The sequence below is a fragment of the Plasmodium malariae genome (assembly GCF_900090045.1).
Source record: "Plasmodium malariae genome assembly, chromosome: 10".
Taxonomy (NCBI): Eukaryota; Apicomplexa; class Aconoidasida; order Haemosporida; family Plasmodiidae; genus Plasmodium; species Plasmodium malariae.
Genome location: NC_041784.1, coordinates 27,383 through 99,471, shown reverse-complemented (window position 1 = coordinate 99,471; position 72,089 = coordinate 27,383). Strand labels below are relative to the sequence as shown.

At 19.0% G+C, this 72,089-nt stretch overlaps 9 protein-coding genes and 6 pseudogenes across 9 annotated transcripts, besides 6 other annotated features; 11 read left to right on the top strand and 4 right to left on the bottom strand.

Moving 5' to 3' along the window:
- Positions 1-159: 159 nt before the first annotated feature.
- On the bottom strand, positions 160-1,039 carry PmUG01_10011900 (annotated as a pseudogene).
- Positions 160-1,039: a sequence feature (Plasmodium exported protein, unknown function, pseudogene).
- Positions 1,040-2,654: 1,615 nt separating this feature from the next.
- PmUG01_10011800 (fam-l protein) lies at positions 2,655-3,640 on the bottom strand (the record flags this gene model as incomplete). The annotated part of the gene is made up of 2 exons (XM_029005299.1): positions 2,655-3,428; positions 3,554-3,640. 2 exons carry the CDS (start codon positions 3,638-3,640, stop codon positions 2,655-2,657), a joined length of 861 nt encoding a protein of 286 aa, XP_028861902.1.
- Positions 3,641-6,094: 2,454 nt separating this feature from the next.
- PmUG01_10011700 lies at positions 6,095-6,966 on the bottom strand (annotated as a pseudogene).
- Positions 6,095-6,966: a sequence feature (fam-m protein, pseudogene).
- Positions 6,967-9,656: 2,690 nt separating this feature from the next.
- On the bottom strand, positions 9,657-10,649 carry PmUG01_10011600 (fam-l protein; the record flags this gene model as incomplete). The annotated part of the gene is made up of 2 exons (XM_029005298.1): positions 9,657-10,436; positions 10,563-10,649. The coding sequence occupies 2 exons, from the start codon at positions 10,647-10,649 to the stop codon at positions 9,657-9,659; spliced, it is 867 nt and encodes a 288-aa protein (XP_028861901.1).
- Positions 10,650-16,961: 6,312 nt separating this feature from the next.
- On the top strand, positions 16,962-19,496 carry PmUG01_10011500 (STP1 protein; the record flags this gene model as incomplete). The annotated part of the gene is made up of 4 exons (XM_029005297.1): positions 16,962-16,982; positions 17,115-18,174; positions 18,253-18,338; positions 18,426-19,496. 4 exons carry the CDS (start codon positions 16,962-16,964, stop codon positions 19,494-19,496), a joined length of 2,238 nt encoding a protein of 745 aa, XP_028861900.1.
- Positions 19,497-23,341: 3,845 nt separating this feature from the next.
- PmUG01_10011400 lies at positions 23,342-24,120 on the top strand (annotated as a pseudogene).
- Positions 23,342-24,120: a sequence feature (Plasmodium exported protein, unknown function, pseudogene).
- Positions 24,121-30,038: 5,918 nt separating this feature from the next.
- PmUG01_10011300 (fam-l protein) lies at positions 30,039-30,991 on the top strand (the record flags this gene model as incomplete). The annotated part of the gene is made up of 2 exons (XM_029005296.1): positions 30,039-30,125; positions 30,251-30,991. The coding sequence occupies 2 exons, from the start codon at positions 30,039-30,041 to the stop codon at positions 30,989-30,991; spliced, it is 828 nt and encodes a 275-aa protein (XP_028861899.1).
- A 4,971-nt stretch (positions 30,992-35,962) lies between these two features.
- Positions 35,963-36,998, top strand: PmUG01_10011200 (annotated as a pseudogene).
- Positions 35,963-36,998: a sequence feature (PIR protein, pseudogene).
- Positions 36,999-40,953: 3,955 nt separating this feature from the next.
- PmUG01_10011100 (PIR protein) lies at positions 40,954-42,197 on the top strand (the record flags this gene model as incomplete). Its single annotated transcript, XM_029005295.1, has 3 exons — positions 40,954-40,971; positions 41,117-41,896; positions 42,033-42,197. The coding sequence occupies 3 exons, from the start codon at positions 40,954-40,956 to the stop codon at positions 42,195-42,197; spliced, it is 963 nt and encodes a 320-aa protein (XP_028861898.1).
- A 3,325-nt stretch (positions 42,198-45,522) lies between these two features.
- PmUG01_10011000 (Plasmodium exported protein, unknown function) lies at positions 45,523-46,496 on the top strand (the record flags this gene model as incomplete). Its single annotated transcript, XM_029005294.1, has 2 exons — positions 45,523-45,609; positions 45,735-46,496. The coding sequence occupies 2 exons, from the start codon at positions 45,523-45,525 to the stop codon at positions 46,494-46,496; spliced, it is 849 nt and encodes a 282-aa protein (XP_028861897.1).
- Positions 46,497-48,473: 1,977 nt separating this feature from the next.
- Positions 48,474-49,431, top strand: PmUG01_10010900 (fam-l protein; the record flags this gene model as incomplete). Its single annotated transcript, XM_029005293.1, has 2 exons — positions 48,474-48,560; positions 48,691-49,431. 2 exons carry the CDS (start codon positions 48,474-48,476, stop codon positions 49,429-49,431), a joined length of 828 nt encoding a protein of 275 aa, XP_028861896.1.
- Positions 49,432-54,226: 4,795 nt separating this feature from the next.
- Positions 54,227-56,017, top strand: PmUG01_10010800 (PIR protein; the record flags this gene model as incomplete). The annotated part of the gene is made up of 3 exons (XM_029005292.1): positions 54,227-54,244; positions 54,391-55,830; positions 55,961-56,017. The coding sequence occupies 3 exons, from the start codon at positions 54,227-54,229 to the stop codon at positions 56,015-56,017; spliced, it is 1,515 nt and encodes a 504-aa protein (XP_028861895.1).
- A 3,091-nt stretch (positions 56,018-59,108) lies between these two features.
- PmUG01_10010700 lies at positions 59,109-59,853 on the top strand (annotated as a pseudogene).
- Positions 59,109-59,853: a sequence feature (Plasmodium exported protein, unknown function, pseudogene).
- Positions 59,854-64,094: 4,241 nt separating this feature from the next.
- PmUG01_10010600 lies at positions 64,095-64,777 on the top strand (annotated as a pseudogene).
- Positions 64,095-64,777: a sequence feature (Plasmodium exported protein, unknown function, pseudogene).
- Positions 64,778-70,166: 5,389 nt separating this feature from the next.
- On the top strand, positions 70,167-71,131 carry PmUG01_10010500 (fam-l protein; the record flags this gene model as incomplete). Its single annotated transcript, XM_029005291.1, has 2 exons — positions 70,167-70,250; positions 70,382-71,131. 2 exons carry the CDS (start codon positions 70,167-70,169, stop codon positions 71,129-71,131), a joined length of 834 nt encoding a protein of 277 aa, XP_028861894.1.
- Between the last annotated feature and the right edge of the window lie 958 nt (positions 71,132-72,089).

The window sequence follows — 72,089 nt, the reverse complement described above, 5'->3', positions numbered from 1 at the left end:
CTATATATATTAGAAAGAAATATAAAATCATACAAAATAAATTTTTTAAAATAAGAAATAAAATTAAGAAAAACTCAAATATCATATATTTATATTAGGCATTTATATATTCTTACTATTAAGCTCTTATATAATTTTAAATATATTCAAATGTATAAGTTAAATTTTTTTCTTTAATGGAGTATTTTTTTTATCAAAATCAATAATTCCATTTTCTTCATCATCCTCACTATCAGATTTTTTTTATTTTACTTCAACATAAAAGAATTTTGTTTTTTGCTTTTTCATTGTGTTCGCAATCGAAATATTTTAAGCGCAGATTCTTGGAAGCGGGAGCTTTAACAGTTTTAATACATTTTATTAATTTGTATATAAAATAAAATTCTGTCAAAATGCCTGTCTCTAAAGAAATAATGTAATGTATAAGTTATTCCTAACAACATGCAAAAATGAATACAAATGATATAGCTAATAAAAAAATTGTATAAATAAGGAAAAAATGGTTAAAAAAAGGGGCTCATGTATCATATAACTGTTCTGTTTTTTCCATCATAATAATGCTTAAAGCAATAATGTCTTAATATGTTTAAGTGCTTTTCATATTTTAGTTCCTTTTTCTTTAACAATACTTCATATAAAAAATTTAATGTAATATATAAACATATTAATTTTAGACAACTTTCCATATAATCAATGTTAAACGAATTACGTAGTTGTGTTTTTTATTATTCTCATTATGTAAGTCATCTAGTCCTTCAAAATTATCAATATATGCTGGTGCATTAACTGGTTTTTTGGACTTGTCATTATGAGCTAATTTGTTAGACTTTTCACAGTTGCTTCCATTTTTTAATTCATTTGAACGATGTATGAAATTATTTTCACCTTTTTTAATTTTATTTTTTACCGCTATACCGATATTTACTGGTCTTGAATATAATTGTTTTATTTCTATCCCCAGTAATTATCTGTTAGTACTTACCTTTAATGCAATATTTTCTAAGTTTCTGTTATTCCATAATTGACAAGATGTAGTGAACTAAAAATTCAGATTAATCTTCAATAATTAGAAAAGTATATTTATTCTAGCATTAATAAAAGTTCATTGTAAAATAAAAATATAACGAGATAACTACCAAAAGACATAGAAAATTCACAAATTTTATTTTTATATTTTAACTCATAATAACATTTCAAGTTCCATGATAAGAAGGTAAATGTAGTAAATTTAATAAAAAATTACTTATTTTTGTCTCATATAGGAAACATATTTATTTTAAGTTCCAATGTATATAAAACCTTGAAAATTTTAGTTATATAAGTAACTTTTTTAATAATTATAAATAACAATTGGAATATTATATTTCTTCGCATTTTTTTTTCTCTAAAATACAAATTTATTTTATCTATTTTATGTGATTATATTTATATTTAATATATGCTAGTTTAAAAGAAAAAAAAAACCAAAAAAACATGTACGTTTTAGTAGATAATATATGTAAATATACATTACTAATTAAAATAAATTAAAATGTATAAAATTTAGTAAGTATTAAAAATGTTATATTAATGAATAATTTTTTATGTTGTTAAACATTTGTACATAAAATTAATTTATGTACATAATATATACATATATAATATATATACAACTCGAACATTTGTAATTGGATGTATCTAGAAAATATAAAAAAAAAAATATGTTAATTTTACTATGATATTCGTAGAACTTAAGAAATACAAAGTGCTTTATTATTATACATATATTATTTTATACAAAAGTAGTTTTTAAAATATAGAGCTAATAATAAAGTGAAGAAAAGATTTAAAAGAAAATTTATGTAAATCCTTATATGATTATTAACGTCTTTTCTGTCATAGAAACAAGAACAGGAAAATGTATGAGAACAGAATTATATAATTAATTAATACATAGACCAAATTGCCCAATAAAAATAATAATAATTAATAAAATTTACAAAAAATAAAAAAAATAAAATAACAAACTAAATGTACATTAAAAAACTTTTTACAGTAAATATTTTTTTTACAATATTTCTCATAAACTTATTTTATATAATAAAAATTTAGTTTTTTCTTTTAAAAAAAAATATATGTATATGCATATCAATATAGGGAAATACATTCAATTTTTTTCATTAAATGCAAAACAAGACATAATTATTGCTCATTTAAAAAGAATAATACGTTTTCTAAATATAATAAAAAAAATAATAATATTTGACTTAGAAAAAGATAAAAAACGAAAAGAAACAGTTTTTGTATTAAATATGAATTAGCATAATTCAATAATTTTAGCTAAATAATGCTATTATTAATTCATTTTAAAGAATATACGCATCTTTTTCATTATATTTTATTCAAATAGAAAAATATATATATGAAACCATAAATCTGAATCAAGGTTATACAAAATAAAGGAAATTAATAGAATCAAAAATTTCTGATTAACCAAATAACTAAAAACTGACATATTTACAGGTTTTTATCAAAAAGACCATATATTTGTTGGTACATTTATAATATATAAGGAAATATGTGTATGCCTATAAGTTATATCACTAATAATGTTACAAATATTACTTAATATTGAAGAATTATCTATAGAAGGAATTATGTTTTTATTATTTATTTTACCTTTTTCTAAATTTAATTTTTTCATATTTTTTAACCTTTTTATGATAGTATATTATCGCTGATATAACGGTAACACCTAATATAAAAAAAGGTAGAAAATATATTAGAACACCACAAAAACGCCCTAATAATGCAGTTTCATTTATACCTTGCGCCACTGCATTATCACTCGTCCATAATGGGGACTTCCAAAACCAATTCTGATTTTTCATCTCATTAAAAATTTTTTTAAACCATCCCGACGTCGAAATTCCCAATGGATCCCACGACGCTATTGATATCGGCAAACTCTTCTGAATTGAAATACCTAGTGAAAAATCTATTGTTAACAATATTAAAAACAACAAGAATAATAATACAGGAGTAGCAATTCGTAATCCGTATTTTTTACGTATTACTATTTTGTACGTTTTATCACTAACTGTTTTGTTATTTTTAAGAAAATCCATAAAATCTAGTTCTTTGAATATATTTTTTTCAAAGTAGGAACATTTTTTTTTTTCAAATATATATGAATTATTGTTTATATCTTTTTTGTGGCATGCCGGACTATTTGACGAGCACCAACTTGATTGTTTGTTCCTTCCATTTAACCCCTTTTCTTTATTATATATATCATTCGTTTTATTCATTCCATTACTTGTATTTACTTTTAAACCCATAATATGTGAATATTGAACTGGTTTACATTGTGCTAGTAATCGATAACATCTTGTATGTAATTTATCATAGAGGGTGTAGTTTTCATTCAAATATTTGTTAATCTTACCCTAAAAAATAAAATAAATACTCATTATTTAAAAGGCTAATTAATTTCATAATACAAAATATTCTAATAAAAATAAAATACTAAATGTATGATTAACACAAATATACTTTAGTAATATTTTCATACAATATCATTGCTAAAATGACATATCCAAATTGAAAGGATAGATGTAGCAATTTTAATAAAAAAGAACAAGGAATATTTTTGTTTCATTATATAAATTAATAATATTGTAATACATGTATTATTAAATAATTAAAAAATAATATATTATATTTAGAACTATAAGGGATAGAATGATTATTTATTTAATTTTGTTTTTTTTTTATTTTGTAGAAACTTAATAAAATATATCTAACTGCAATATTTTTTATGAGGACAAGTTATAATAAAGGTAAAAATATATTATAAATCTTTTTTTTAATTTTATTTATCAAAGGTTAATTTTCATTGGAATAATAAAATTTTAATTCATTATAAAATATTCAAAGTATATAAATAAGTTTTTTAATATATTAGCATAATCATTTCATTTTTTTTTATTATTAATTTTCAAAATAAAATAAAAAAATAAATATATCGTTTCATAATATTTCGAAATATTGATATATTATAGAATATAGAACGTAGAAAATATAGGTAATTTATTTTTCTCTGTATTAAGAGAATAATAACGCATTTCATTGATATTTTCCTATTAATAATTCTAATGTTATAAGCATTATATTATGGAAAACAGATAATTATTAATAAATTATTATAATAATAAAATAGTAGTAATGATATATTAAAAAAAAAAAAAAGCAATGTTTTCATTGATATTTAGTGTTATAATAATTGTAACAATTACACAAGTTAATGTTTTAAAATATATTTAAAAAATTGATGATGTGGTATACTACCAAATTTGTAAAGCAATATTTATTTTAAAGGTATGTAGATTAAAATTTTTTATTCTTGTTTAATAATATTTGAAAATTGAAATATTTAGTTAAGCTGATTTTATATTTTATTTATAAATGAAATATTATTAAATTATTCAAGTTTTATGTTTTAATATTTTTTTTAATTTTAATGTATATGTTTCATAAGAAATGTTAATAAATAACAAAGTAATAAAAATAGAAAGGTAACTGTATAAAATATATGCATAATACTATAATTTTAGTTAAATATTTTATATATCAATAAATTCATTAGTAAAAATCATTATCTTTTTTACTTATAGTTCATTATAACATATATATTCATGTAGTTGTTTTAAAATAGAAATGAATCAAAAAAGGGGGGATATTAATAATAAATGCTGTATCCCATTATTTATTGAAACACATTATAAAGGCACAAAAATATTAAACTCATAGATAGAATTACTACTATAAGTAAAAATTGTTCTAAAACTTTTTAACTATTAGGAATAACCTTATACATAATACTTGAATTAAAATATTAGAATTGTATATATGAGTTATATATAAGAAAAAGAAAATATTATCATTTTTTTGTTTTTATAAAAAAAATGATAAATATAAATATAAAGGGAACAGTGAGGTTATTATAAACAATATATATTTTTTTATATTCTTAAAATAGTAAATCACTAACCAATATATTTATAGATATCCATAAAACACAAAATGATGGTGTAAATAAATATGTAAATATGATGATTCCACTGTATAAAATACATATTAATTTTAATTATTCTTAATGATAATATATGTTTTTATGCATATATAAAATATTTTTACAAATTAACAATTATGATAGATAAAAAAGAAGATTTATATATACTATATGTTAATGTATTATTTAATTTAGTTATTGAATGACATGAACAATATTAATAAAGTATAATATATTTATATATGAATTTCCAAAATAATATATATTTTATTAATTTCTGTAAAATTGAATTATAACAAGAATTAAGAACAATAATAATATAATAATTTGTTTTAACAATTAACATAATTGTAATATTTTAGAGTTTCGAATTTATTAAATAATTATAAATAAGCATTATTTAATAAATATGTTATTTTATTATATATTTATGACTGAACATATTTATGCCATAAAAAAAAAAAAATAATTAATCATATAATAATAAGTATTTCACAATAAATATTTTATCTGCATTATTTCTTATAAAAATTAAGTTTTTTTAAAAAAAAAAAATACATTATATACATATAAAATCAACAAAAAACATTGACTTTCTTTCATTAAATACAAAAAAAGACACATTTGCTGTTACTTTTAGAAAAATAATATATTCTCTTAACAACCTAAAGAAATAATAATTTTAGAGTAGAATAACATGTAAAATAAAAACAAGCATCATTTAGTATAAATATAAGTTGTTGCAGTTCTATAAATTTAGGTGAACTGTGCTATTGTATATTCATTTTAAAGCTCATACATATATAAAATCATAATATATCGCTAATTTGAAATATATATTTAAAATAAATATTACTAATCTTAAAATATTCAAATATACAAAAAAAGAACATAATTTTTTAATGTTATGAATCAAATATGCAATATATACACATGTGAACTTATGAAATTATAGATATGATTATTAAGAATATACATTAAATATATTACATATACTACTTCATTTCAATAACAACCTTGTATAAATATAAGTATATCTAATTATTCCTTTTCCTCAGTTATTAACTTAATTTTTTTATATTTTTCATTATTCTATAAGATACAAGGCATAGCTAATTTAACAGCTATATAATGATAAATAAGGCAAAAAATAGTATACAAAATTTTTTTCAAGAAATTTTATCTTTTCGAGTGTTCCTCTTACAGTAGTCCTATAATCGTTAAATGGTTTTGAACCTCCAAACTTTTTCGAAAACAGCAATACATGTTATATGGAAATTTTTATCCCTAGCAAGAAAAAATATGAAAACTGAAAAAATGTAACTTCAAAATTTTATTGTTTTTTGAGGTCGTGTTTCTAATTCTCCTAATTTTTTCTAGAAAATTATTATAATCTTTTTCTCTGTCAATTTTTGTTCAAAATGGAAATTTATTCTATCATGCATTCCATGATTATAATCCGTAATTTCTGTATAATATTGAGCCTTATTTAATAAACATTCATTAGGTTGTTTGTTTTTGTATATGGCCTTTTTTTCATTATTATGTTTATCCTATTTTGAGTACATTTAATTTTTAAGTATATCATCTTTTAATTTTACTATATTTGAATTATCATCCTATTTATATTTTTCTAATAATGTTTAAGCTCATATGATAAAGGTTATAACTAAAATGTACTTTTCATCTAAGGATTAGTTAAACGTACTCCAGTAAAAAAAAATAATGTAAATATTTGTTATTAAATAGAATATATAATCTAATGGTAAGAAAAAGTATTAATAATTATAAAATCCTAAATATATAAACAACCAAAATTTCTTCAAATAATATTACCATACTTCATCATTGTTAAAAAGATATATCAGTATTAAAACGAAAAACATAGAAAATTTAATAAATGAGTTTGACATAATCCTTTGTTGTATGATAAAATACTTAATATTCTTATATATTAAATAAAGCTAGAGTTCATATTTACAAATTATGCTTCTATTAATAAGAGCGCTATATATAATCAATAAATTTTTTTGTTATTGCATCATAATTATTTAATAAAATACATATAACTATAATGTTATTTACAGAAAGTATGAAGAAAACTATCTTTAAAAATGCATTATATAACTTACATAATAATGTTATTTAAGACCAAAAAATAAAGACATTCGTTGAAATGAAGTAATTTTAATTGTTTCGTAAATATTCAATATATATAATTTAATTATTCGATGTAATGCACTAATGAAAAAATTTTGCTTAAATCCATTTCATAACAAATAAAAAAATATATATGTGATTACATATATGGAATATTGAATTCATATACATTATAGAATTAATAGGATATATGTATAATGCTTTGCAGTACTTATGAAATCAATAATAAGATTTTTAAGAATGGTATTCTTATTAATAATCAAATTTTATATACATTATATTTTATAAGAACTTATTATTTTTATTACGAAATATTAATTATTATATATAAATAATAATAATTATATAGGGAAAAAAACATATTGCTTTATGTCAATTGTAATATATGATTTTGTTACTTCTTAAGCATATTAAATCTTTTGTAGTTTAAAATAGATTTAAAAAATTGCATTATCAATTTACTACCTAATATATTAGTATTATATATGTACATATTTTAAGTATAAAAAAGGACTCATTTTTTATTTTTCTGCTATAATTTTTATATAAGCTTAATTTATGACATAATACTAACTGAAAAATCATTATATTCATCTGCACAATTTTAATTTTTTTTTTTTTTTAATTAATTACATATATTTAGAAGAAACATTAATATAAAAAAAAAAAAATTATCGTAATATATTTATATATAAATTTTTTTTTCTTCTTAAAAAAAAATATTTTAACATAATATAATATAATGATAATATAAATTAAGAAATATATATATATATGCATATATATGTATATATACAGTTTTCATTAAATTCTTATTAGAAATTTTTTTCTCTCTGTATGAAGAATTTTCCATACATGATTTTTTTATGTTCTGTGGGTCTTATGTATACTAGTACAAAAAAGATAATATGCACGGGTTTTTGCATTGACACAACAGTACTTTTTAAAGTATAAGAAAATGTTATAAATAAAAATTACATTAATATTATGCTATGATTTTCAGTTGAATGCTTAAGAAATAAAATTCACATAATGAAAATTACTGGAAAAACGGTTAATTGGGGATACTTATGAATTATATTTATTTAATTATACATTCTGAAAAAAAACAAAAATAGAGTTTTTTTTAAAATATATTTTATTAAAACTTACCTAACAAAATAAAAACAGTTTTTCGAGTTTATAAGTCATATATAAAGAATGAGTTATTACTTTTTAATTTTATTATATATATTGTTATTAATATGAAGAAATTACTGATTACTAATATAATATATATATATTCTTATACATCTTTAAAATAATATTGAATTTTAATATATTTATAGATATAACAAATAGGAAATATATATAAAAAAGGATCATGATCATTATAGTGTGGTTGTAGTAAATATATATTTATTTTGATCTACACTAATTATAATTAATCCTTTTACAGAAATATATATATATGTTTAAAATTTTACTATAATGGAAACGAAAAGATAAAAATTTATATATATCTATAAATATAGTAGCACAAGTAATTTATTTGTGTATTGTTTTGATTATGTAAAATGTAAAAATATTAAATGGTTCACTTATACATAAAATTTCTATTTAATATATATATAGTTAATTTAATCCAAAATGTGTTAATTCCTCAATTAATTTGAATAATAAAATAACGAATGTTATTAACACTGCATTTTATTGTATATAGGTAGAAACCATAAATTTTGATCAGTTATAAAAAGTAAAAATTACAAGAATCATTTTTTATTATATATATATAAATTTATATTATTATCATTCGAAAAAAACTATAAGTACATTAAAGAGGTATTTACAGTAATTATATTTTATAACATAATTTCATAAGACATATCTTACAGAATAAATAATGAATTTTTTCTATGATATATTAAATAAAAATACATATATCAATGGAAAGAAATATAATACCTACATTACATTAAATGCAGGCCAGGTACATTTATTGCTAGTTAAAAACTAATTTATTTTCTAAATAAAAAAAAAAAAAATCATTTTATACCATAACAAGATATAAAACAGAAAGCATCAATTTTTACATAAAATAGAAATCAGTATACTTCAAGAAAATTAAATAAATGCTTTTATTTTGTACTAATTTTAAAAGGACATACATAAATTTTTCATGAAGGTTCATTGGAATACAAAAAAATATATAAGAAAACACAATATATAATCAAACTGAAACAATATTATAGAAATTGAACATATTTAAAAATTTTCAAATTTACAAAACAATTAACAATATACATTTTTAAAGTTTTTAATCAATAATTTTATATATATGGTAGTGTATAAGATATAAGCAATTATACGTATGTATATAAAGCGTATCATTAATGATATTACAAATATTATTTCATATTAATTAGTTCTTTACAGAAGGAATTATATTTCCTTATTATTCGTTTTACCTTTTCTTAAATTTAATTTTTTCATATTTTCTAACTTTCTTATGGTAATAAACAAGCACAAATATAAATATGATACCTAGTAAAAAAAGAGGTAAGAAATATAATGGAACACCAATCATATGTCCTAATAATACATTCTTCTTTCGAACATCTCCCAGTGAATTACTACTTGTATTCCATAGTGATGACTTCCAGAGCCATTCTAAACCTTTAACCTTATTAAAAATAAAAGAAAACCAACCCGAATTCAAAACTTGTAGAGGGTCCCACTTAACTAAAGTTATCAGCAAACTTTTTTCAATTGAAATACCTAATGAAAAATCTACTATTAGTAATATTAACAACAAAAAGAATAATAATACAGGTGTAGCTATTTGTAATCCGTATTTTTTGCGTATTACTTTTTTGTAAATCTTATTACTAATTGTCCTGTTATTTTTGAGATAATCTATAAAATCAAATTCTTTAAATATTTTTTTTTCCATATAGGAACATTTATTTTTTTCAAATATATAACATTTACTTTTCATATCTTGTTTGTGGCCTGTCCGACTTCTTGACGAATGTCCATTTGAATATTTATTCTTTTCTGTAGATCTTTTTTCAGAATTAGATATATAATATTTTTCGTTAACTTTGTTAGTTGGTATACCTTCTATTAAATTTACATTACATGAATACCTATCTAGTTTGCATTTTGCTAGTAATCGATAAGAAATTGTACCTGATTTTATAACAATGATGTTGGTTTCATGGAAGGATTTGTTAACAGTACTCTAAAAATCAAAGTAAATACTCATTATTTAAAAAACTAATTAATCTCAATATATAAAATGGTATTATTAAATATAAAACAATGAAAATTTGAGTAACACAAATATCCTTAAGTAATATTTTTATACTGTATCATTGCTAAAATGGTATATCCAACTTAAAAGAATAATGTAAGCAATTTCAATGAATAAATCTGACTTAATATTTTGTCTCATGATATAAATATTTTATATTATAATAAATTATGGAGAAGATCAAAAATAATATAATATACATATATTGATAGAGGAAAATATATTATTCATTTATTTTTTTGTTTTATTTTTTTGTTTTATTTTTTTTTTATTTTTCTCCAGGTATAAAAATTATATAACTATAATACATTTTACAACATGGAAATAGAAAAATATCCTTAAGAATTAATTATATAATTTTTATCTTAATTTTATTTAAAAATAAATCTAATATACTTTAAAATAAAATAATTTGTGTTCATTAATAAATATTCAAAAATATATAATTTAATTAATTAAGTAGTGCTCTAATTAAGCCTTTTTTTATTAATACATTTCAGTATAATTTAATAAAGGTATATGTAATTTCATATATTAAGAGTATGTGGAGTTTATATACTATATAAAGGTATAGAATATATTTTTAATACATTAATTCATATGTTAAGAAGAGATGTAATATAATTGATGTTTTTTCATTAGAAATTCAAAATTTATAATTATCATATATTGGTAGGACTTATTTTTTCTAAAAAAATAATAGTTAATACATGATTGATATAAAAGTAATAATAAATGAAGAAAAATATATTATATACAATTTTTTGCATTATGTTACTCATAACATGTGCTTGAGTTACTCATTAAAATAATATATCCTTTTATGATCTAATATGTATATTTAAAATAGCATGAATATTGTATTCATATTTTAATATATATATTACGTTAAATAAGTAGATTTTTTTTTTTTGTGCAATAACTTTTGAAAATTATAATTATGAATAAAATTTAATTTATATCAGTATTACTATATGAAAATTTTTTATATTCGTTTACTTATTTTATTTTATTTTATTTTATTTTTTTAATTAATTATATACACGTTGAAGAAATCTTAATATGGAAATAAAAAACAAGAATGAGGGATTATAGGTATAAATGACATAAAATTATTGCGTACAATAGCATTAATATAAATATATAACAAATAAAATATATTTACAAATAAAACACAAGATAATGTATGTTAATAACAAATGATAAAGGATAAAAACGTAATCTAATAAAATTTGTGATTCAGTAATTTTAGAACAAGCATATTATTTTTTACTTATTTTATTAAAAATTCATAGTATTAGGAACACAATTTAGAGATACACCATAATAAAATTATCTAAATATATAAATAAATAATATTTTATTTAAAATATTTTTAACGAAAAAAAATTTATTATTCCACAATAGTTCTGTTACTCATATATTATAATCCTGAGAATGACAATTATAAAAATAATATATATACAAATTATTATTATAATAATTTCAAACAAAATTTTATATTAATGTTTATAAAAAATTATTATAGTACAAGTAAAAATTTAGAAAAAAAAAAAGAAAAAAATACTTAAATTAATAAAACTATAGTTAAATTACAAACACAAAAAAAATGCAATATAAACAAAAATTAGCTTTATTATATTTTTATTGTTTTAATATATATATTGTTTTTGCAACAACATTTATGAAAACTAATGTTTAATTTCTTTTACATTTTTGTAAAATTTTATAGTCTCATTTTTTTTTCTCAGTTAATATTTACATATAATACAATTCATTTAAAAAATTTATAATAATCCCTATATATCTCATTAAAAAGAATACGAAAAAAGAGTTCATTATATAATAAAGTCTTGTTATTTATTTATATATCGATAACCCTTTTATCTTTTAGGAGCATTCTTTGTGAGTATTTGTATAAAGTATTTCTTTTTAAATTAGAATTTATATTTATCTAAATTATATATGTTTCACATAAATTAAGAGATAATAAAAAAATATTTTATTTTTCTAGTAAAGAATTTATCTTTTCCATTTCTAATTATGTATTAAGTAAATTGTGTAGATAAGTATATATATATATATCAATATATTTTACATGCTTTTTATGTCTTTTTTATAATTAATAATATTATTATTTAAAATATACAAATAAAACATGATATATATAAAATAATATTAAATATCAATTTTCAAAGTATTTCTTTTACTTATAATAATTATATATTTCAATCATTAAAAAAGATGGAATATTCATTCAGAGGCTCAAATTTTAATTAACAAAATGTAGTATTTACTCGATTTCATGTATAATTAATCTAAATATATCTATGTTGTTGTTTTCCAACAAGGAAATATTGTTTAAAAAATTTTTTCTTTTATATATTTCTAATATATTTACTTGTATCACTAATTCTGAAAATTTACCATATTTAAATTAATGAAGATAGTCTTCTATATATTCTTAAAAATAACATTTATTATATAATAATCCTATAAAATGACATGTTGCACATAATGGCAATAATTTTTGTAAGTTTTTGCAATATTTTTTAAAAGAATTATAGTACTAATAGAAATAATACAATTAATCGCAATGATGTACCATTTCTAATATTTATTAATGATGTGTATGTGTTTTCTCATATTATGCATATCTCAATTCCTGTAAAATTTTCATTGGGGTGATCGCAGTTACGAGAAAAATTATTCTCATGTTACTGAATATGAGTTTATCTATTTATTTTTAATAAACACAATAAAGTTTATTCCAATATTTTTCGTATTTTTTCTTTTGAGTTAGATTGCATTTTATTCCATTTATAAATATGAATCTTCTACAACCTTTTACTCTATCACAACAAGAAATTACTGTTGCAACAGTGTTGTTTTTATAAATATTTAATTTTTTTAGTAATGGTTTACTCCATTCGGAACTTGATGTTAACTCGAATAGGAAAAAATAAAAATATATTGAAATACATAGATGAACATAATAGGCATATACCACTAAATGGTTCTGAAAATTATCATACAATTTCTGGTGATATAATAAATTATATATAATATCATATCAAACTGTACACAATTATAATTTATAAATGTTCAAAAAAAGATATCTTTGATAGTAAAAAACATAGTATTGAATACGTTAACTGTATTGTATTTTAAAAAATACAAAAAATAAAAGTGTTACTATGAATTATTATTAATAATACACTGCGTATATAATATATATAAATATAATACTAGTATAACTATAAAAATTTCATATGTAAAGACCCACGTTATTAATTTTAACTAGGTAAATAAAAATATATATATATAATTAAAAGATAAATATCTTACCAAAATTATAAGTAGTTAAAACAAAGAAAATATAAAAATGCATTAATTTTTTTTTTGTTAGATATCCATTATCCATATAACTGTTCAACAATGCCATAGTTAGAATGTATAATATTTCTTATTGCTAATTCATTAATATAATATATATAAATAGATATGCACCAAGAAGAAGAATTTAATAATTAAATATGAGCAATACGAGTGGTAGATATAATCGGTAAAAATAATTATTATTACATTTGCTAAAACTTTGTAACAATAAGAGTACGTCATATAGTACTGTAGTATTAATAGATCTATAATAATTTTTATACTTTTATAATTAAATTATTAGAAGTGCTATATATTATATATATATAATTTTAAAAGATATGTGATGGAACAATATAACTTGGTATTAAGTAAATTATCCACATAACAATGATTTGTATTTTAACGGGGTTAAATAATAATAATTAGAACAATAATATTACATATATTACATTAGGATAATGAGGACTAATATAACATATTGTAATTTGTATGAAATGATTTATATATATACACGTTCCTTATATGGTGTCTTTCTCTTTTATATTTATGTGTATGACTAAACGTATATATGTAAAACTAAAATATATTTTTTATAAAATAATTTTTTTATTATATTTTAATATATAATATACTTTAAATTATATGATATCTGAGAATATATCAACAATTTTAAATTCTTGTATGATATAATATGAACTTTAAATACAATTGCATAAGTGGATTTTTATAATAATTTATATAACAATTACTATATATTAAATAAGAAAGAATTATGTTATCTAATGTAAATATCTGATGTTAAATGCGATTTCTTTTATATAAATATTTATCTATACTATGTGCTACTTTATACATTTATATATCACTTAGTGTATTTCATGTAAAAAATGTACGTGTTGAACATTAGTATTTTAATGGTAAATATTATTTTTTAAGTAAACAAATAAATAATATATTCATAGAACTATGAAGAAATATTCATGATTCATATGAAATGTTATAAATCTTGTAATACATTTAATTATACATTATGAATAAAGTGAATCACCATAAATTAACTTACATAATATATTTAAAAAAATTAATCAATTATAAATTAATAAAAAAAATAAAATATTTATTTATTTATAAAATAGTATAAAAATAAAAGATAAATATTCTTATAAAAATACTTGTAAACATTTGTTATGTAGTTCTTCCATTATTCTTTTAGATATTTGGCGAAATCAAATTTTCTTTAATGTTGCCATATATTAGCAAACTATTTTATATTTTATATTTTTAATGTACTATGTTTACCATATATGTAAGTAACATATTCGAATATAATAATTTAAATATATAATATCTTAAAAAATAATAAAAAAATATTATGTATATTCCCGCAGTGTACAGTTAAAAAATTTACTTTTAAAAAGAAGAAAATAAAATATAAACGATTAAAATAAAAAAAAAATACATAGAACCAAATTCAAAATTTAAGAATAAATAAAACCAATAATTCCTTAAGATTAAAGATATATTAAACATATATATAATACCTTAATTTGTTACGTGAATTAGTTATTTACAAAAATTTGTTTTCAATTAATACATATATATATATATGTATTTTTTTTTTTTATTTTCTCACCATTTCCTATCTCTTATGTAAATGTTTCACAATAAGCACTAAAATTAGTAATAATATATTTACATTATAATAAAATAATTTATATTGTTGGTAATGCTTTTAATCTGTTTTGTAATTATGTTTACAAGTTCACGTCTTAAAAAGTTATAACACAATACACCAGCTTCTTTATTTTGCATGCTAAATAAATATTTATTAATAGTGAAAAAAACATATTTTCATATATTATCATTTAAAGAAAAATCAAAAAAAAAAAAAATAACATCTCTTTAATCTATTTATTAGAAAATATATACAAATAACTACAAAAAATAATTAAGTTTAAATATTCTTTCTATTATTTAGTATTGTAGATTATTCCATTTACATGAAATTATAATATTATAATTTTTTCTAAATAAGTTTATACTATATTTTACTTTTTTAAAATAGCATAATATAATTAATTTTTACATAAGTGTATCTTTTTAATTTTCAGTATTTTAAAAAAGCGCCTGACGCTCTTTTTATTCATTAATATATCCTAATATGTATTTTAATATTTAAATTAAGTCCAAGAGAAATCATATTCATAAGTGGCATTATGCGTATACATGACAACTTATATACCTAATAAATTATACTATTATAAAGAATTCAACAAAATAATAAATACCGAATAAAATTAATTTTTTGGCAATTGATATATATATATATATATATATAATATTAAAAGTCATTTACAAATTTCAATGGTTTACTTTAAAAAAATGCAGCAACAACTTAGTATAATTTATATAATAATCATTTTTCTCTCTCTAATATTATAGTAAATGTAGAAAACTATTATCATAATAATAAAACCATAATAGAATTATTCTAAAGGTAAATTAGACATATAACACAATAAAAATGGATCATACTAATAACAATTTTTTTTATAGATAATTTATTTTAAAAAACAAGAAAATAATAAAAGGGATTCATTATATTAATACAGGTTGTATTATTTATATATATGTGTATTGGGTAAGAAACAAATAGATCTAGTACATATACTGATGATTATTTGTGCATAACATTTATATTACATACAAATAGTACTTATTTGTAATTTTTTAATGTTAATTATTTAGCTTTTTCTTTATAAAGTTAGTATGAGATATACACAAAAATAATTACTCAACCGTGATTTAAACTAAAAATATTATTAGAATATATTCTCTGTTGTAATATATCTATGTAAGGTAAAAAAATATTGTATGCATATAAAATGAATATTAATCAATTAAATTATTTTTTTAGTTCACATATAAATACCTAAATAGTTCATAATTTTGTAATTTCTATTAATATTTATTAGTTCTAAATTACTCTATTGATAAGTAGAAAGATATATATATGTATCTTTTTTTCAGTTTGTAATTTACAACGAACTAGAATTATAATGTAGAGTCAATATGGAAAGTTGTTCTTCATGGGTAATATTCATTGTTTATTTAACGTGAATATATTTAATGATAAATTAATTATTTATGATAAAAAAAATTATAACACAAATAACGCAAAAAAATAATGCTTAAATACTTCATAATACTTTTTGTTGAATCTAGAACTACACTGGTTTTGGTTCTGGAGCATCAGAATATCTTGGTAAAATAGAATTTGTAGAAGCTCGAAAACAAATTCTATCTCTCACTGCTTCCTTAAAGACAAAAACATCTAAAAACGAATTTAGAGATGGATGCTTAAAATTGGCTGATTATCTAATTAAAATAAAAGATAAACCTCCAGATTATACTAATCCAAAACGTTGGGTACCAGTACTTAGAAATTATTTTGGACATAAATTTAAGGAGCTTAGTCAACATGGCGGTTGTCCTATGATTTTTGAACAAAAAGATAGAGATCTGTTAGAATTAAAATATGATGCACTAGACTTCTGTGAAATTAATAAATCATATCAAAAAAAACTAAATGCCTTCAAAAAAAGAGGTAGTAGCACATATAATTGTAATAGTGACGCCAAATGTATAAGTGAATGTACAGAATATAGCACTTGGTTTATAAGCAAGAAGAAATATTTTGAGGGAAAGAAAGGTCTCACTAGTGAAAGTTGCATATTTAAAAATACATCATCACAGTTTCCAGAAAAAACATGCAACATACTAAATCCTAAAACATTTAGTAAACCTCCTCAATGCTTATTACCGGAACCGGTTATACCTAGTCAACCTCCACCTAAAGAAAAAGATTTAAGCCCACCAAATGTATATCAGATTAAATCCGAAGATTTACCTGCAACTCAAGAACAAAGTACATTTCAAGGGAAACTCCCAACTGATACAGGATCTGATAATTCACCTGATATAGCATCTGGTAGGTCACCTAATAGAGCATCCGAAAATCCACCTCAACTTCAAACAGCATCCGAAGACAACTCTGAGGCACGTTTAACTAACTTAACAGAAGATACACAACATAGACATCCTGAAATAATCAATGTTCCTGTATTTTCGACACCTGAACAGAAAACAACACAGGATTCTGTATATCAACCTCCAGTTGATCAAGATTTAAACACAGAAGGTAATATTAAAACTAAATCCTTAGCTAATGAAGCATCAATTCCTAAAACCTTTCTATCTACTCCTGTAGACCCTAAGGTTCAAGGTATCATTACTTCTATTTTCTTTTCTACTTTTGTTTTAATTGAACAAATTAATGCATATATATATAATTTTAACGCAGGTCCAGTAGTAAATTCACATAGCCCATACATATCATCATTTTTAATAACATTTCTAATTATTATTGTGTCTTTTCTTTTTATTAAAGTAATATAAAATTAAGTATTAAAAACATTATAAATATTTGATAATTGTAATAATATAATTTTTAAGTACATTTCTTTTGTATTTTAGTATGTTCTAATGGGGAAGTTTAAAAAAAAGAAAAATATAAGAAGACAAGTTAAATTCCTCAAAATACTACTACCTTCAAATTCTGTCAAAAAAGACATATTTTTATCAAATGATCACTTGGATCAGCCAATACATGATGATGAAGAAATCATAAAAAAATTAAAAATACATGAACATAACACTATAAAAAATACAAATATGCCAAAGAGAAAAAAGGACAGATCAAAAACCATTATAGAAGTACATATGAAAGTACTCGAAGAATTTCGAAATGAACAATGGGCATTAAGCAAAAAAGAATTTTTAGCAATATGTCTAGAAGTATACGCAAATGAGGAATATAGATCTCATCCTAATTTAATAAAATATGATAAAGTGGAAAATATTAAATATAGCACTGATACTAAAGAAAAAGGAATTCTGTGGAATAAATGGATAGAAAAACACAGAAATATTTCTAAAAAACTGGAAAAAGCAGATTGGTTTAATCATTTGAAAAATGAATGGAAAAAAGAAATGGAAGAACTAAGCAAGAAATATTCAAACGAAAATGAAAATGTTTCATTTTTAGAAAGAGAAAAAGTTATATGGAGACAGTGGATATCAAACAAGGGTAAAATTGTAGAACAAAATATGGAACAGGACTGGTTTAAGGGATTAACAGATGAATTTAATAATATATTGGGTGAATATGAAAATGAAGAAACTAAAAGTAGTGTATCATTAATAAATATAGAAGAACTGGCACACAACAAAAGTTGTGAAGAATTATACAAATATATTAAAAAAAAATTACTAGCAAAACTGTGTATACTTGTATTTATGACGATATTAGAGGAATGCAAAAAAGAGCAGAGTGTAGAAAATAAGGAATTATATTTAGACATTTCCATAAATGAATCGATTACAAGAGAAAACTCTGATAGAAAGCCAGAAATTGCAGAAGAAACAGTTGGAGTTAAAGGTGATATTTTGGAGTATAGATTAAATGATGAAATTCCTAGTTATAAAGGAATGGGCTGTTTTATGAAGGAGCTACAAGATTGGATAAAAGAAGATAATAAAAATTAATATTATACAGATAAGGAATATAATGTAGACAACTCCGATTAAGTAATTGAATTATACTTCTTGGAATTTCAAAATGGTACAATCACAATATAATAGAATGATATTCAAGTAAAATCAGGTGATATTGATGAAATAAATTTCATAAATGTTATCATATCAAAAGGGAATGAATAAAAAGAAAAATATATATAAATGAGTAATTTATAAGGAAAAATGGTCTTGAAATACAGAGAGTTAAATGCAATTATTTAAAAAATATTCCAATTATACATAATTTGTTTTATTTCTACTAGAATATTTTATTAGTGGTTGATTCAATAAAAATAGTATGTTTTAGTATGTATATATATAAAAATGAACTATTATATATTAAATATTATCACATTAATTCATGAAAATTCGAGCAATTCCTTTTTTTATTATTTCCTAATTAAATTTTTTTTTAAATAAAATCCTAATATATATTGAATATATAACTTATAATTTTATAGTATATTTATGTTCATGTATTTTTAACTTATATTTATACGTAACATAATTTTGAGAATTTGAATCCCCAAATAATTATATTAAAGGAAAAATTAAGCCCCTAGATATGAATTCTTATAATCACATATATATGTTAAATCATCTGTTCATTTATGTATGTTTTGTTTTTAAATAAATGATTTGTCTGAAGTTTTTTTATTTAATTTAATATTGAAGTCTTGTAACAGTTAAATATTATTTTTTATCCTAAGTGTAATTAATTTTATTATTTTTAGTAATAATTTCATTTTAAATGCATCATAGAGAAAAAAAATTCTTACATTTTTTGATAATTTATTTTTCTTTCATGTTAAAATGGAAAGTTAAATGTTATGTAGAATATCACTTTTTAATTTTTATAATTTAATATAAAGTTTAATAAATTTTTTATTGAATGAATTTGCATATTAACTATATAATATAATTATTCTTTGATTAACAAAAAATGAGGTAATAATATACATACAGTAAGCAAATTGTAATATAAATGTACAGTACAATTAATTAATAATAGTTTTTTTTATTGCTTGTATTAGATTCATTAAACGTGAAAAAAAAATAAAAGGATAGGTCTTTTGCAATTGCCTTCTTCGTGTTTCATATATAGATATGTTGTTTCTTATACGTATATATGTTACATAAAATGAATAATAGAATTTTATTTATGTATTTAAAAAATAATATCACTGTTGTTAAAAAAATTCCAAATTTCACTTATAAAAAATGGTATGGCTTTAATTATCATAATTAAATAATTATAAATATATGTATATATATATATATGCAAATGTTTTATTATTCGCGGAGATATGAATGAGATATTAGAATATTCTTTTATAAATAAAATATTTGTGTTTTCCTGTGATATATTATTAATGTTGTATAAATATTCAATAATTAAAGACTTAATAATAGTCATACTGAAAATTGCGGCTTTATATTTATTTTTACTCTTCGAATGAATTATTTTTAATGTTATAGAATATGTTAATAACTTTATACTCTTTATTTCGTTTTGTTCTATTTTATTTTTTTGTCAAGTAATATAACTGTGTGGGAAGAAAAAAGAAATATTCTTAAATTACTCTTTATAGTAAATATTTTTATTATATGGTAAATTAGAAAAAATTTAATTGTAATTTCACCCAAAATTTTTATTAACTGATTTTAGAGGAAATACAAACAGTTTATTATCAATAAAAAATGAAGTACACTATAATAATTAATTTAAGTTATTTAATTTTTATCATGTAATTTATTATATAAATTTATCTTTGATATATAAACTTCATGACTTATATAATTTTCTGAAACTACATTTTAGCAACCTTGACAAATTATCACATTAAACCTAAGTTAATAGCTTATATATTACAATTCAAGTTAAGACTAATTTTATGGTATTAGTAGAATAAACGGTAACCTCCTAATATATAGTACAAATATCTATAAATATAAACATATTTTTAATGAATAACAGTATTAAAATTAGAAAAATTCTTAAAAAAAATTCTTTATACTAATATATTTCATTATTTTTTATAAATAATAATTCTTTATTCATATGTGAATATAATAGCTACTTAGGAAGTTAGCAAAAATTTCAAAATTTTTAAATAGAAAAATGTGAAAGTATTTATTATTAAGTATATCATATAAATAATACTTCCATTAAATTTCTACATATTTTTTCTTATATCTTAAGCTAAAGCCTTTTATACAATAAAAGTATGTTATTATTATTATGATATTTATTAAATACATAATAGTTATAAATAACGAAATAACGGAAATTCCTTGGTATATTTTGTTTGACACATAATTAATCATTATAATATAAAAATAATTTTTTTTTTAAAACAAATGCAGATACATATATAAACGAAGAAAATAATTAAATATAGTAATGTATAATTTGTTAAAAACAGAATAATACATAAAAGAAAAAATAACTTTTTCATTGTCAATTTCTTACGCAACAAATATATTTAATAAATAGACAATATATTTATGCTTTTTCAATAGATATAATGCCATATTATATCAAAAAAATATTTAAAAAAAAATTAATTGAATTTTAATACTATATTTGAAAATAAGGCATATAACTTGAACAATATTTTACTTCAATTAATAGTGATTATTTTTTTTTTATTTAATATTTTTCATTTCTCTTCTTTATTGTTTTTTAGTGAAACCATTTTAATATTTTGATATATTATGTATTTTCTTATTCAGTAATGTGAAATGGATAATAATTGCATTTTAAGGTATCATTATTACCTTAATTACTTAGCTACATGTAATCTTTGTAACATTTTTAAATGTATAAATTTTATAAATTTTATTTATTTTTTTATATATTTTTTTTAATTTTCTATTTTTATACGAAGAATATTAGAAAAAAACTATTTTATCTTTAAAATATTTTTAATATTATTTCTTAAACTGTTGTATTATTTAAAATTTTTAATTAATATTGAAAAAAATTTATGTCATCATTACATAAGAAAATTCTGTTTTATGTTATTCAAGAAAATAAAATTTTATTTTATCTTATATAAAATCGGGTGTAATATCATTTAAATAATATATAGTTTATTGATAGTTATCTATTAATCATTCTTACTTAAAATATATATGAGGATAATATCCTGTATATTATATATTAAATTCTGTTAAATCGCTAATCTTATATATATATATATGTATATATATATATATATGTTGTTCTAATTACATTATTTTTTTTGCAAAAAATTTCTAAAAATATATTTTAACAAGAATTTAACTGCAAAATATTTTTCATTAACTTAATTGTAGTATATAACCGTAAATAATATTTTATTAATAGCTAACACATTTATATTACATCAAGTTATTTTATTACATATATTCTTTACCCTAACCACAAATTAACAAAACATTGTATTAATGTTCATATAAAATATATAAATAAAAAATAAAAATTTTGAAATAAATTATTTAAAGATGATCTGGTTGTAATTATTTTATAATAAATATATGTCTTTTAATTATTTTTCTACAAGCTATTATATTCATTTTATTTTAATTAATAAATTTGGATGAAAAGTTACTTAATATTTTAGTTTAATAAATTTTTTCCATTTTTACATTTTAATATATGATACATTTATCATTAAATAACGAATGCTAAACATTTTAAAATTATAAAATGACAGAAAACAGTGAAGGAAAATTATAATAAATATTCCATTCAATATTACCAAGAAAACGATATTACTAAAAACTATATTATTACAAAAGATTTAGAATTCATAAAACAATTCTACAAGATGTTACAAAAAATAAATAATTTTTCATTAAAATATTCCCATTTTCTCTTTAATATTGTTATGTTAGCATTCCTATGAGGTATGATTATTATTATATTTAATAATTTTTATACGTTTTATATAATTTTTTTTTTTCATATTAATATGAATGTTTTATTATTATGAAAGTGCGGATAATTTTTTAAATATTATATGTTTACCATAATGTTTAGTCAACTACCTTTGAAAAAACATAATGTGGGAAAGTAAACCTAAATAATAAATTAGATGTAGGTGTAAGAAGGTTATTATATGAAGAAAGAAATATAAATTCCCAAAGTATGGGCTTAACTTCAAAAGAAAATCCTCGAGGGAAATTTTAAAAACCATCTGTTTCATTAAAAAATGATTATTATCATAAATGAATATTTGGTAAATTAAAAAAAAATTCGTTTCGAAAGGGAAAAAATATCCCAGAAAAAAAAAATATATTATCATACATATTTGAACCTTTAAATAAATTATATGCAATATACGAAGGAGAAGTAATAAGATCATTTGTTTCTATATATAAAGGATTAACGAATTTTAAGGGTATACATAAAGAAAAATTTCTAAGATTCCTTTCGGTCTTTAATCCAATTATAACGTGTATTTTTAGTGCATATATTTTTGGAATCCTATGTTATATCATCACCCTGAAAGATGATGATTTATATGCGTAAATTTTGGCATTTTTTCTAATATTTATATTAACAGTATTTTTTATTTTCTATAAATTATGGAATAAAAGGAGATGAGTAATCAAACAGTTAAAATAAGTAAAAAGAAATTTATGAACTCTCATTAGATTAATACGAAAAAAGTATTATTGGAAATCTTTAAATTGATTTCTGATTTTTTAATACACAAGATATTTTGTATATTTAAAAATATTTGTGCATACCAATTCACATTATGCATGTGATGCATACACTATTTTCTTTTCAAATTTTATAGTAATAAATTTTTTTACTGTAGTTCTTAATTTCAACAATGTAAATAGATAATTTTTGTTTTTGTTGTCAATATAATTATATTTTTTTTTTCTATGAGAATATCTACATTTTTATATTATTTATTTTTTTTATTTATGTATGTAGAAAAACCACTAAAGACCTGTGTTTTAATTATAATAGGATAGTTATATAATGTCTTTTTGTTTTAATGAGTTAGTAATTTATCTAATTGTTTTTCATTTTTTCATTTGTATTTCAATATATATGTAAATTTATAAACATATTTTATTACGAAGTTTTATAATTTTCCTTTTAATGTAAATATGTTTAGTGGATATTTATAGTTGTTCATTATATTTTAATTAGAACATTATTATTTGAAAGAAATAATAGCTTAACAACTGAAGCGTTTAAATTAAACATAAATCAACTTCGTAATATTTTTTTTACTAAAATGAACTGCTATTAATATGTAAAGTTTTATTGTTTCAAATGATGTAATTTCATTATGTTAAAAATGAATATATTACAGAATTACTTCTTTTATACTATGAAAAAAATCCGTTCTTAACGTTTATTTATTCTGCAGATATATTTAAATGAAGTTAATAGTTATTTTATTTTTACTTTCTATATTGTGCAACTAAAGTAGTATTTTGTTGTTTTTTATATTTTGTTATATATGAATGTTTATGTTACATATTTTTTATATGTTCCACTCAATACATAATACTAATATAGTGCAAATTAATTGAACAAATTATATAAATTTTGCGTATAATATTTTTCTTTTTATTCTTGTTAATATTAACCCAATTTTTCTATTATAAGTCAAAATCTATTAGCATGTTATTTATTTTATGATAGTTAAAACAAAATATAAAGTGTCTATAACTATTTTGATCAATAAATTATGTTCACGTTTATATAATGCATAGAAATTTATCTCAACTTTTTCATTATGAATATAGACATTGTCAGCATAACTATTTGTATGCGAAAATATAGTACACAAAAAAGACATATTCATAATGTATACCATTACCTTTATTAAGTTTTACATAATAATATACAAAATAAATTATTAAAAATTTCTTACAAAAGTTAAAAGGAAGAAAAAATACTATGTTTTTCCATATAATTAAGTGCATAGTAGAATAATATGAATGCAAAAAATTATAACAATCATTAAGAATAATTCTTTAAAAGTTGTACTTAACAGAATATAATATTGACTCCAATATCAAAATATAATTTTATTAGGGGAAAATTTTAATTTACAGACGATTATATTAAAAATATAATACATCTAATAAATAAAGGTAAATAATAAATATAACATAAAAATTATTATACAAAAGAGTTATTTTATTATAATGCTTGATGATTCATTTTTTTTTTCTAAATAAGTAATATAAATTCTATTAATTTATTAAATATTATGTTAATATATGGTTTTGAATCCTTTATATATGTATTTTCTTATGAAGTAAAATAAGATTATACATTCTCATTATAATACATAATTAATGCGAATTGATTATATAAGTAACATTTTGTTAGTAATATTAAAATTATATATTACTTTTCTTATAATAATTATTTTATTTTTTTAGATTTTTAATTAATAATTTTTTTAAAAAATATAAAATATAATATCCTCACAAATTGAAAAACTTTTTATGTTAATATACGTTTTCTATATATTATCTTAATGCATCTTAGTTAATAAAAATAACTACATTTTGTATATTAATTATTTTCTTTGATTTTTTAGTATAATAAAAAAAAGGAGTAATATATCATATGGTACTGTATAATACTTAATGCACAACAATTTTTATTATAAAAAGAATTATGAATCTTTATTTATTATTAAGATGAATAAAAGTATTTAATGAACTTTATTAATTATATTTTCTCTTTTTGCATTTCGTGTAGACCAAAAGATAAAAAAAAAAGTCTTTGTATTAAGAATATCAAATACACAATTTTCGCTTAATATGTAATGAATATTAATAGAAGGAATTTAGTTTTACATGTAATTCCATATATAATGTTATAAAATATATGTATACATATTATCTTAATGTGAAATATGTAACATTACTGTTATGTTTAAATTAATATCATTTAAACCTATTGGATTATGCATGATTTTTCTCTGTATAATCTATTTAACATCAAATTTCGTCGTTCTAGTACTTATATTTCAAAAAAATGAGTTCCATAATTCATTGCGTTTCTGACAATTTATTTATCATAGAATAAAAATCATTATTAATGTAATAAATCTACATTAATATATGTAATATCTTTATTGAAACAAGTTTTTGGGAAATATAAAGAAAACTCTATTTTTGCAGTATAAATAATGGTAGTTTTATGGAAAATGATTTTTCGAGTTATCCTCATAATGTATAATATATATTTATTTTTCTTAATAAATTATATATACCCTAAATAATCATTGCGTAACAATGCTAATATTAATTATTCAATTAATGTGAAAGTAGTTTTATATTTTCTCTATCTATTCTTTTTAACATATAAAATTTCATAGAATGTTTATCTTTTAATTTCTTATTATTTCTTTACCTTATTAAAATATTTCACTTGTGGCTTTATATAGGAAATTTTTATAGTTCTATTAGAATCATATTCATATACGTTTAATTTTGCATTATTATCATTAAAATAATATATTCTGAAACCTTTTTTTGGATTTTTTTTAAAACATTTCAAATAAATTGTTTAGGAATTTATATTATATGTAGAATTATTATTATTATTATTATTGAACATATATAAGTTATAATTTTGCATGTTATGTAATGCATTCATTTTGCCGAATGTATACAACAAATTTAAAAATTATTTGGTGATATTTGTTCATTTTGTTTATTTAAATATTTCAATATATTTTTATTTATTCTTATTGAAGATATTAGGATAGTACAAATGAAGTAAGCTTGTATTATTAAAAATTACATATATTTAATTGCTATCCTATAACAGCAGTTATTTTTTGTAATAGATTAAAGTACATGAAAAATGATATCTTAACTTTTAGCTGAAATTATTTATGGTTTTAAGGAAGAAAAAAAACATGAAAAATAATGGATTTAGTGTTAATATAATAATTGGAAAATAAGAAATAATTTCTTAACAAGTAGTAACGGCTTGAGATTCTTCTTGAGTGTATGACTGTTGAAGGGAAAAATACGCTGGAACTGTTATTATCTTTTTTTTAGTACATACACTTAAAATATTGACAAATTTTAAGAATGGTACAATTATGCACTTAATAATATAATTTTTATGAATACTTTATTAATTTTTAAAATTTTATACTTGGATAAAAACATTATATCTTATTTGTATAATACATCTATTTATATGGTTAATATATAAACCCTAATATTTTTAAGGATGCATGTTAGGAATACATTTATTATTTGAAGTATTGAATCTTTTTAGACTTAGTAGAATACATAATTTTTGTTTAAATTTATAAAACAGAAAACATTTAAAACAATTTTATTTTATATAAATGAAAAAACTAACGCTTCTCTACGTGAATTATGATGAAACCAATAAACAGTGTATCAAATTCGATAATTATTGAACATTTAAATGATATTATATTATTTGTACGTATTGTATTATATATCTAGTACAGGAATGCAAATAATATGTTAAAATCTTATATTATTATATATTTAACTTGTTTATTTGTATGTATAAAACATTAATTGAATTAATTATTAAATGTAAAAAAGATATAATATGAAAACTACGCTAATTTTATTGAGTAATATATATATATAATATAACAATACACCCATGATATACATACTTAATAAGGAGAAAAATAAATATTTTACAAGAAAATTGTACTATTGGTATATGATTTCTTAACTTAAGACAGGTATGAATAATATGGAAAAATAAAGATTTATTTTTTAAGAAGACCCAGAAACACGTTTAGAAATCATCAATATATATAAAACAGAAAAATACTACTTTTAAGTAATTTCATGAAGGAATGTAGCTATATACTATCCTTATTTTTCGAAATTCATTATATAATATATAGATATGGATTATTATATATTTGCAAAATGGATTAAATTATATTACATAAAGAGATATTAAATGAGAATAAAGAAGTGAGGCAATAAAATTGATCAAACACCTAAAAGAAACTAAATAAAAGAATTAATTAGTGTGGTTAAGATAATAATATATACACCAAATCAATAAACATAAAATAACGTTAATTGTTGTAATTTAAAAATAGCGTTTTAATTTTAGGTAAATTTTTCTATCTTTTAATTATTAAATTATTATATTGCACGTTAAAACTTTTTAATAAGAATAATATAAAATTATATATTAGATTATTAAAATAAATTTTTATGAAAATGATATTTTTATAAGCATCATCTTCTCTTTAGCTCTTAAGAAAATAATCTATTTGTGAAAAATGGGCTTTTTCCATTAAAAGTATTTTTTAAAAAATGTTATATTTTTATATATGTATATTGTTTTATTAAGATATACCTCTAAAATGCATTTCAAGCATTATGTATTTTAAATGAATAAACATAAAATAATAAATTTATTTGAAAATTGTAAATTGAAAAATTATTAAACCACACTTTTTAGTAAATTACATTTTTGTGCTTTATCATTTGTTACAAGTCACTTGTGCTCTGTATATTATTTGTAAATTTATTTCTTATGATATATTTCTAAATTGATCAAATTATTTTTACTGTATCTGTGCTACTTATACATTTAATCTCCTTTCTCTTTTTTATATTTTTTGACTATATAATTATTTCTACTAAATGTATACAGTTAATTAAAAAAAAAAAAAAATTATGTAGTTCATTATAAATATTCGTCATTTAGAAATAATGGTATAAATTAAATTTTATTAAACCTATATCTTTCAAAAAATTTCGCAAAAAAAGAAAAATTAGGTCTTACATAAGGTTATATATTTTTTCAGAGATTAGATATTTCGATAATATTATATTCTTTATGCATAGTATAGACTAAAAAAGTTTGTATGTTCTTTATACGTAAATAAAACATGTCGACATATTAACATATAACAGAATATTCCATAAAACATAGTTATCTTCATTTATTATTACTATTATTATTTTCTTATAATTAACACTTTTTTAGAAAGAAGTTCTTCCAAAATATCATACTGATAAAATTATAATACTTAATGACATTATATTCTTTAGTTATCCCTTTGGAATATGCAGCATTGTATTTTATATATATACTATACGTTCCATATGGTATATAAACTCCATATTTCCTTATAATATGAAAACGTTATTTTTTTCATAGTTTATTTTTAAAAAAATTAATAAAAAAATTATTTAATTAGTGGATTACATTAAATAATTAAATTACATATTTCGAATATTTTTGCATGAATTAAAATTATTTTATTTAATTGAAAGTTATTTTTTTTAATAAACACTATTACGTTAAAGATCATATAATACCTTTTTAATATTATTTTAATATATCAGTGTTATATTCTGTATTTATATAAATTCTATTAAGTACGTATCAAAAAAAAAAAAATTAATTTTAAATAAATATCATATCGTTTGTCTTTAGAAGGATATTGCATAGCTGTTAATATATTTTTTACTAAATATATTAATATATTAAAAAAACATACCATGGAAAAAAGCATTATGATTTTCTTATTTATTAAAATAGTTGTATTTAACTTTTTAACGTGGATACCCCTTTTAAACAATAATGTAGTACGATAAAATTATTAAAGAATATTTGTATAATTCATATTTTTCGTTTTATATTTTAATGAATGATGTTTTCACAATTGTATTATTTATTCTTTTAATAATAATTATTTATTTTGGGTATTTAGAGTATGTTTAGCAAATACCAAAATAAGCACTACAATATTGGTAGAAAATTAGATTCCAGTACTTATGGATTACTAGAAAAATATAAGCAGGATAAGGATTCAAATGGTGCAATGTTAAGAGATGGTTTATATAATAATGGAGTGAACAAAAAAAAGGATATATATAATAATAAAAAGGAATGCACAGAAAAAAAGAAACAATTATATAGAGGTTCATTAAATAATTATGATGGCCATAAACAAGATAGGAACAATAAATGTTCTACATTTGAAACAAAAAAGTACTCTCGCCTTGAAAAAAAAGTATTCAAAGAACTTGATTATATAGATTTTCTTAAAGGCAACAAGAATATTAGTGATAAGACTTACAAAAAAATAATGCTTGAAAAATTATCATTAAGATTAGCTTTGCCTATATTATTTTTTTTGTTGTTATCAACTGTACTTATAGTAGATATATCTCTGCATTTATCATCTGAAGGAAAGGGATTTTGGGATCTATCAGGATTGGGAACAACTTTAGCATCATATGAGAACATATTGAAGCCTTATCTTGAATGGTTAACGAAACCCTTATGGACTTCGGCAGGGAGCACTTCCGCTAGTGTACTAGGAGCATTATTTAGTGTTATATTATATGTTATACCCTTTTTAATATTAGGTGTCACACTTATAACTTACATTTTTTATTATCATAGAAAAGCTAAAAAATTTGAAAAAATTAAGTTCAGTAAAAAGTGAAATGAATAATAAAAAATATGTACGTTTTAGGTCGCACATCTTTCAATTTGACGTGATATCTATAATATCATTAGTCATATGTATAATAAACATATATTTAATTGAAGAATCTTTATACAAGGAATTACACATTAATGTCTTTTGTAATTCCTAAAAATAATAATATATGTTCTTAGTTATTTTATGAATTTGAATGTTTTATTTTTTTTAAATTTATATTTTAAATTAATATGTTAACTTAATTATATATTAATGCATATAACATAAATTTGTACATTTAAATATATTCTTTTGAAGGATATTTGCATGTGCTTTAAAATGAAAACATAAAAGTATAATTTACATAATTTTTTAGAGTATTTTGTTTAATTATATTTGAAATAATAAAAAATTTGATTACTATTTTTTACCCTTTCCTAGACGAATATTACTATTTGTTTAAATAATTAGAAATTATCAGATTAGTTTTAATTTAGCAATAAATGAGTCTTTTTTTGTATTTAATGAAACGAAGTATATATTATTGCACTGATATGTATACGTATATTTACTAAAGGAAAAACTTAATATATATTTTGTAAAATATCTCTGTTGAGATATGTACTATACATATTTGCTGTAAAAATTTATTAAAACGCATTTACTTTTATTTTTTGAAAGATATAAAATGGGGAATTATTAATATATAACAAGGCGAAGTTCATTTTATATAAAGATTATTTATAATAGTTCACTAATTTAGGAATTCTAAATTCTTACAGTTTAATGAGAAGTTAAGAATATTTATAATTTTATTATTCTACATAATTGCAGTGTTATTTCGTTTATGAAAAAATTAATTAAAACTAATTACATTGCATATTTATAGATAAATGTAATGTATAGGACTCTTATTTTGTTATCATTCAAACATTTAATTAACGAATTAAATTTAATCACATATTAATAGATAATATGTACAAAGGATATTTATTCTTCCCAGAAATATATGTAATATTCTATAAATGTTTTATATGTCTAAAAAAACATAAATTATCATTTCATTAATTAAAATTAATATGTATTTTCTACAACCATTTCATTATCTGTAAGAATTTATTTTTATATTTATCCAATTTTTTATGGTAATACACAGATAAATTATGTAAATATTAATATTATTTTATGGTTTTATGCACATATATAGTTTACTTTTACCATAAATAATATGCGAATATTTATAACTGTTATTTTTTTAATAAGGTAAGGTAACAATATCGAATTATATTTTTTTTCATATAATTCATTAATATAGATTTGGAATTCAGGCTATATCTAAAATATAGTCTAGGTTTATTAATGGAATTTTAGTTTTAGTAGAAACTGCATGTAAGGGATTATTAGATTTATGCGAATTATAATGTTCCAGAAAATCAAAGTATTTCTGCATTTATTATTTAATTATTTCAATTAAGTAATTGTTGATTTAGTTATGTTTTAAATATATTACATAAAAATTTTTGATATAATAAATTTGCACATTATTATTATTATCATTTTTAAATAAGTAAAAGGAAAAAATAAAAAAAATCATGATAAATAAATATACCAATGAATTTTTGAGGGTGTAAAAAAAATTAAAGTATTCTCTTAATTGTATTAAATGGAACTTACATTTTATTATAATTTATTTGATAATACAATTTTTCTACTGTTTACTTTATCAGTTTTTATGCTTTAACTTATTTATACGTAAAAAATTCTTTTTAATTAGGTAACATTTTTGCTGTTGAAATGATAAATGTTTGTAAGAAATACAAGAGGTTGTCATTAAGAATGTAAACATATGAACATATACATTAGTGGAATAAAAATATATTTATTTCATTATACGAAAATTGATTTAGCAATTCAAAAAAACCATTTTAATTGTAATAATTTACTTTTTGTTTTTTTTTTTTAAGTAATTATAATTTTTTGCTTATAATGGATTTTTAATTTTTAATTGTGTAAAAATTTAGAAAGTGTAACAATAACACGTTACAGAATAATTTTCTTGTCATAAGAAATTTTTATGTTATGTAAAAATATTAATTGTTTATGTTTCTCCTTAAGAATATGTTTTCAATAGTATTTATTTAAACAGAATAGTATATTATGAATTCATTTATAATTTTTCCAATAGGAAAAATAGTATATTATTCGTACTCTAAAATTTTCTTTTAACAAACTTTTATATAACTTAAATTTGTATTTAACATGGCTATATTTATTTATAATATTATATGATTATTTTTATTTGCACATATTATTATTTAGTATCATAGAATATAATATTCTTTTTATTTATTATATTAAAAAGAAGTAAATGTAATTAATATACATAATGCACTTATTTTTTATTATCTATGATTCATAAAAATAATACACAAAAATTATGTATTAATTTAAGGCTATTTTTAATCTATAATAATACTATATTTTAAAGGAAAATTATACTTGGAAATATAAAGAATAAAAGGGTAATTTATGAAATAAATAAAAAATGTAATAAAAAATTAAAAAACACGGGGAAATGTATTTACAATTTTTATTTTTGGAAAGCAAAAATATATATTATTGTACAAAAAAAAAATAATAATAAAAACTTAATATACATATATGGTATAAATGCAAATGAATATTTTTTTATTTAACATTTCACTCAATTACATTATATTTTTATTTAATATTATAATATAAAAATATATTTCGTTTTTTTTATAATTATGAATGTTTATTGTGTTCTCAATTAATAGCGTTAATATATTCTAAGCTCAGAAGCTAAAAGAAGAACAACTATTACTAATATACATTTATGCAAATTTAAAAATTTATTTCAGAGTTTACAAAACAAATATAATATATGTTGCTATATATTTTTAATTTTTATATATTTATATTCAAATTTTTTTTTACTTTATTTAATAAATATATATTAAAACTTAATGGGTAAATAATATAAATATGAATGTTTATATATCATTTTATTATGATAATTGTTATTAATACAGCTTTATAAAAATTTTATTCTTATGAAGGTGTATTATATTATTACTTAATATAAAAAATTAGACATCAATTTATATTGTAATCACTCTTAGAAAAGTATTTTAAATTATTTGAATTCATATAAACATATAGCGGATACCATATAGAGAATAATGTTAACGATTTTGATAACTTATTAAGATTGTTGTTTTGGGGATGAATGATACTTTAATAAACTATATAAAATGATTACAAAAATTTTAAGGAAATACATAATACGAATAATAAAGATCATAAATATACTTATTTTCCTTTAAAAATAATATTGAATTCATGAAAATGAAGAATATAATTATATATAATTGAAAAATCATTTAATATATGTTTTCATAATTATTAAGAATTTAGGTAATTTTGAAATAACTGTTACATATATATTTATATTATATAATATATATTATCAAGATTATGCACTTATTTACATCTGAAATTGTATCTTTTTATTTTGAAAATATATATTAGTCATTGTATTTTGTTTTTAAAATGAACTTATTTAGCTTTTATTTATGTAATTCTTTACTCAGTATAATTCATAATATCATTGTACAATCGTATATATATTGATATAAATTGTGCAAATAAATAATATTATGTAAATACAATTGTAATATACAACAACGTAATATTTTAAGTTTCCAATATTTAAAAGAAGTAAAACGATGTGTGTAATTTTATAATTATAGTGTATAACAATCCTTTCAGGTATTTTAGATATAATTAATAAAATTATTCCCTAAGAAGCACTTTATATATAATTTAAATCATTTATTAAATATACATTTATTAAAGAATAATATTTTTTCTCGATATATTAAAATTTTTATATTTGTATAAAAAGTTAGCTTAATATTATAAGGAGATTATGCATTAGAATAACCTACTAACTTGGATAAATACGTTAGTTAGTATATTAATTTTCATCCTGAAATGTAATCAGTGTTTGTAAAAAATATTTATTATTTAAAGAAACAAAATACCAATGTATAACAATTTCTTTAATATGTAATATAAAATTGCTAGGAATATATTGCTATAAAAACAAGTATTTATGTTTATGCAATCGTAATATTAACTTCTTTATTATACATTAACACATAATCTTATAACATTTATAAATATCAATATTGTACAAAACAATAATATATTATAGTATAATTTATTCGATAATTATTCACCTAAGAATTTTTTTATTTTTTCAAAATTAAATTGTCGCATTTATATGACATATATAACAGTTTTATATATAATATCCATATATATATCAAAAAGGAGTTATTACTAATAAATATAAATTCATTTTTTAAAATAAATATAAAGTTATACGTATTATAATAAAAGATTATGTGCTATTGTTTTTTATATATAGAAAGTTATATTAATTAACAATGTCATTTTAGTAAGTTCAGATAAGCTATAATAAAATGCAATCTATAATGGAGGTCATATGACACATACGCGGTTTATAGTAAATGAAAATATTGAAATATTATTATTTTAATAATCCATTTCTTTAGAAGAACAATGAATTTTTGTTTATAGAAAATATTTTAGCACTTATATAACTCATATTTTTTCCTTTATTTTTAGAATGATCTTAAAAGAGATTTACCGGAATTTAAATTATAAGAAATATTTAATAATGAAACGACTTTTTATTGTTTTGATGAAGAATGTAAAGAATTTCAAAAATTTAAGGGGAAATATCAAGGAATTAGTGAACTCTGTATTAAAATTGAGAGAAATTTTAAGAACTAATCTACAATACTTAACTCAGAGTAGAGTAATAATCGTTGTTCATAATTCACCTACGTGTAATATTATGAAATATGAAAAATGTTTTATAAATATCCCAAAAAGTATTATGATTCATATTTTAGTAAAATTTGCTATGTTAAAAATAAATATTACTATGAATCTAAAAGTTATTATCACATCCATTACGATCCAAATGACATTTTGAACGAAAGAAAATAAAAAATGTATTTGTATAATTATTTTAAAAATCATAGCACTGCTGATTCTTGTGTTAATAGTTATGATGATTTTATATATATCTAATATGATAAATACTTTAGTTCAATTAAATCGCTATATAAAATTTACAGAGTGGATTGTTATAATGCATTTGGAAAGGATACTTGTTAAGATTATTTTACATGCGAAGAAGGTTATAATCCCAATTATTTATTACATATGTTTTAATTTAACTGAGGAAAAGGAGATTTCATATTCTCAAAATATGCTGTTAAATATAAATCAAATGGTAGATAAAAGGAAAATGCGTATTATCAAGCAGAAAAAACCATCACTTTTAGATTAATTAGATGTCATCAGGTGAGTAATCCTCATGGTAAGACAGTATGGTTATATAAAAGCATCCCCACAACACTAGAAGCTTCTAAAAAATATGTAGATGAGAAAATATTTAAAGATAACTTAAATTACATGTTTCTGAATTTTCACATAAAGTGTTAGTGCTTAGTGGTGAAAAGGGAGAACTAAATATTGGAAGTGATATCTCAGATAGAGAACGTAATGTGTAGAAACCTGAAAGGAAGTGAGTATCTAAGAGTTTATCATCAAATAATGGATCGAAAGCTTATTCGTATTCGTCAAAAAATGTTGTATTATAAGTTTTACTTAATTCCCCGTGTCCATTAGAAGGCTGACCATTAAGAAAACTGGATGCCCAATAAGCGAGATCTAATAAATTAAGGTTGAATTATATAGAATAAGTATCAAAAGTTAATATACTTCTGCGTACTATTGTTGATAATTCTAGTACATAAGTATGTTTATATAATACGTCTGATTCTCTTTTTTTCTGTCTAGGAATATTTGTTGCTCTATAATCACATTAATTATAATTTTTTTTTTTTTTTACAAAGTACATACGCATTTTACGTTAAAATATATATATTTTATACTACTGTTTATAATTAAATGTCCTTTAAAATTTACAACAATAATATAATACTATATTATATTTTTTTTATATATTACATTTTTATGTTTAAATCCTTTTTGTCATAGTTATATAAGAAGAAAAAAAAAAAAGAAATGTGAAGGGTTGTTTATACAACAATATAGGGAAATAATAATATATTTATATTTCAAGTTGTCCGAGTAGAAATCCTAAAGGATATTGAGTACTTACTCATGTTTGTAGTTAATTTCCCCCTTATTATATCAACTTGGATAACGAACTAGAATAAACATATTTAAAATATAATAAATTATAATCTATATGTAATACTATTTAATAAGGACAAGATAATAGAAGAAAAAATAAAAGTTGAAATTAAAAGAATAAGGATACTAGTTTAAATAGAAGACAACCACTAAAATATGAAAGATATAATGAATTATTCAAATAGCGACGTTATAATGAAATTAAAAAATCCTTAAATAAGAAAATAAACAAACATAAAAAATTTATATGAAATTATAAACTATATAACATAAAACTGTATTAAATGTGTTATCCTTAAATGTATAATACAAAATGATACATATTTTATGTATGATAAGGTTAACAATAAATTGTTATGAACAATTATCTAGCACGATATTGATAACTAATAGATATATAGTAAAAACATTAGAAGTTTTAACATATTCTGTTATAAATATAATTACAAAACTAAAGGAAAGTAGAAATATTTTTTTATTATTTGTATTCTAAGGAATTATATATAATGTACTTAATCTAAAATGTGATAAAAAGGCTTTGAAAGGGATCATATAAAAAAAATCGAATAACCCAATATTATGTACAATAATATATTTGTTTAACAAAATTGCGTGTTAGAATAACTATAAATGAACTTAAATAATAAGAAAAATATTATTATAATATTTAGACATATAATTTATACAATTGGTTTTTTTAATTCTGTAAAATAATAGTTCGTATTTATTTATATTTTTTGGTCGCATTCTTTCTTTATTTTTATTTTTTTGTGGTGCCCTTTATTTAATATATTATTATATTTAATGTGTTGTATTTTTATACAACATGAAATGAAAAACTTTTGTAAAAATTCAATAGACTTTATGATTATATTTAATTTTTATAAAATTCTTTAATGTAAAAGAATTCATAACAATATACTGATCATATTTTTATTAACATATAAAATATACTAATAATACAAGAAATTTTTTTATTTTTATATAGCGCTCGTAATTATTAAGGAAAATTAAATAAAAATAAAATTTATAACAGAATTTACAATAAATAATATATGGAAAATAGTAAATGAATTTATATAAACATTTAATATTTGATTTTATAAGATTTAGTAACCTATTAAATAGATTATAAAATAAATATAATTACGACTATGCTATAAATATAGATATATATTGAATGCAGGTGAGTATTTTTCTGCGCGTGTCATATTTTTTCATAAGATTTTTATTTATTCTGAGAGTATTAAGTAATTAGTTTTTATAATTATATTAAAAAAAAATAAATAAATATATAGATATATATATAATAAAATGCATTTTTTACTTTATATAAATTATATATTCAAAAAGAAAATATTTGACAAGCAACTTCTAATTGTATTGGAATGCAATTATGAAAATTTTGTATTATTATTAAAATACAAAATATTTGCTTGTTATAAAAAATGATATAATAATATTTATTTTATTATTATTATTTTTTTTTTTTGCGTATTTTAACAACAAACTATGTAAAAATGAAATATTGCAATATTATTTTTTGTACATTTTTTTACGTATATCATTATATAAACCATACTTTTTTTAGAAATAAATATAATAAAGTTTTACTCTTATTTTTATTGTGTGTGTGAAAATTTGTATAATTCTTCAATAATTTCAGAAAACATGTCATATATTATGCATGAAATTAAAAAAGAAGAAAATTATACTTAAATATAAGGTTATATTTACTGTTGAAGAAATCAAGGAGCAAAGATTTCATAAGATAAGCATAAATAAGAAAAAAATGTAAGCGTCTAATAAAATAAAGCTCCTATTAAGTAAATGATTAATGAATGAAATTTTTTACAGATATGATATTAAGTTTTAGGATATTTTTATTCCTATTAATGTAATTATATCCATAACGCGGTTAGCTACTAGTCATTAATTTTTTTAAAATAAATTATTTTTTTATAAATTAAGCATTTTTAAGAATATTTACATTTATGTGAAAATTATTTATTCTTTTTTATAACTATGGATTAAAAGTAATAAAAAACCTAAGTAAAATTATAATAGAAAAGAGGAATCTATATACTTATATAAAAATGTTTAAAAAACTGAATAAAATATAATTATACGTGTTTAGAGATTTATCATAGAGATACATAATAATAAAATGGATTTCTAAATATTTATTTAAAAATATTAACTTTATGGATAACTAATTATTTTAGTGATGAATTATGAAAATATTGTCTACTTAATCTAATATGTATATAAAAAATAAAATCACAAAATATAAAACTAATAAAAAATAAGATATTAATGTTTCCAAAAAATAATATATTCATTTCAATACAAATGTTAGTCAAAATTATTGCAGTGCTCCTTTTTTAGTAGTACGATACAAAACATAAAGAACTATTTAATGAATATATTAATAACTCCATAAATTTAATAATGTCAAAAAGCAGTAATAAAAACTCTTCATAATAAAAGGAGATAATAATTTGGTAATATATTGTTAATAAAAATGTATTTAAGGAATTTATTTTATTGTGTGCTTTTTCTTGAGAAATACGAACTATGCAAAACAAATTTTAGCCTCATTTTAAGTTAAACATTTTTTATCAATTTATTTAAATGTAATATAATAATGAAGAGTTAAGGCTAATATAAATAAATATATATTAAAATAATAAATTATATGTAAAACAGGTTATCATTTTCATCAAATTGATAAATATATTTATAATATTATAATCTCTATTATTTATTGTATCTATATAAAAATATTAATAAATAACCTTTAATATAAATAATAATATGATTGTATATATATTAATATTTTTAGTTAAAAATATGCAAAGAAAATTTGAAGCATTAAATTTTACAAGTAATAAAAATATAATATTAATATAATGTAATATATAGAGATATTCAAGATAAATTGTATATATCAGAGAATTAAATATTTATATATTGAGTTAAATGCACATTAGATAACTTTATATTAATTTTTGCTACTAATTTATTGAAATTTTTATTATTATCTATTCTAATAATATTTAAATGAATAGAACGTTCTGAAAAATATAATGTGAATTTTCAATTAATTCATATATTCCTAATTTAAAAATTTACAATGAACTTAAATGTAATTAAAATATAGGAATGCATCACTAAGAAAATGCAATTATATATATGTGTACATAGCTGTTGTATATGTTAGATAATAATTTCTTATATTAACAATGAAAAAAAAAATTAACCAAAAATATATTTTTAAGAATATTAAATGATAAAATTGTTTTCATACCTGCATGTAATATCGCACGTATAGGTATATTCGAAGAAACCTTAAATTTATGATAAGTAGTTATAATTTTTAACATTTGAATATGTGACAAAATTTTAAAATAATATTATAACTTTTTTATTTGTGTATGATATTATGTATTGTTCTGGTTATATTATATATTTAAATGTTACATTTACATAAGTATAATTTCATTATTATAATTTATACCTTATAAATATTTGAAAACAATTCCTAATAGATAATATATTTTTTCATTTTTAAATGTTTAATAAAATTTATGAAAATTACGAATACATTGTGTATTCTTATATATAATATATAAATGCATTTTAAAAATGTTTTTTATTCTCCTATTTAGAATATTCTAAGACTCAAGACATATACAAAAATGCCCGGTATCCTACAGGTTCATATCATCTTAAATTGTAATTTATATATATTCAGGGGAATATGCTTTTTCTTATGAACTACATTAATAAAATAATTCTGAAGATTTGGCTTTTCTATATACATAAATTTTTTTTTTTTTTTTTTATTTTATTAACTCTAAGGAAAGTTTTATACAATCACTACCATCTAAAATTTATTATAGACAAAATTTTGAGTCAAATAATAATTATTGCTTTGCGTTTGAAGATAATAGTGAATTTTCAAAAAAAAAGGCTCAATTAAATAATTATGAAAAAATTAAAAGTGTTCAAGATAAGCTTGCGAGGGCTTTATGTTATGTAGCTTTTACTTCAGATGGCAATGATTGTAAAGAACAGTGTCGTAATTTGTACTATTGGTTAGGCAATGAATTATTATTAAGTAAATTAGAGGAAAATTCATTTTCTAAAGTTATTGGAATACTCAATGATATTTCAAATATTCTTTATAAGCCTGGTAAATGCAAATGTACTTTTTTTAAAGAAACTAATATGGAGACGTTTGAAAAAATGAAGACTGCTTTTGATTATTGCAAAGATCACGTTTACATTAAGAGTACACTGGAAAATCATAATAATATGTGTAACAATGAATTTAGTGCTTATCTTGTTAATGCTGATAATACTTATAATGAACTGTATGACTGTGCAAAAACAAAATTTGTTACGTATATTATGCAACTAAAAAATCATATTCCCAGTTGTTTTAATGAAAAGTTATCTCGTTTGACATGCATAATTAATAAAGTTTCCGCAGAAGAACAAGATTCAAGTCCATATAATACTGCTAATATTGACCAAGAATTTGTAATTAATCCATCAACCTTTGGTTCTTCTCAAATTATCCTGTACATTGTTATACCTTTTATTGTAATATTCTTCTTTGGCTTCCTCTTGTATAAAGTAATTATTAATATAATTTATTAATTTAAATATTTTAATTTACTGCTATATATATTTGTTTAATAGATACATAAATAAAAAATAAATATGAAATAATTATTATATAAGCATATTATATATATCATTTTAATAATAGTTTACTCCAATTTGGTCGTGGATGAATACTCGAATATTAAAGAAAAAATCAAGTAGACGTAATTTGGAAGATACAGATACACTAGAATTAACAGAATACATGTATGAACAAAGAAAATCAAATTTGGATAGAAGACAGTTAAATGTAGCGTATTATGCTACATGAGTAATCTTTTAAGAAAGGGAAAGAAAATATTGAATTTATACTATGAATAATAATTTTAACAAGAATATTTTTCAATATAATCATCTAATGAAAAAGTAAAAAATAAAAAAAAAAGAAAACAAATACATAAATTAGAACATATATACCAGTAGACAGTAAACTCTGATATAGCAAACGATATATTAATTTATCTTATTTAAGAATGCTTTATTGATATATTATCTTTGTAAAAAAGATTAACAATTAAAATATATAGAGAATTACAAGTAATCAAAAGTATGGAGTGTTAGATCAGAAAATTCCATATATTTTGTTTTTCTAGTGTATATATAATTACACTAAATGATATTAAAAATGTATTAAAATATTTGCATTTATTGAGTTTACTAAAATTAAATATTTTATATATATAATAGCACGCACATAACTCATAATTTAAAGTAGTACAAAGAATAAAAAAGATATTTTATTCTTTGCAACAGTGCATTGTAAATAATTGTTATTATAAGATAAGAAATGTGCACGTGTGAAACAGTTTATATATTATATACTAATAGTAGAACGTATAATAAACAATAAAATAAGTTTTTATATATATTATAAATTCTACTATATAAAGGCGTATATTGGAAATAGCACATGTTATTAAATTAAATGAAACAACTTTTTATATAAATATGTAAATATAAATTTTTCACTATCTCTTAATATATATAACAAAAAGTTACAGGGGAAAAATGACAAATATAATTTTAGTTTTTGACATGAATACTTCTATACATACATACATACATACTACGTCTACATTGTATTCTTTAAGTTTTTGTGTTAAAGAAAAATGTTATATAAACAAAGAAGTAATCAAGTAATTAAAAAAAATTTGAATAGACACCGTAGAAAAATGAGATTTTAGTATTTTCTTTGATAAATAAGTTTATGGTAATTATTATGCTATAAAAAATCTAATGCATATAATTAGCTGTAATAGGTGAATTTTTATTTTTATAGGAAATATAAAAGTAATGTTGCACAAAAATCAAACTCATATTAAATAAAAAAGATTAAAAATTAAGTATTGTTCTTGTAATTTTACATTATGTATTATTTTTTAAAAATATATAATATGCAGTCAAAATATAAATAAAATAAATTATGTTTAATATAAATACTGTAGTAAAAATAGTATGAAAATGTTACAAGAGAAATAAAAATATAGAAATGAAAAAAAAAAATACAATATCTGAACATCTTTGACCTACCATTTGTTTTTTTTTTTAATTATTAATTTTTTATAAAAGTAATTTTCTTAGGAAAACTTCTGTAAATTATTATTATATAATTAAAAAGATATATTTAATGTATAATATTTTTATAATTACCCCTGACGCTAAATGCAACAAAGAGTATGGGATAAAAACCTACACATAAAAATATTTCTGCTCTGATAGTTATTTCATAAAACATCAAATTTATTTCATTTATATTAGTTGTATAAGAGTTACAGTTTAATATATTATTTAGGAATACTTATATATAAATCGTAAAAGCCTTATATTAATATAGTTAACATTTTAAAGAAAAATATCTATAGAAAAAATAATTTCCTAAGTTTTACTAAATTTTTTGTACATAAAATTTCGTTTTTTTGAACTACATTATTTTTTATTGTAAGTTATTCTATATGAAATTATGCATTTATTAATGCTATTAACTCCAGAATATTCTAATTAAAATATTAAGTTGTATTTTCGGTAGAGGACTCAATTATATGAGTATAATATATATGATTTTTGATTAAATATATATACGAGCTTTTTACATGATACTTTATTTTCTTAAAAGTGCTATCTTGTAAACTCAAATTGACATGTAAAATTAATTTTAATATTATTTTTCTAATTGTACTATATGCATATATAAGAGTGCATTGCTTAGAATATAAAATAGCATATATATATTTTATTTTTTTTTTGCAAAAATATAGTTCTATCTAGAAATATTAAGGTAAATATATGGAAAAATGTATGTAAAAAACTTCACTACTTTGCAAAGAAACATTTTAATATATTCCTTAATACTTTTTCATTTATTTTGGTATTATTAAATGTTATAATACTTTACGTAATTTATATTCCTTTCCGTAAATGTTATACATGTGCGTATAAAATAATTTTATTTTATGCTTCAAAATATTCGTAAAAAATTTCAGATATATTAGCCTAAAGATAATATTTAGTAATAATATATGTAAGAGATCAATAATTTTGTCTAATAAAATATATCACAAATAAATTACATGTTGCCTATATTAATGATAATATTAGTGAAGTTAAGCAATTGTTGATTTAGTTTACTTTTATAAAAATTTTTTGAATTTTTATGAAAAAAAAATTAAGAAGAAAAAGGATTTTTATTTTTATTCAAGATAGGGTTAAAAAAATGCACTACTGAAACAAAATTATTCTGATTTTTACACAATTTATATGGGTATTATACCATATTTTTTTTTCTTACATTTTTTATAAATATATTTGTTTAATTAAAAAAATAAAATAATTCGTATGTATAAAAACATGTTATTTACAAATAAGCATATAAACAAAACAAAAAATAATAATTTTCAATGATTATTATACAAAAATAAAAAAAATTTATAATTCCTTTTTTAAATATATATATCTTAATATATTATGAATTGTATAACAAATATGACTTTTTAAAGATATTATGAACTATAAAAAAAAGCACGCGTTATGATCAGTAAAATACGGAAATTTTCACAAAATCTAGATATTTTGAACTTATTGATACTTTTGCTTCATTGTTGTAAAAACTAATACTTTTTTTATCATTATTAACTACTTTTTCCGAAATTTAATATTTATAAAATTAGAATATTTAGTAGAAAAGCTTAAAAATAATAATTATTCTAGAAATATCTAGAACAGTAGTATATACCTATATTATATACATTGTATATTGTAAATAAATTCAATAATTTCTAATAATTAAAAATCACAAAAAGAAATAGTTTAATCACTGTAATATGTAATTAAATTGTATTTTGTGAATATATGCGAATGAATTGAAATTAAATAATTTTGTTTAAAGTTAATTTTTTATAAATAATATTAATTATAAAATTTTTTAGCATCCTTTTTTTGGTATTTTTTTTTTAGATTAAGTAATGAAATATGCTCTATATGTTAATTTTTAAAAAAAAAACATTAAAATAAAAGAGTTATTTTTCTATTGTTGGAAGTGTATAACTTGATGTTAAATTTTTTTTTTTATTGCATATATTTCAATATAAGTCATCTATAGCATGGAACAAAATATTATGTTTATTTTTTTTATCAAAATTTTTATGTTTATCCTCTTAATTTGGATGTGTCATTTTTACAGTTACATGGTATGGTAAAATTTTTTGAAGGCATTTGTATTATTTATAATTTCACTGTTTATTTTTATTAATTATTTATTTTTAAATGGGAATATTTATCCATTTATATATGAAATATTTACGTTTTTTTTTAGAGCAGGTTTAACAAAATTTTGGATGAGAATTATGGTTCTGATAAAAAATTAGATACTCGAATTTATCGATTATTAGGAAATTGTGTAAAAGGTATTTTTGCAAATGTTGGTGATTTAGAATTAAAGATATCATATAATAAAAAAAAAAATAAAAAACAATTATTTACAACTGATAATGAAAAATGGAACAAAGAAAATAAAGAAAAATTATATAGAAGTGCATTAATTAAGGAAAAATTGATTAAGCAACTTATGAAAAATAAATCATCCATGTTGCATAAATCATATAATTATTATGAAAAAAAAATAATGAATGGACTTAATGATAAAGCTTTTTTTAAAAAAATGATGTTAATTAATGATAAGAATTACAAAAAATTAAAGCGTAAAAAATACGGATTACGACTTTTTTTACTTTTACTATTATTCGTGGTGGTGTTAATGATACCTATATTAGATTTATCATTAAGTAATTCTAATAATTCAATTTATTTATTGACATTATTATGTCAGATATTAGGATATAGTTCTACGTCTGATTCTCAGTCTCTTCAAGCTGGCTCTGAAGGCGTAGATACCCCTTCATTCAGCTCTTTTTGTTCAAAGAATTCAACTACAGCATTAAAAGTATCTAGTATTCTAATATATTGTGTACCTATTTTAATATTGGGTATTATACTTATTCTAGGAATTTTTTGTTATTATAGAAAAATCATAAAACATAAACAAATTAAGTCCTTGGAAACGTTCTATGAGTGGTAAAGTATATGTTTATTTAAATAAAGAAACGTGTAATGTTATATGCTGCATGTAATATCTTTATTGACATATTAAATAGAAGAACAATTGCATATATTTTATATACGATGCTACATATATGCAGTAGTATTTGTATGCAAATAAAAAAAAAATATGTTTTTATTTTTTTTGTAAATATGAATGTTTGAATGTTTTTTATATGTAATATAATTTTATTCTTTCACCTGAATTAATTATTATAGCTTAATATATATATTTCTGTTTATATAAAATTTTCAATGAAAAATATATATTTATGCATTAAAATTAATATATAACATTACAATTAATGATATTTTATTGAATTCATTTGTTAATTTATATTTTAACTGTAAATATTGCTGCTTTATATTTTTTATTATTTTCTAGTATAATATTACTATTTGTTCCGGTTATTAAGTGATTAATTATTTTAAAATTTTTGATAAACTTGCCTTAATTTATACATAATGAAAGAAAGGAAACATATTTATTGTATGTGTATATTTATTTATTTTTTGAACTTTAAAATGCTATTTTAATTTTCATGGTTTTTCTTTGTTCTTAATTTCTTAATTTATTCGCTGGAAAATTAATATTTATTTAAAAGAAAAATAAAATAAATTTTTATTTAAGGTTTTTTCAGAAATATTTTTGGAATACAATAATTTTATGATTGTCATTATCTTCTCTACATCAATTATGTAACAGTAATAATTGAATAAATCATTTTTGTGGTTATAAATATTATTAAAAAGAAGCATTTTTATTTAATTGTATTTATTGTTTAATATTTATATGTATTATTATTTTTCGGACAATATATGTTTGTAAGTGGTGAAACAAAAACTACTATAATGGCTCTAAATTTATCAGGATAATAGTCAATAATATATATTGGTAAATAATATGGTTAAACGTCCTTATTTCTAATGTACATATAATAACTTGTATATTAATCTCATAAATAAATTTAAAAAATTTGATATATTTTAAAATTATGATAGTTCTTTGAAGCATTCAACTGTTAATTTTAATGTGTCCTTTTTTTTTTTTTTTTTCTAATGTATTAATATTCTTCATATATATAGGTGAAAATGTAAAAATATTAAGGAAATTCATTTAAAATATTTCCATTTAGAATTTATGCTACATATTAAATTATATTATAAATTAAGCGTTTTAAAATATGACATAAATATAAAAAATAAGTGTTTATTTACATCTTAAATATATATATTTTTTCATAGATTTAATAGAACATTATAAATTGAATTTTGTAAATATATTGTAAACCTTGACCTAAAGTACCTGTTTATGTAGCAAGTAAAAAATGTGTTATACTTCAAAAATCAAAAAAAGTTGTATAAATTATTGACTACTTCATTAATTATTAGAATTATTGTATAATTGTAATAACTAATATTTTATAAAATAGATAACATGTTATTTCAAAGTGTAATAACATAAAAAATAGAATTAACAATAGGAAAACGTCAATAAAATTAGAAATTATTTTCCTAATATGTAAAATGTTGCAAATAGATCTATATTCTATACGTTTTATGCTGTAAATTAAATAATCATTTATAAACATTATTATATCATATATATTTTTACTTTGAAAAGATACTATAAGAAAATTTTCTAATTGTTGGACTATATTAAATATCAAACTTATATATTTTGAATAATTATGAATGAATTAAAATTATAGTATTTTATTTAAAGTTATTTTGTTATTCATAACATAAATATTAAAATTTTATAATATATTATATGGTATTTTATTCTGCTGCGTATTGCAAAATGCATTGTAGATATACATATGTAATTATATATGTATCAAGAAATAATAAACAAAAATTGAAAATATATATGTAGTATTATTTTTGATTGAATATATAATACATTATCATATATATAATTCTTTTTAAATATATTAAAACTTTAGATATATATATGATGGAACAAAAAATTACGTTACTGTTTATTAAAATTTCAACGTTTATACTTTTAATTTGGATATGTCATTTTTACAATGACACGGTATGTTAACACTATTCATATACATTTGCATTACTTATATTGTTATTGTTTGTTTTTATTAATGTTTTTTGTAGGATGAGAATATTTTTGCATTTGAATAAGAAATATTTACTTTTTTCTTTTTTTTTAGAGCCCTTTTAATAAAAGTTTGGATGAAAAATGTAATATTCATCTAATATTAAATACAGAAAATTATCGATTATTAGGAGAATATAAACGGAATAAGGATTCATGTCTTGCATATATTAACGAAGAAATACCAAATAATGTAGTGAGAAAAAAAAAATATATATCTAAAAATAAAAAAGGAACAAAGGGAAAACGCAAACAATTATTTAGGAGTTCGTTATATATGGAGGAATTAGGTAAAACTGTTAAGAAAAATAAATGTGTTATACCTAAAACAAAAAAATATTTTGATTTTGAAAAAAAAATATTTAAAAAACTTGATTATAAAGATTACATTAAAAACATAAATCCATTTGAAAATAAGGAATATAAAAAATTAGAACGTAAAAAACGCAGAATAAGAATTGCTTTACTTTTGTTATTTTTCTTGGTATTGATTGTGCCCGTATTAGATATTTCATTAGAGACATATACAGGTGGTGGTTTGTTGGGTTTATTAAGCCTGGTATACCCAAAGACGATTACAGGAGGTCAAAGTGATCAGATAGAGGGAATTTTGGCTACATTTTTAAGCACAGATGGATGGAGTTCAATAGAAATAATATTCAGATCACCTATTTTGATTTATTGCGTACCTTTCCTTATATTTGTTGTTGTATTTATATTAGGGATGGTTTATTACTATAATAAAGTTATAAAATATGAGAACATTAAGTTCATAAAAAGATTAAATAAGAGGTAATATGTGTTTTTCTGTAAGAATGAATATAACATATATAGTCATATAGTCAGTGATATACTAAACAACCATAAAAATAACTACTTATATTTAATAAGTACAGCTAAATATATCGGGTTTTTATCGAGAAACAATAAATAATTATTTTCTTAGTTCTTGTGTTAATTTTAACTTTTGACTGTTTGAATATTCTTCAATTTTTATTTTAAAGAACGACTTAAGCTTAATCAAATATTTTGTCTCCATATATACATCTATGTGTCAAAATAGATTTCGTGAATAATATCTATATATTTGCGTTAAAATTAATATATAATAGAATAATTCATGTAATTTAATTGGAATGTAACACATTTTGTTTAACTAATTTTTATTTTTTTCTGATCAATACTAAAAAGATTATTTGTTTAGGTTCTTTAAAAAAAAGTATTATTATAGTAATGTTAGCAATAAATGTGATGTTTTTTGCATTCATTGTGTGTATATAAATGATCTGGATTATATTAATACATATAAAAAAAATTTTTTACCCAAAAAAAATATTAATATTTATTCTATAAAATATATTTTATGTGTAATATTTTATATAATTTACCAGATGTAAAAGTCTTTTTAAAGGACGTAATTTTTTGCATAGTTTAAATATGTAATTATAGATATATCATGAATTATTGTACTTTTTAATTATGGATTATTTATAAATGCTTACAAACTTTGAGATTCTAAATCAGTACAATTAAAGGAAATTTTTAAGCTAACTATTAAATTATTTGTTTACATAATAGTACTGTTTACTCAATGTTTCACAATTTACATGAGTATATATTATATTGAAAATTCATTTAAATAATCTATATATTTTATATATTATTTATATCATTAAAAGATTATATTATTGTGCATAAATTAAGAAAATATTAATGTATAATTTGTTGGATTTTTTTCTAAATAAAATTTATTTTGGATTAAATTATGGAATGTTTATATATCCTTTCCTGATAAGATAAGTGCTATTATTTTCGTATTTCACTAATATTTACATTAGATATATTGAATTATTTAAATCATGTATTTTGACAAAATTATCGAATTGAAAACACTAGAAGTCTTATTTTATGAATTATATATATTACTTGTTTTGTTTTATACAATTTTTTTTATTATAAATTTGGGTTCTACTACTTTATAACCTAATTATAATAGTTGTTGGACACTTACTTTATTATAAAATAAACAAAGATATTAGCTAATAGGAATTAAAAGAAATATTTAAATGTGATTATTAATTTAACTATTTTTAAGATGTTTTAATTTTTTATTAATTTTTATTTATATGCTAAATTTTTATATGTCCTGAAACTATATATTAAATGAATTAGCTAATTGATAACTATCTTGGAATATTTTCCTTCGTTTAATTATAATTTCGTTTATTTTGTAATATAATGAATTCGAAACTTGATATATGAATATATTTTAAATGTAATTAGTATTAGGATAAATATTTAGTGAAATATTTATGGATGACTATTACTGGCTATATATACTTTTAAAGTATTAATAGAAACATATGTATATTAAGGATATTCTAGAAAATAATATATTAATAAATTTTATATAGTGATAGATTTTATGCTTTATGTTTATACAGAATGTATCTGTATAAATTAATTTATTTTAACACAGCTAATAATTATAATATGCTAGCTTTATTATTATGATTATAATGTGTATAAATATATATTAAACCTCTAATGAGGGACTTAAAATATCACAATAACTAACAGAATACGATAGAAAATATATTTTGTGATATAGGATTATAATGACTATATAAATATAATATATTTATTAAAAGGTGTTAAATCTTTATGTGTCAATGTTATTTTATTTGTTTATCTATTCAACTAATTAAAAGCATGTGATCATAATTTCATGTTCACTTCTATTGAATTATATACTATAATTTTAACCATAAGTGTTGTATTTAATTATTTTCAACATATCAATATATATAGACAAGTAGGTTATACAAAGAGTAAATATATATTTAGAAAGAGGAATGGAACTGTTTTATGTGATAAATATATTTCTTTAATATATTTCACTTTTTTCATTGATAAAATTTTTACATGAAACACATTTTAGCATTTATTTAACACATAAATAACTTTTAATTTTTATATATTTTTTAAATTAATATTCCTTGAATATACATTCATACATTATAATTATATATTTAATTATTTATTAAGTATAAATGTTATTAAAAAAACTACATATAAATGTGTTATTCTTATAAAGAATATCTCATTATATAAACTTAAAATAAAAAAAAAGTCTATTTAATTAATATAGATATCTATTTCTATTATATACATAATTTTAAAAGTAATTAAACCATCAGTAATATTATATTATGTGTTGTCAAATTTTATCGAAACTTTTGAAAATATTATAAATTTTTGGATTTTTTATACTTACAGTTTTCATATAGTATATTACATCTTATAATATAAAAAAATGTAATTTGATTACTAAATATAAAAAGAATATATTTTAAAAATAATCCAAAATATTACAACTTTCATTAAAAAAATAAAATTTTTTTTTTATCGTTGTCCCATGGAGCTTATTCCCAATTGGAACATGCAAGACATTGTATAAAGAACATTTTTTAACTAGTATATATTAATGAATTAATTAGTTTAGGGAGAATAATTTATTTATGTATAACATGTTTTACTTAATAAATACAAATATATGAATATTATAAAAAACATTATATATGTAATAATAGTTATATTATGTATATGAATAATGATTATTAGTAGTATACGTTACATAACAAAGGTTATAAATTTCCCATATTCTAAAAAAAATAGTCTAAAATGTTTCGCGAAAAATTTTTTAAAATAAAACTTAAGGAGAATATTCAACAGTTAAAATAAATAAAATATTTTATTAACATGATGTGACGTTAAAAATATTATTATTCGTTAATTCTGAATAAGTTTATGAATATCTTTACTAAGCAGATTAATCAGAAGAATTGTTAAAAACCCTGTTTAAATTAAATATTTAAGATAAATAAATAAATATATGTAAATTAAATGAAATTCTATTTATAAAAAATATTTAAAATTATTATTTTTTTTCGAGGTACAATTTTATAATTATAATTATTTATTTATATTTATTGCAATTTCGTTAAAAAGGGAAAATTAATTTATACATGTATATACTATGAAGGAAATCTATAATAAATAATAAAAAATAAAAATATTACATTTTCGCGGTAAATAAAAGATTAATTTATGTAAAAATAAAATGAGAAAAAAATAAATTAAAATAAAAAAAAGTAAAATATTTCTTTTTAATTTCGAATATTTCAGAATGAAAAGAAAACTGCTTTGTATATATATGAACTGTAATAATTATTTATTTATTTTAATGTGTTATATTTTTATTGAACTTGATATTAGCATGCTAAAATTTTCATATTTTATAGAAAGAATTTTTATAATGTTCTATTGCAAAGATACATACTAAAAAACGTAAAAAAATATTCTTTAACATTTTCTTTATTTATAATATCAATTATATTTTAGTACATTTATCATTAAAAAGAAAAAAAGTCATGGGAAATTTTAAAGGAAACCTGTTAATTATGCAATATGGTGAGGTTAATTTCATCATTACTTTAGTAACTATATAATATTAAATAGTTATTGAAAAATATTTTTCCATATTTAACATTTATTATTCAGATTAATTTAATTTTTTGTTCAGTTAAATAAGAAATAATAATTTCATTATAATTAAAAAATAAGAATATTTTTATCCTTATATTTAAGAAAATTAACAGATATTTTTTTTAATTAGAAATTATTTTAAAACCAATTCATCTCATTGTTTTATTTAAACGTTAATACATTAGCGTGTGAGAAAAAATACAGAATGGAAACAGTGAAATGAAAAAAAAAATTAAAATTTGATTTTTTACTAATATAGACTCTAAAAAAAGCAAAAAATTTGTAGTTTTTTACATAGTATACCTACAGAAAAAATAAATTATAATTAAAATATATATATGCATTTTATATTAATAAATTAAAAATAATTTTTTTTTATTTGTTTCCCTTTTTTATTTTTGTAATATTATACTTTCATTAATATATTTTTAATAATTTAATATACATTTGGTTAAGGATAATAATGCATGTATGGTTTCATTTATCTAACTATAATAAAAGATATAATTTCAGTGGAAATAGTTTATTCTTGGTAATGGAATAATTACTATAACAAAAATAAAAAACATTTTGTAATTTCGTTAGATAATTATAGTAGGCTGCAAAAAATTATTTAAAAGTACAAAAGTGCTTGAACAGAAATAAAATAATTCCCCGTTAAATTTTAATATTAAACAAATTATTTCCTACTAAAGAAATATGTTAATTTTAATTTAATATATATATAATGAAGTTGTTTTATATCACATATTAATTATTTTTCACAACTTATTATTAAATTGCGTCAACGCTTAATTTATTTAGGTTCAATCAATTATAATAATGTAATAAAAACGATAAAATTATAATTTACATTATAAAATAAATTAGGTGACATATTTAATTAAGAAATATTGAGATAGATATAAATACTAAAAAAAGAAAAAAAAGCACTAAACACTTCATTTTAATATATATTGTGTTATTTATACATACATTATTATATATGTATAATTTTAATTTTTTAATTTAAGACATCGTAAAATTGAAAGGGAATCATAGAAATGGAAAAAACAACTTATGTATAACTTCATTTTTCATAGAAATAATAATTTTCGCTACTTAATTTATATTCTACTTTTAGCATAGAAGAATGTGAATATATTCATTCTTTATAATAATAATTTAAGTTATTTGTATAATTAATTTTTCTAAATTCAATTTTCAGGATGAAATATTACAGAAGTTAGCTTCAAATGAGATATATATAAAATTAATATCTGAGAACAATAAATTAAATAATAATTTCAATTACAATATATTTGATTCGGTAAGAACTAAATATAAAGCTAATTATATTAATCGTGAAAATGTTGCAAGAAATTTAAAAAAAATACCTGAAAAAAATAAATTATGGAACTATAATTGGCGTTGTTTATATTATATATACTGTGTATATGAAAAAATAAGCAAATTCATGGAAAACAATTCATCAAATACTGATGTAACAGATGTTGTTACTAAAATTCATAATACCCAAAATTCTGTTATCGAGGATTATAGGATATTAAATTGCAGTTATAATTTTGATGACGAAATTTTAAGGGAATTGTATAATAGAAAAAGTGAGAGATATTTGTATGAATATTTTGCATATTATGAGAGTATTAAAAGTAAACATTTTTGTATTTCTGGTGTGATTGATAAATCTAAGAAATACTTTAATGCTATTAAAAGTTTCTATAATGGAAAAAGGAGGGAATATTGTGAGAAAAATATATCAAAGTTTCCTAATTATTTTTTGAACTGTGGTAATGAGTTTGATCTAGGAAAAATATTATCTAAATTCGATTTTGAAAATAAGCAAGGTTGTAATGGACTAAAAAGTATTATATATAAAACGACTGAAGATAATCCTGATTCTACGCCAATAAATGAAGAATTCTTGAAGTCAATTTATTTAACTGCATGTTCTACTGTGAGTAATGGGGAATCTTCACCAAATAATGATGGTATGTCATGTAATTTATTCGGAGAAAATGTCAAACAAAGTTTTAGTACGACTGCAGCTGGAAGTGCTGAACTACAAGATATCCATGGAAATGTTTCTTCAGATATTCAAGTAGCAATATCCAGTACGTATTTAGCAGAAGTTCTATCTGAAAAAAATAGGAAAGAAGTGGGTGATAATAATCAAGGAGAAAAAAATAAAATATCATTTGACGAAATCAAATATAATGAATTTAGATGGAATTTTGGAAGCGGAGAAATGTATTGTCTACGTAACACACGAGAGAATGATAAGAACGGAAAATGTGTATATTTAGAAGAATTGATAGACGATGGTTTTTTTATAAAAGAAAAAGTTTATACAGGTTACAAATTTACAGCAGGAAAAAAATGGGATCTCCAATATTTAGCAAGAGCAGTTAACAAGAAAATAGAATGGAAATCATTGAAATCGATGTCACCAATATTTAAAGATTCAAGAAATTTCCAAGTTGTATATCCTAATAAAGCTACGAATACAGATATTTGTAATACATATGGACAGATATTTTCTAGAAAAGATGAAGAATATAATACATTAAACAACACATTTTTTCGTATGTCTATGGTAGTTGTTTTAGTAATGGGATTAATTTTTGTGATTTTCCTTTATTACAAAGTAATTAACAAATTGCATTATGTAAAATGAATGAATTATATGTTATCATTTATAAAATATTTTTCTAAAAGTGTGATAAATAAAAAATAATCATACTATAAATGTTTTGCATTTTTCTTTTGTAAATTAGTTTACTCCTTTTGGATCATATGTGAGTAAAATTAGAAAAAGGAAAAAACGAGATTGAATTAATTTCTCTAAATTAAATACGAAAGGATTATCTAGGAGATTCATTAAATATACCTATATTAATTCTGACAGGAGGCGATTTGCAGGGTAAATCTAGTATATGGAGCTTCATTTAAGTAGTGTTATACCGATTATCAAATGATTTAGATTAAAGACATTAAAAAGCATGCAAAATTGCGATAAATGTACATTTCTATTAAATAGCCATAATTAAGACAAAAAGATATAATGCGACATAATTAAATTATAGTCATTTTCCTTTTTAACTTTTAATACTTGTTTTTATTTATTTTTTTTATATTTTTTAACAGTATTATTATATGAATTTATTTATAATAACTTTTTTTTTTTTAATTACTATAGTTTTAGCTGACACTGTTATTATTTCTCATATGTAAAAAAATATGTTTTATTTTGTTATTTAGTAATAATTTAAGGCTCTATTATACCATGAGTTGTAGTATTATATTTGTAAAATATTTTTATTTATTTTAATTTTACTCATGATATAGACGAATAAGTTCATTCAATAATATGTTAAAGCTTCAAATATAAGAAACGTATTGAATTTATATTTAATATAAATATAAATTTGAATTAATAGATATAATGAATAAATTTAGAACAAGTATATTAGAAAATAAAATAGTACACTTATAAAAATCTCAATATGTAAGCTTGACATATCTCTTAAAATGATAATTCTTAGATTAATTCATACTTATAAAAAAGGATAAATAGAAAGTTAAAATTAAAGATTATATTTTCATCCATGTACAAATGCTTTGAATGTCTAACAATATTTATATATACTTATTTTGTATTATTTTTTTAAGTAAAATAATATTCTATATGGTAAACATTGTTTTTATATATAAAAGATAAAGTTAACGAACATGCTGAATTCTAGAAGAAACAAGAATTTTATTAAATATATCCTTAATTAAAGTTGAATATTAAAGATGTTCAAAAAAGGATTAACATAATGTATTTAAATATTATATTAATATATTATAAATATAAATAGCAAAATGTACTAAAAAAACTGCTTTATTAAAAATTTTAATATAATTAGCTGTATCAAAAAAAAAAAAAAAAAAAGCAACAAGTAATAAGTATTATGTGTGAATCTTAAATTAAATATTCTATAAATTTATATATTACTACTGTTCGTTGTTACCATTGTAAACAGAAATTTAATTAATGTTCCATTGTAAAATATTATATAAATACATTTTTATTATTAAAAAGAAAACTTAATTATATTTTTTTTTAAAACATATATATGAAATAAAAAGAAAAAAGAGAAATAAAAAGCTGCGAAAAATAAATATCCCATAGAACAATTGAGAATTTGAGGGAAATAACATATTATCTTCATTGAAAAATATATAACTTACACTTTTATAGTTTATTTCATAATAAAAGTTGTATTATACTTTCTTTTGCACATGTTATGTTTTAAAATTTTTTTCATGTAAAAAGGTTTGTATAACTCTTTAAAATATATATGCATTACATATTAAAAGCGTTCAAAAAATAATGAACAAATGTTTTCTATAATGTTAACTTTTGTATAAAAAATTCAGTGAAATGAGAATGTAATTATATCATTTTCCATTATTTCATTATGTAATTCAATAGAAATATATTGAATATAATAATTATATATTTTTTGTCTTTTTTGATAAATTGATTAATTTTTCTGAATTACGAACATATTGAATCAGACGTATGATGATTTCCTGTTTTTTCTTTTTTTTTTTTTTTTGATTAGTAATAGTATTTTTGTAGTACTATAAATATGTAAATATTGTCCCTTGTATTATAAATTAATAAAGTGTAAAACCAATAGGATATGAAATAAATTTCTTGTTATATGAATTTTTTGTATTATATGATAATAATTACTATTTATATTTAATCTTAAATATACGCCTTTATTAGTTTGTGTTTGTGTAAAATAGTACATTATGAATATTTTGTAAATTGTTTAATCAGAAAAATTAGTAAATCTTCCATATTACTAAATTTTTATTACCATTTTTTTTTATTTTAAATATATGTTCAGTTTTATACATTTATATGTAAAATTATATAGCTATTAATATTTCATTAAATTTAAGGTTCCATGCAATGGTTTTGTACTTAATTTGTTTTTGCCTTCGTTTTTTGAATTATATTAATATTTCTTAAACTTATGTATTTTTACTTTTTTAAAAGAAACAAAAAGTTTGGAAATTATGAGCTTTAAAACTTTTTATTAAATAACAATAAATACTGTTTGAATTTATATAAAAGTTATAATATTGCAAAAAATATTGCACATAAATGCAATGCTTATTTTAGAAAATCTTTAAAAATAGAAATATCCTTAGATTTTTTCTAACCATGAATTTTATAAATTTATAACAGTTTATAAAAGGTGTATTTTTTTATTAGATAGATACTAATGTATATTTTATATAATAAAATTTTTTTGATATAGCTATATATCCTTTATAATTTGTTTTTACTTTGATAATAATTAATACTAACCATAAAGAGAAACTATGAAAAAAATGTAAAAAAAATTATAATTATTATTTAGAACAAATTAAAAGTCTGTATCTAGGTTCTACTTATATATTAATGAATTTTTTAATTTTTAAGATTTGTTTTAGATAAATGAACGAATTTTATTGTTTATAAAGTAGGTTTTGAATTGATTTAATCCTATGTAATATTGTTATTCGTATAAGTTTTTCCTTTTTCTTTATTTTTAATACTATTAATAAAAAAGAAAAAGTGACATACCTTCTTTATTAAATAATAATTTCAAATGTTTTAAACATTAACATTTTAGTTTTATTTTATTTTTTTTTTTTATATAATAAACCTATATAGTAATATACTAAGTAAAATTTTATGCTTAATTTGAACTTGTAAAAATTTATATGTTCTATATCTAAAAAAAATCATTTTATTATGTTTAATATAAATAAATAAAACACTACTAATTATAAAAAGAATTTCATGTACATATTTCATATTATAAAAAATAGTTTATTTTTATTAACTAATATACAATACAATTAAGGATTTATAAAATGAAAAAGAATTTTATGTATCTCGCTAGCATTAAAATATTTGTATCTACTTTTTTAATTTTTATATATATCTATAAAAATAAAGTAGTATTATAATAATATTTTATTTTTTTTTCATATCTTTTTTTTAATGTTTTATTTTTAAATAATATATTTTCTTAGTATTTAAATATTTTTCATTTTATATAAAAATTTTTTACATTTTTTTATTAGGTTAACTCTAGTAAATCTTTTTGTAAAAATTATAATATACATGGCTCTATATCTTTAAGTGCTCATTGATGACTAGCAGAAGATATATTGGATGTTAATTCTACTGAATATAAATCAGATAACAGGGGAAATACAAAATTGCTGAATGAACGAGAAGATATATGTAAAAATGGCAAAGAAAAGCTATCTGAAATAGAAAAACTAGAATACATTTTATTAAATATGAAAAAAGGGAATAAACAACTTAAGATGAAAAAGTTCCCTTTACTTAAAAGAATAGATAATTTTTTTGAAAAACTAATATGCAATAAATTATATTCCATAAATAAAATTACAAATAACTTGAAAAATAGTAAAAGTAATGTACTCAGAATATGCGGAAAGTAGTTGTAACTTTTACTCCACTAATTATAGTTTTATTTACAGTAACATTAGCAGTTTTCATATTATTTGTTGTATCTACCTAGGGTGTAGAATTGTGGAACTTACGTGCACATTCTTTCCAAGGTATGTTCTCAGTATTACGAATTGAACATATACGTACTTTACCACAATTAAAGAATGCATCTTTATGATTAATGTATGTGCCATCGATAGCAATATATTCAATATACTTATTTATTGAGGCTCTCATAATTGTATTAGTTATTTTTTATTCTTTAATGAAAATAGCAAAATATAAAATAATAAAGGGAAATTATTCAAAATTTTATTCTAATTAGTTAATTACTTTTTTAAGAATAACTATATATATATGATATTAAATTATATATAATATCTTTAAAATATTATATACATATGAAAAATGTATGTGATTACTTAATTCATATATTATCACCTTATATATACAAAAATATCTTTATATAAAATATAAATATGGGCATTATAAATTCTTAATGAACTTAATTGTTATATCATTTATATTTGTATAAATAAAAATTGTTTGAATATTATTCGATATATTGGAATAATATGTATATACCTTTTAAAATATATTTGTACGTAAAATATATATGTATTACATGAAATTCATATAAAAATGGGATGTTAGCATTAATTCGTTAAATTAATTTGAAAATTCATAATGTTTACTGGAATAAATTTTCCTTATACTGTTTTCATATCTGTTAATGTTTTGAGACCGAATTGGATATTCCGTGAACTAGTTAAAAATTTATATGATCTGCTTTATGTTAATTGTGAGTATCTTTTTTTATATATAATAAAATGAAATAATAGTTATTATTTTTTAAAAAAAAAAAAATTTAATTTTTATTTATTATTAAGGGTACTATGAAGTGTGAACTGTATTACTCATTTAGTGCAAATATGTTTTTAATATTTATTTAAAATTTCGTTTGTCTTATAAATGGAATTATAAATAATAATGTAATGTTCACTAAGAGAATCAATTATTTATCGATGATTATTAATTTAGACTTTTATAAATTTTTTTAGATGATATTACACTATGTACATTTAATATATTAATTACTTTATATGTACTATTTAATTAATTTTATAAGAATTACCTAAATATAGTTTATAAAGTAGTACTATATGTATGTATGCTACTTCATTTTTACCTAATATTTAATATTACATATTACGATACTTAATTATAATACGTAATTTTATTTATATAATACATATGTATATATATGAAATAAATATATTATTATATATATATAATTTTATATTTCAAAATAATATAAATAAAAATAATTGTTTGTAACGAAACATTTATATTATATATAGCACCTTTTTAAGAAGAAATAACATGGATTGTAAAAGTTCCGCTATATATTCGTTTACAATGGGACAAAATAAATGAGTTAAAAGAAATCTTATTGTAACGTTTCGTTTTTTGTGAATTTTACTCGATATCATGTGTTTGCTTACATATTGAATTTAATAAAATTAAATGTATATGTAAAACAAATATATATAATTTTTAATTATATGTAAACATTAATTTTTTATGTTAGTTTGTAAAATATATTTTAGAACAAAATAAAAATCCAACATTAAATGTATTTAAAGTTGGTAAAAATTTAGTTTCTATTTTTAATAGTGTATCTATTATTTTTGTAACTTATCTAAGTAAAAGTAGACATAAATATATTAAAAAAGGGAAATTTATGGAAAAATTAAAAATTTTTTTTTGAAATCATTAACTAGTAATCTTTATCACAACTCAGATGAAATTTGTGTGACTGAAACTATCTATAGAAAATCATTTTATTTTTTATGTATTTTGTGAACTGGATATGGAACTTTTGAAGATATGATTTATCTGGTTCTTTAAAATGCATTTTTTATATTAATAATAATTTAAATAATATAATATAATATTTTTTATGATTGTAATTATTATATATAAATTGTTCTCTATTGTCAAAAGTTAAAGTTTTTTTTTTTTTTATTATATTAATGTATAAATTATTATAATTAATGTACACAATGCATTTATTTTTTATTGTCCCTGGTTCATTAAAATAAACCATAAAAATTATGTAATAATTTAAATATCTTTTCAATCTAGTATATTATTATTTTTTATTTTTTTCAAATAAACATAATGCTTGAAAAAATAAACAAAAAAGAAAAAAAGAATGTATTTAAATAAAATAAACAATGAAATAAAAATAAAAGAAAAACAAAACATATGAATGGGTACATTAATATAAATGTGACAAAAACACATATAATAAATAGATATATAGACATTATCATGCATTTGAGAAATTTATTAATGCATTAAAGTTTTTATTTTAATATACAACTTGGAGAATATTATTAAAAAAATATTTATTGGAGAAGATACATAAATGAAATTATGGAGTAGTGGATTAATATATATTCATGGTCGAATATATCTAATAAGTACATTAACGTTTATAGAAGGAAAAGTGCACCTTATTAACAAAAGCGTATGCAATTAGAATAATAAATTTCCATTTTTTAAATTATTCATATTGGTCACATTGTATATATAGAATATAACATTAGACATTAATACAAATTAGTATATGAAGGGATGGTTATGTTATATATGGCATATCTTATCAAGAAAATTCATAATATATGTACTACTATAGAATATTTTAATCGAAATAAATACGAAATCAATACCTATATGAAATATTTGTAAAATACATAATAATATATTTTATAAATAATATATTATTAAACGACTTTTTCTGAAAAATTAATAGTTTTATAGAAACCTGTTATAAATTAAAAGAAGAAAATGAAATTATTCTAATTTTATTAGTTATTAAGTTTTATTTTTTTTAAGTAGACACAAGCAAGGATAAATATTATGAATTTATTTTTAAATAATTTATGAATTTGAAATATATAAATATTTTGCTTTTTATCATTTTATTTATGTAAAATTATAAATACATAATAAAAAAAATTTGTAAGAATCAAGGATTATTTATAATTTCTTGCAAGTTTGGGAATTTTAAATAATTACAAGCAAAAAAAGTGATGAAACTGATTATTATATTATTGTTGTTTCTAATTGTATTGTTAATTATATTTTAGAAAAATGATATATATATGAATTATACGAAATTTTATATATAAAAATACTATATGTTTTTTATTTAATTTTTCCATAATTAAAATATTATATAAATAAAATATATATGGACATACATTAATACATAATATATGTAAACATTTTTGTCCATTTTACATAATAAAAAAACTTTAAATATGTGAATATGTATGGAAAATTCCAATTTATAATCAGCGATATTTATAATAACTACATATTCTAGAGAATTATATAATAATATGTATATATTTTAATATATATTTTGTTATTATGTAATTTATATATAAATATATTAAATAATATTATACTAGTTTTTAATGATATATAAAATTACATATAGCTTATATGGTTCATAATAATACTTTCGTTTTGATAAAGTTCATTGTTATAAAAAAAATATATTTTTTTTTAACATATAATTCATAGACACGGATTCAATGCTCAGGTTAATTCTAAAAAATACCAAAGATTTATTAGTGTATTTTTATTTTAATTGGAATCTGTATATAAAGAATTATTATGGGTATCACTGTTCTTCTCCAATAAATAATAATATATATACCTTAAATTTTTTATTATTATGACAGTTGTATTATTATTGACTTAATTTAATTTTATTAGAATTACTTCATTGTCCTTGATAATATAAATTGATAGCATAAAATGTTTTGAATCTTTATTCTTTATAAAATTAAAAAAATAAAAGAAAGATCAATTCTGTTACAAAAAGGAAAAATGGAAAAATTTTAAAATAAATAAATACTCTTATTAAGACTTGAAAATGTAAAACAAATTAAAGTATTAACTTCTTTCTATTAAATGGAACTTATAAGTAATTATAATTTATTTAATTATATAAATTATAAACTGCTTACATTGTTAATTTTTATATATTAGCAAATTTATATGTAAAAGAATATTTGTTAATACATAAATATATTTCTTGATAAAATGATTATGGTCAGAAAATAATACTAAACGTGAATCATTGTAAGTGTTAAAATATGCAAATATAATAAAATGGAATAAAAATATATTTATGTCAATTTTTGCAACTTTGTAACTTAAAGAAATTATTTTAACAATAATAATTATTTTATTTTATTTTTTCTCATGTTTTATTTCCAAAACTATTTGCTTAAAATAGAAATATATATATTTGGACACAAAAAATGCTTTCGTTTTTTTGTTTTTTATTTTTGAATTACTGTAGTAAATCAATGTGTAAGAAGAATAAGATAGATGACAACTTATATTTAACGGCATATCATCTACTAGAAGAAAATTCATTATATTAAATGTAAATTATGTTATAACTGGTAACAGGTGGAATTCTAAATTGCTAAATGAAGATATATCTAAAAATGACGAAGACAATATATCAAAAATAGAAGATCTAAAAAATGGGGGTATTAAGTGTAGATGCATTCGATAAATTAGACAAGAAAACGAAGCCATTTTTATTCAGTAGAATGGATAGATTTTTTGGAAAAAAAATCTATAATATATTAGATTCATTAGATAAAAATAGGAAAAATATAAAAATTAATAAAAAAAACAGCAAATAAAAATATACGTAGAAAGAAACCTTCAGTTGTTATTCCAATCTATTTAGTTTTATTGATATTATTAGTGTTGTCATTGTTAAGTAATGGATTTGGACTTAAATATAAAGCGCTTAATGCACTAGCAAAGACAAAGAAGACCGGTGGATTAGATGTACAACAAATTCGAAGTTTTACCTCAATTGGTGTAGCTCATGTATCTAAAGAAACTAAAATTCTTTTAGTAGTTGGTTAAGTAGTTTTTGAATTTGCATTAAGTTTATTTATCATAGGTATTATATATACTATTATGAAAATTGTAAAATATGAAAAGATAAAAAGAATGTAATCTTAATAATTATACTAATGAGTTAAGTTATTTCGTAAGAAAAATTTTTAAGTTCTAAAAGGGAGTTATGTAGTATTCTTAAAAATATTATATTTATAAGAAGAGTAAATGGAATTACATAATTTTTACGATAGCACATGTACAAACATCTCTATTTTGATTTAAAACATAAAAATATACATTCCTTTTATTTATTGAATTTGATTAAATTATAATATAAATTAGTATTTTAATGTTGCTTTTGTCTTTAATTTAATCCATTGACATATAGTTTGTCTTCTCTTAATTATATTTTTTTTTGTAGAGTATATGTTGTTATATAAAGTTCATAAAAATAGGTGCAATTGCCATTTTGTTAAATTATTGGGAATATTCATGTTTTGACATTAGATGATTCCCTTATTCTGTTTTTGTATCTTTTATTTATTTTTAGTAAAAAATGATTATTTATTGAAAGAATTAAAAAAATTGTATGATTTGTTTTAAAATAATTATACGTGCCTTTTTCGTATAGTATAAAACAAAAAGAGTGTAATTTAAGGTTTTTTTAATAATAAAAATTAAGTTAACATTTATAATAAATATTATTATTTTAAATACATAAAAATAAGTATATAATGAATAAACGCTTTTAATGTATGTTTAAGTTATTGGTGATCGATAAATGGAATTACAAATATGCAGTGGGTTCATCTTATATCAAAATATGTATTAGTAATTTTTGTTCAATAATTTCAAGGATTATAATTAATTGTAACTAAATATTGAATAAGTACTCTAAATAATTTAATTAACTAAAATGGGCTTTAAATTTAATTTATATATATTACTTAAATATTATATAAAAAAGTAGAAATATATATGACTTTTCCGTTTTCACATTGTTTTTATGTTTACAGCCGAGCATAATAATGAATAGGATTTAAAATTTATTAGATGCTACTAAAAAAAATAAACTTTTTTTTTTTTTTTTGTAATAATGAGAATTTCCTAAAACTTATAATTTATAAAATTTTCAATTACCATTAAAGGAATCATGAATAAGAGTTTTTGTAATATTCGGGTAAATAAGAATATACGTTTAATTTTTATATTTATAGGATTATAAGTTTATCTTTGTATGTTTTCTAAAAGTCATATGTTTAGTGTCCTAAAAGTGTATTTTTAGATATGCAAAATTCATATTAAAAAAGTACAAATATTGTGATAATAATAATACTACTTTTTTAATATAATAAAAAGAAATAGATATAAATCAATGCCAATTACGCTTTATGAAAATAATTTAATTTGGTTTTTATTTGTTTGATATGTTATAATAGTATTGAAAGAATGTATAATAATATATCTATAAAACGTTTCATTAAAAAAAGAAAAAATATAACGTTTTATGTTATACATACATTTTAGAATTTTATATGTCTGTATTGAATAAATTAATTTTGATGACGTATAAATTCTAATAAAAATGAAGATTATATTTATCATTTGTAATAATTTTTGGAGTTATATAAACTAATATTCCCATTTCTTGACAGTGAAGCTTTATATATTTGTCTTATTCATTAATGTATGTTTTTTTGGGATATGAAAGGTGGAATAAATTACTAAAGTATTTTCAATTAACAAATACATAACCAAGATAATTTAAATATAAGAAATTTTATTTTTGTTTTTACTTTTTATTTAATATAATAAATAGATGTGAAATTCATATAATTAATTATATATATATATATGTGTTTTATGTATCAAGCTACTGTATAATCACTACAACTCCTGACAGAATATACTACTATAGTGCATATTTTTTTATCAGAAATAAGACATATGTTTAAGTTTCCCATATATATTCATTTCTAATGGGACTATAAGTAAGCCATACAAAAAAAATTTTGTTACCTTTTTCATTTTTGTTTTTTTTTATATATTGTATTTATTCATATGGCGCAATTAATAAAAAAAAAATTAGACTATTTAAATATAAATATATAATCTTTTAGATTTATTTAAACGTTATATTTTTATATTTGTTTTTTTTTTATATTTGGAACAATTATAATAATCCACTAAGTATTATATTTACCGTTGGTAAAGAGGTACTTCCATATTAACAATTCTATATTATACATTTTAGTAAATTATATAAGAATGAATGAACATTAATTTATATAGGACATAGAGAAAAATTAAAATTATTTTGTGGTATTATTAACTAATAATATTTATCACATCTTGTAGGAATATTATATGCATTAAAGTAATTATACAAAGTTATATACCATTTTTTTTTATCTATTTTATATATCTAGGAATTAATTGTTTATAGATAATTAATGAAGTTTATTAATGTATTTTTGTATAACAAAATAATAAAATAATTAAAGTAGTATTATTTATGATTATAAAGATTATACATGAATTAGTACATAGTACCATAACTTATAGAATAATTTTTTTTTTTTTTATTATATAAAGAAATTAATGAATATAATTAACGTACGTAATGCACTTATTTTTCATTATCTATAGTTCGCTTAAATAATACATAGAAATTATATTTTGATTTTGAACATTTTTAAATTTAGGATAATATTATATTTTATATTTTTAAAAAAAAAAAGTTCTTGAAAAACTGAAAGAAAAAGATCTATTATTTACTTACTAAGAATAATTCAATAACACTTTAATTAAATACATTAAAAGATATATTTATATACCGTTTATTTTTTTATTACATTTATTTTAGTTACATTTTAAAATTTTTAATTTACAAGGTTGCAAACATAAAAGGAATAATAATTAAATAATAAATAGAATAAAATTATTTCATTAAAGTTTTTGTTATCATATGATTTAATGAAGCAGTAAAAATTAATTTTTTAAAAGGGAAACATTTCTTTTTTTGACTAACCTTATAATTATATATTTATACAGTGTTAAATATATTAAAGCGTATTACGCCAATTCTTTAGATAAAAATATGTTATAATATATTTCTCATAATATTTCTTTTAAGGGATATTTATTAAAGTTTTTTTTGTGAAAATAATAAGAAGGATATCAATTAAATAAACTATGCATTTGTATTGTTTTTCAGAATTCAGAATAGGGCATAATTACATTTAATTTAAAGTAAAAATATACTTTGTTTAATCAATATTTGAAATAACAGGCATTTATTATTATTTAGAAACAAAAAATAAAATAATGTAAATGAAGCATATAAACAGCAAAAACGTGAAAAACTTAAGAGAATTTTTTATAGTAAAAAATACGATATAATTAATTAAATTTATGAACCTATACCATCTGAACTTTGTTAGGTTAATTTCAAAATACATATGTATAAGTATAGTGAACAGAAAAATGAAGAAATATGTTATGTGCTTATTTATACTGTAGTTTACGATAAAGAGCAAAATTTTCACTAAAATGATGTTATATTAATTTAAATATTTATTAATAAACGACGTTCATACCATATATATATAAATATATATATATGAAAATTCACTTCACTAAATGTATATATACTTATTAAGGAAAAAATTAAATATTTTACAAGGAAATTAAGCTGTACTCCTATAATTTCTTAATTTAGAAAAAATATAATTAATGTAGACAGTTACTTATTTATTTATTAAAATATGAGTAAAATTATTTTTAGAATCAATGAACATTGCTAAAACAAAAAAAAAATATAAAAAATCAAATTTTTAATAAGATATTATTATATAGTGCTAATTTGTTTTATTTTATTTTGTAATTTTTTTATATGAATTATTATAAAATTTTGAATCATTTATCATATAATATATATGTAAATATTAAATAGGTGTAAAAAGGATACACAAAAATTTGCATGAAAACCTAAGGCAAACTAGATGTTAGCTTTCATAAGTGTTATGAAAATTATATATATATTAAACAATAAATATATTTGTTTTTATATAAATTTCATAATAAAATTTTAAAATTAGTTTTTTTTTGTCGCTGTTTTAATTATTGAGAAATAATAAAATATATTTTAAGAACAGTAACTTAAATATATGTTTAAGATGATTATAATAATATCTTGTGAGGTTAATATATTTATAGATATAATTCTAATTACTATAACATATAAGGAACAGATAGATATTGGAAAAAAATATTTTTGTCGTTAAATAAATTTTAATAAAATAATTTTTATTTAATTATATCAATTTGCTATAGTGAACCTGTAAAATGAATTATCGATGTTGTGCATTTTCTAAGGAATAAATAAAAAAAAATACATTCTTTAAAATATTATTAATGAGAAAAATGCTAATTCATAAATTTCAGTTCTCTATGTTTTTATTCTTTCTGATTTGTTATGTACATATTACATACCCTATATTATTTGTGAATTTATTTATTTTGATATATTTTTAAATTAATGATTTTATATACAATATTTCTATAAATTTTTACCTTTCGTCTTTTTATTTCTTTTTTACTATTTTAAAATATCTTCCAAATATATGTAATTACTTAAAAATATATTAAAAAAAATTATATACATTAATATAAACATTTTTAATTCAGATACAATGTCACAAATTAAACTTTATTAAAAATTGTTATTTTGAACAATTATGGTACCAAAATAAAATTTCATTTCTTATTATCTCTTAGAATATATTTTTCATCATAGATTAGGTAGTTCTGTACAAATTATGCTTTTTAAAAAAACATTATACATACTAAAAGATTGTTTGGTATTGGAGAGTAACTAATACTTGTATTTTAATTAACAAAAATGCCTTTTTTTTTTATTACTATTAATATATTTTTATAATAATTAATATTTTATTAAAAATTACTAGTATATCCAGAATATAATATTTATTAAATTATAACTATTAATATCATAGCCTTATTAATATTAGAAATAATGATCTTAATACATAGTGGAACATATTATATATATATTCTCTACCATCTATATATTATATAAGTTTAATTTTTACCTATTATAAGAGTTCATATATTTATTTCATAATTTTATCTGAATATGATTATTTAATTTATTAAATAATTAATATACTTTGTTAATTAATCACATTATATGTTGTGATTGTATACGAATTAATTAAAATTATTCTATTTTAATAAAAGTTTGCTTTTTTATAATTAACCTTAGAACAAACACTGTATACGATAGATTTTTAAATTTGTTGTTCAATGTATATGTTATAATGGACATCATAGTTATGTATATTTTATTATGTATTTATAAAATAATAGTAAAAAAAAAATTTTTTTTTAAATATTTCGTTTTAACATTAGAAATATATTATAATATTATTAACTTTTTCTTTGTTTATTATTTTGGAATACTAATTATATATATCATGGAACAAGAAAAAAAGGCACTATTGCTTGTTAATTTTCTTGGATTTATCCTTTTATCTTGGAAATATCATTTTAACAGTGATGTTGTAAGATAACGTTATTTAGGGATATTTGAAATACTTATACTTTTTTGTGTTTTCTTTATTAATACTTTTTTTTATACCTCTATCTTATTTATACTACTAAATAACAAATATATACATTTATTTATTAGAACATGTTTAGCATAACCTTGGATGAGGGCTGCAAGCTTAAGAAAAAATTAGAAACTAGAAATTGTCGATTGTTAGGAAAACATGAACACCTTAAGGACTCAAATGTTGTAAATATAAATAAAGGGATAGAATATATTGGTTTGAACAACATAAAAGATATACATAATAATGAGGAAAGAATAAAAAAAAAAAAGAAACAACCAAATGGAAGTTCACCAAGGTGTACTAGAGGCTATAAAAAAGATACGAAGAATAAAACATGTACATTTAATGCTAAAAAATATTCCCATATGGAAAAGAAAATATTCAAGGAACTTGATTACGAAGATTTTCTTAAAAACAACAGAACAATCAGTGATAAGTTGTACAAAAAAATAATACTTAAAAAATGCAGATTACGACTTGCTTTACCTTTATTATTGTTTTTGTTGTTATCATTAGGACTTATATTAGATTTTTCTTTTAATTGTGGGCTTACGAGGGGGTTATATAAGTTATTGAGTTATTCATTAAGTTCGCAAGAGATGATGAAATTTCACAATTATTTGAAATCCAATGTAAGTTCATTTTTCAAGTATAGTGTACCAAAAGACAATAGTAGTACTACAGATTTTTATATAACACCTTTTTTTGATTTTCTAATATATTGTGTAGTCTTCTTTATATTGGGTATCAGCATTATATCAGGAATTATTTATTACCATAAAAAAGTTATAAAATATGAAAAAATTAAATTTAGGAAAAGGTAAAATTAGTTACAAGGAATATCTATCAATCTGAAAAGAAGTCTTTATTATGGAGTAATAACGGTAATATCTTTGTTTATATAATTATGATTCGTATATATTATTGCTTATTTATTTGTTAATATACATGCAGATACATGATCTCTCCGATACACTACAGCAAAAAACGGTAGTTCTTATTATTTTTGACATTATGAATATTTTAATATTTCTTAATTTGTATTATAATGAATGATTTTTGATTAACTATATAATATCGCTACATTTATACATTTTTGTATATAAGTAGAACTAGATATAAAATATATGTATATGTGTTAAATGAATACAAAAAAAACACTATTCACTTAATTTTTTTGGAGTCTGCTAATTTATGTATGAATTCATAAATGCTAATATTCATTATAAGTATGTTTTTTAGTTTAAAATAATTTTTTCTTAGGTTAATAAAAAGCATTATTAGTTTTAAGATAATAATAAATCTGTCTTTCTTTTATATTTAACGTAGGAAATAGAATATAATACGTTGTACTGATGTAAATGTATATTTTTTTAAAGGAAAAACATAATTTTTATTCTATAATATATGTTATATAAAAAATATATTATCGAGTATATTTAATATACTTTTATTTTGTTTTTTTGTGATTTTCAATTTAAAGTTATAAAAATATAAAAAAAATTATCATAATAAAAAATGGATTATTTATAATTGTTTACAAAAATATAGATTTTATATACTTACAAATAAATGAATAGCTAAAATCATACATAATTTTATTATTATGCATAATAATGGCGTTAATTCAATTAAGAGAAAATGTATTGAAAATGTACTATATTGAAATTTTATAAATAATTATACTGTTCATATTTTCATATTATTAAATTGTTAATTCAATGAATTAAATATAATTATATATTAATATATTTTATGTTCTCATTTTGTATTTTTATTTAT